The sequence below is a fragment of the Podarcis muralis genome, chromosome 8 (genome assembly GCF_964188315.1).
Source record: "Podarcis muralis chromosome 8, rPodMur119.hap1.1, whole genome shotgun sequence".
Taxonomy (NCBI): Eukaryota; Metazoa; Chordata; class Lepidosauria; order Squamata; family Lacertidae; genus Podarcis; species Podarcis muralis.
Window position 1 is genome coordinate 52,378,018 of NC_135662.1, and position 72,089 is coordinate 52,450,106.

At 40.0% G+C, this 72,089-nt stretch overlaps 2 protein-coding genes across 2 annotated transcripts in view; both read right to left on the reverse strand.

Annotated features, from left to right (window-relative positions):
- Positions 1-3,837, reverse strand: part of LOC114600777 (protein-glutamine gamma-glutamyltransferase 5-like) — a 12,917-nt gene extending 9,080 nt beyond the window's left edge. Inside the window, exons 1-3 of the mRNA XM_028737441.2 lie at positions 3,596-3,837; positions 2,410-2,528; positions 1,629-1,757 (exon numbers count right to left, since the gene is read on the reverse strand). Coding sequence (XP_028593274.2) covers positions 1,629-1,757; positions 2,410-2,528; positions 3,596-3,674 — 327 coding nt within the window. The 5' untranslated portion in view covers positions 3,675-3,837. The remainder of the gene's footprint in view (positions 1-1,628; positions 1,758-2,409; positions 2,529-3,595) is intronic.
- A 27,885-nt stretch (positions 3,838-31,722) lies between these two features.
- TMX3 (thioredoxin related transmembrane protein 3) lies at positions 31,723-56,198 on the reverse strand. Its single transcript, XM_028737442.2, has 16 exons — positions 56,056-56,198; positions 54,893-54,947; positions 51,766-51,805; positions 50,818-50,941; positions 50,416-50,461; positions 49,997-50,077; positions 48,441-48,540; positions 47,400-47,477; positions 44,991-45,057; positions 43,784-43,882; positions 42,986-43,043; positions 41,860-41,913; positions 39,768-39,824; positions 37,781-37,910; positions 37,380-37,448; positions 31,723-35,038 (listed from the first exon to the last, which is right to left on the reverse strand). The coding sequence occupies exons 1-16, from the start codon at positions 56,108-56,110 to the stop codon at positions 34,772-34,774; spliced, it is 1,380 nt and encodes a 459-aa protein (XP_028593275.1). The 5' UTR covers positions 56,111-56,198; the 3' UTR covers positions 31,723-34,771.
- Positions 56,199-72,089: the final 15,891 nt, after the last annotated feature.

Below are 72,089 nucleotides of genomic sequence, written 5' to 3' on the forward strand. Positions count from 1 at the left end.
GCACAATGATCATCCCTATCATAAAAGGCAACAGGATGTGACTAACATATACCTGAAACAATTAATCTTGACCCGGGAGAGATGCATGTAAATGCAATAGTTTAAAGCACAAATTCACCTGCTCAGTTCTTATTATACTATACAGTAGGCATACCGTTTTTCAGAGGCCATTGCTCTCTGCTTTTGGCCATGGGAAGATGGACATTTATATAAATATTTACAGAGAATCAGTCATCTACATGTTGTTTTACAAGATTAAAATAAGCAAATCCCAGTTGAAATTGTACAGGCTTTTTTTAAGGGGGCGGGGTGAGACAAAGAGAAAACAGAGTTTGGGTCACATTCAGTTGCTATATTCAGCCTGAAGTATCAGAACAAGTAATGGTGGTCCCTTTACGGTGGGCAATGGCACATGGTGCTCTGACTTACCCCCACTCCACAGTAAGTGAATTTAAGATTCACTATACATTACCCTGGTACGCAATACATCATCCGTATGCACATGATTTTTTATGTGTGTTTCTGTGAAGAAATTAAATTTGACTAAGAGTTGTTTAGACAAAACTCCAGGGAAATTAAAAATAAATAGCAATGCGTACCTCTTTTCTTTTTTAAAAAATATTGTTATTATATTCTGTTGATAGAATGCTCAGAAATATTTCCATGGGGCTACCAATGGTCCTCACCAGTCACTAATATGTCCATACATTTAGCAATACTGAAGCACTGGGTACATGAATTGCAGGCCATCTTCTTCTCTCTCTTCCCTCCCCCATCCTGAAACCTCCCTTTGTAGGGTGAGATTTTATATTATTTCATCACTTTCATCTCTTTGATTCTAATCCTACCATCCAGAATCCTGTTGTTGTTGTTTTTTAATATAAAAATATTTACAAAGTACCCACTCATATAAAATATCAATGCAGTGCATAAAGATACATACAGGTGCAAAACTAAGATACCATAAAAGCAATGCAAAACAATCATAAAAATGACTTGCCCATCTTGGGCGGCAACTAAACAACTGAATAGGCCAGGTAGCATAAAAAGAACTTTGAGAGATATAAGAAAATTGCCAGCAAGGATCCCTGTCAAATCTCTTTTGGAACAGCATTCCACAGCATGGAACCAACAACACCAAATGCCTAGTGTCTAGGAGAAGTCAGATGGGTTTCTGAAACATAGCAGAAAACTATTAGGAATAGAAATTCATCTGCTTCTTATTAAAGATGGTGGTGGTGGGTGATTTTTCATATATATCTATATATAAACATTTGTTGCAGTTCTTATTGGTGCCAGGGATTTAAGAGATATTTATCGGGGCCAGGGAGCTGTCATTTAAGAGATGTACTACTGTTCTCCAGTCATCATAACAACCATTTCCCCCACCTTAACAAAGACAGGCACAGTTACGTTTGCAAAGCTGACTATCAGTGGGCAATTTAGCAATTTACATAAGCCAAACACACATTTCCTAGGAATTTCTCTGGGGTTGTGCCTGCTGACAGATTTGTGATGAGCCAGCCTCTAGTAATGACTGGAGAGACAGAGGCAAACCAATGCCAGGGGTGGTTATAGGCAAATATATCCACAAGGAGTCAATTAAACGTCCTGTACTCAAACTTTACCATACTGTTCAACACCCTGCTGATGTACACGGGATCATTGCGACAGGAATAATCCATGCCAGGATCACGAAGGAAGTTTGTACTTGTGTCCAGAATTTTCAGACAGATATCCAGAATGCCATCTTGGAACTAAACACACAAAATATGAGCACTCATTTTGAAGCCATTTGTGACACAAATATTCAGAACAAAAATTTCCCTGTTATAGCAGAGAACAACTACTGGACTGCCAGGAATCTGTAGAACTGGAAATGTGAGGCAATAATAAATAAATAAATAAATGCAGCTGACACCAAGAAATGTAGATTAACTAAATATAAGTAGAAATAACTGCTTCTCACTTTGCTTTTGAAGTCTTTGTTGAGTTAGTGCCATTTTTGAAATGTGAACAGGATGGCTTTGCATTAGAGCTAACAACCAATAAATTCCACCCCCCCCCCAATGAAACTTCTAACTGAACTGGTTTGGCAAATAATGATTAAAATGTAAATGAATGTACATGCTGCAAAGCTTCAGTGAAGGTTATTATTTCATTTTAAGGAAATAATGAAGCAGCAATTGATTTAGGGCAGTTCAGGCAGTTCTCCCCCACAGGGTGCTGAGGCAAGGGGGGGGGGATTTTACTTTTAAATATGCAACACTGGCTACAGCCATTGGATAGAAAGCACTTTATGTACATCTCTTTTTCCATAGACAATTTGTGTCCAAGAGTATAATTAATCTAATCTAAAGACTAAGGTGAAACTCATAATACATTCAAGAGCCATAATCTTGCATTTACCTGTCCAAAATACCATGGATGAGAAGTTATGTGTTTGGGAAGCCCCTGGAATACAATCCCATGCTCATTCAGGACATACTCTTCTCTGTGAGCTTGATTGTCTAAATACACAGGGTCATCTGAGAAAACAATATAGACAAGGTCTCTGAACAAGTTCCAATATCAAGGGCAGAATTTTCAAAAAATTTACACCAGCTCTGACATAACAGATCAGGCATGAGATTTATATTTTTTCCAGTACAGGCAGTTCATGCATTCAGCTGTGATGAGATCATTTTGACGCATATGTAAATGACCCTTTATTATCATACCTTTGGGACAAGCCTCTAATATCAAGCATGCTTTAAATATGGCAAACCAATTTGGATCTACATGCTGCAAATGAATCCATCAAATAATGGATAAACAAAATGGCTGCTTTGCAGTACTGCTTTCAATAGCTACAGTTTAAGGAATGGTTTGGTAAAAATATGTCTAATACCAGGCCTGTGTTTTGTTAGCCCCAAAGTGAAAAATGAGCGAGGTCCCAGACAAAGTGGACTGGCAACTTAAGATGTTGGGATATGCAGAACTTGCAGGTCTAACGCATAGAAAAAGAGAGCAAGAAGGACATATATTTAAAGAAGAGTGGGAAATGTTTATTGAATACAGTATATGAAAGATAATTGTACACAACTGAAAACGCTGATGGCATTAAGATAAATTCAACAGTGTAATTAATGTTTGAATGGTGTAAAAATGGAAAACTGACTTGAATGGTTAGAGTAAAATATGCAGGAATGGAAGATATTTAAAATGAACCATGGAAAGAGAAGAAGGGAAGCCATTGGATATGAATAAGTTTGTAAAATGTTTATTTCGTATTGGAAAAAATAATAGCAATTAAATACAAAAAAGTCTAATACCATTTCCAGAGTTTCATTAATCGTATACTACCTTGAGTGTGCTAATACAGTATATTTGTTTCTGTGTACAAGCATGTGATGTGTTAACATCCCACGTACCCCCAAGCCTAATATCTGCTTTTATATATATGTTTCTTTACTCAACCCAAAAGTCTTTCCTCACTACTACTACTACTACTACTACTACTACTACAGAAATACACATTCTCACAAATTGTCTGTGTCTGCAGGCACTTGCTTAGCAAGACTATCCAGACAAGAAGTTTCTTATTGATTCTTACCAGAACACCAAGGGTTGAAGAGAACATAAAAGTCTCCCAGATGTTGGGTGCTTGAGTGTTCACATGACACTAGACACATATTCAGAGTGTAGCAGCCAATACAGGCACTGGCGGGAGGGAACAGACTGACATAGAGGCTTTGTTCATTATGGAGTTTGTAGCAAGCATTCCAGTGGCTTTGATTTGGAGATTGCCCTAAAGGAAAGATGCTCTTTGTTCCGAGAGATTCGCAGGGTTTCGGACCTGTTCAAGAAAGTTGTTCAAAAAGGAAGTGAACGCAAGAACTGTTTTGTTATTTACAATTGTTGGTGAAAGAATAAAGATGCAAAACGTTATATAGGATTTGTGAGATTAATATGATGCTGAACTTCAAAGAAGCATAGGAGAATGAATGAAGATAATGGCTGGCTTCCAAAGATGAGCAAAGATTCGTATCTTTAGAATTAAGGTCCTATGAAGATCAAAGAATGAACATGATACAATATGTAAGGATCTCTTTTTACTAAATTCTGAAAGTAAGTAGGGTGTGTTCTTTTCATTTTTTCTAATAACTGCATGCAATTTTATAAATATATATTTTGGGTGGTTTAGTTTGGCTTTTGTTTTTGTTTTTTGCAATTTCACCCCATACATTCAATGCAATAACAATCCTATGCCTATTTACTTGGAAGTAACCTTGTCTGAAATCACAGAAACTTACTTTGAGTAAACAAGCATAGGCTAAAGCTGCACAAGTCAACACACAGGTTGTTTTTGGCTTACTGAAATATTCAGAAAGGTTATCTATCTGTGTGAGCCATCTACTGTTGGCGAAGTGTATTAAGGGAATTCTATGAATAGTTCCATGAAAATGAATTTTTTTCATGTTCATTCAGTGTTCTCCTTTGACAGAAAAAGCTCTGCAGACCTCTATGAATACGACTCTTTGTTATAACAGCGCCAACATCAGCTAATGCAGAGAAAATAGGTATGAAGTAGCTCAAAGATCATCAATCCTGTATGATACATTTTATTTAACAAAATTCACATACCACCTGATTGTAACAAAAGCTCTAAATCAGTGGTACTTAACCATTAGGAATACAGTAAACAGAGGTTCTCCCTAAACACTAAAGCTTTTAACATAAGACCTCTAGTGACTTTATGGAGCACGTTTGTCATCATATAAAAGAATTACCTGTTGCCACCGTGAATGTGATCTTGTCCTTGTCATCATCCCATGCCCGGTTTTGGAAATGCACATAGAACCCAAACAGCTTGCCTCTTCTCACAATTAGTTTATTAGAACTAAAAAACTGTGTGTGGTGGTTGCTGCAGTTCTGAGCACAGTTTAGGTCTACATTTTTCACCTCAAGGACTGCAGGAAAACAAATAATGATGGGACCGATTAATGAATATTTAAAAATATTTAAAATCCCCCCCAACTTAGCAGCACCATGAGTCATATGGGGCTTCCAACTCTCCTCCACTGCTCCATAAATAATGTGGGGCTCTAATATTCTCTGAACACTGATTCTGAGGGTTAGAGGAACTTCAGGAAGAACAAACATATCTGTCTTCTTATGCAAGGAACTTCTGAGTCCAACCCAATAGTGTACCATAGTTTTGTTTAGCTCTGATGTGAACCTGAGAAGCACATCAGCAACAAGACAGTGGTGGTTAATTAAAATTTCTGAGTTGAATGTGATTAACATACCAGTTTTTATTAGGATGTTGTACTTAGTCTGCAGCAAATTAAAAATTGAAACCAGCCCCACCCCCCACAATAATCTTTTCAGAAAAATGTTTTTTCATGCCTTCATAACCAGGCACATGTACAGACCCTGCATAACATATGAGTATATATGAGCACCGGCTTTGTGTATCCAGGTCCAACCAAAACATTGTGCGGGGAGGAGAGGGAGGAGAGCTGCCACAAACCCAGTCACTGTGACACATTGACAAGCCACACTTTTGAAGATGTGAAGAAGGCTAAGGAAAGCAATAAATATGCACACATTTTTGTTTCTGAGTTAGTTTCATATGTCTCTTTTAATCATTTTCAAACTGCAAGGAATAGACATGTTATTATCCTTAATGAAAAAAAGTCCCTTTTTCTGATTTCCACATCCTATTGTAATCCACACAATTATTCCGGGGGGGGGGGGGTATGCTGAGCACCATAAGGTACATCTTGAATCAATTAAGCTAAAGCATATAATGGAACCCAAATGCTTCTTTGAAGGAACACAAGGTTCCATTCTATGCTTTTGCTGTGACAAACACACACACAAACAAACACACCTGTCTGTCCATCTGTCTCTTCCCCACCCCCTCTCTCTACATGTGGCTATTAGCATTTTTCAAAATTGTCATTTGAATCACCAAACAAAAAGGGAGGTGTTGACAAATGAAAGAGAATGCTCTCTTTCCTTGCACTGAAATGTTGCTCCAGAAGATTAAAATGGATTTCATTATCTTTTATATAGTTTTTCCACGAGGAATTTATTATATACGACACTTATTACCTTTTGTTTATGAATTTTTGTGGAGCTTAGTGTTAACATATTTTTAAACAAAGCGTGTTCTCCTTCATGGAGAGCACGTGTTGCGGTGGGGGCCGCCAGGACACTCCAAAGTTGGGGGCGGGCTAACTGATCGTTGGCCACTGATGCGATTGGGGCTTCCCTTGTTGTTGGGAAGAAATTAATGTTGCCATTTATTGAGTGACAGCCAGAAATGCTAAAACTCCTTGCACGAGGCTAGGACTTCCTCTTTTCGCCCGTGCAGCGGATTGCCCGTCCCTCCCTCCCTAGAATAGGGTTGTTCGCTTTGACCTTGCTATGCCTGTCATGGGGTCGTCTGCTTTGGAGCAGAGGCCTGGTAGGAATTTTGTCCATCTGGCTGATTGGCTGGGGCCATTTGGTTTTTGCCTACTGCGTAGCAAATTGTCACAACTTGTAAGGTTGCGGTTAGGCATTGGTTTATGGTTTGGTTGGTTGAGGGGCATGGATTGGCTGTGCCTGCCCCTCTAATGCTGCTGCTGCAAGGGATTCCGTTAAAGGTATTGGGGGCTAACTATTGCTTGTCCACTCTGTCAAGGGGGCTTGGGCCTTAGCAATGAGCTCCTGGTTGCATTTGGGGTGAGGGCAGGTTCCCTGCTCCGCGTAACCCCCAAGTGTAATTCCCCATTCTGACTTTCGCATTGTGCGGAATGTCAGTCTGTCCCCCATGGTGGGGGCAGATAGTCGCAACCAATGCCTAAGCAACCACTCACAAATTTGTATTTTAATAAAGTTGTGGCCAAAATTATGCCAAAAACCTTAAACAAAAATTCTGTGTGATGTGTGAGTTATTGGGGTGGACCTGGGGACCTCGACATGCAAAGTTTTGAGGCTTTGTATAATCCACCCAAGTTTAGCAACAGAAGTAATTAAACAACACTGAAGTGCACTGTCTGCTTCCTTAGAGGACTACATCATGCTTCTGATTAAGGTGCCCACAAAAGATTATGCTGCAATAAATTTATTATCTTTTAGATACCATAAGATGTCGCCTAAAGGTGCTGTCTCTGCTGCAACATACCATTAAGACTGTTCCCTCAGGAACATGCTGTTATTCATTGACTGTTAGAAGAAGGTGCATAATACTATACTGTTTTGAGAGATAAAAAGCATCACAGCTTCCCAAGGGGAGTCTTCTCCTCTAGAGTGTACAATTTAATGTCAGCATACATCATATTTTAACTATGTTTCACATCCACTCAGGGTCCTCCAGAGATTATTGGACTACAGTTCCCATCATCCCTGACTATTGGTCCTAGAACATCTGAGGGCCCTCAGGTTCCTCACCCTTGTCATGGTTTAAGCTGCTAGAACACTCCATCTAGAAGTTATGTAGCTATATCTCTGTGCCTATGTGTGTGTGTTTTCTATCGTATCTTAGAAATTCTTTGAACAAATGTATGCAATATGCTGCTCTGCTCCATGTGCATTTCAAGGGCTGTTTAAAAAAGGAAAGATGGCAGGAGACAGAGTTTTACATTTTCACACTCCTCAGGTGCAAAGCTTAACCAGCTTTGATCTTCTTCTACTAATACTGTGTAATGTCAGGTTTGCAACCCTTTGTACAGAACGATTAGTTTTCTTGTGTAACTGCTCTGCATGAGTCTGGAAATGCTCTGATGAAATCAATCGTGATGTCAATGTAAGGGACACTGCAGGTTAATCATGGATTTACATGCACAGCTTAGTATATAAAGTTCTTATTTGCCATGCACTGCAAGACATTAGAAAATTCTGATCTTAGAGCTGTGCTTCTAATAGTACTAATTCAATGTCACACTGTAGTGGTGATGTCTCTCATGCCACCTAACTTTGGCTTCCATTCACTAGAAGACAATATTTTATTTCCTTTAAAAGTATCCATACTAGATGGAATCACAGCCTATTGCCTCTGATTATACAAACATAACCAGATTTAGGGCAACACAGCTGGTTCCCCCATACTGGGTGCTATATGTTGTCTTTGTGCTCATTTTAGCACCTTGGCTTTCATCACTTTTTCTCTGCCATCTTAGATTTAATTGTTATTATGCTGTTACTGCTGCTCTGGACAGCATAACAACTCCTACCCCCCACTTCTCACAGGCTGCCTAGATCTCAGATTTCCTACAGAAACAGAATATAACAAATGAGCAAACTGACACATTAACAGGATTTTTCTTCTTGCCAGATACACAGCCTGAATTATTATTGCTATTACTATGATTATGGACCTTTTTCAATGCAGAAGTGCTAAAGCAGTTGATGGCATTGATAAAATATGCAAAGGATGAAATCTAGTGGTGCTGTTCTGCTGACGAAATGGGAAAGGGGGTGGGGTTTTTTTGTTTTGCAAGTCCCCCCCCCCAATCTTGCCAGATCTTCTCCATAAAGTTGGACTTCACTAACACTCTAGAGCAGATTTAGAGAAAAGCATGAGGGGGCTGTTGGGGCAAGGGAAAGAACCCAAAATTGCATTCCTTCCCATTCCACTGATGGATGGGAAACCACCCATTAAAAATATAATATAAAAAGCCATCAGAACAATATAAAATATTATGACTGCTAAATGTTGAGCTATACATACAGAATGGGATAAGGATGTGAATAATGGCAACCTAATTATGTAACAGAAGCAATCTGCATATTTTCTTAAACTTTCTGTATGTTCACCTGTCCATCAGACAATTCGCTGCAACAGCCAGAAACACAACCTCCGTGTTCAAAGAAGGGGAAAACAAATGCCATCATTATTTCTTTTGAGTTTCCTTAGCACATCCAGTTAACTTGAGCTAAATGGACCAATAGTCTGGTTCATGCTAGCAATTTTCATTTCCCTGTGCCTTTACTATTGACACAATAGCTGCACCAACAAATAACTCAGCAACTCAGCATCCTATTCAATTAGCGTCCAACTGCTGTTCCAGATATTAAACTTACAAACCACAATGCCATGTCAATTTTCTATTAATATTATGGCAAAAAAACATTTAAGATTGGAACATTAAAGCTCAAATGTAGTTACCTTCCATCACAAGTGGATTTTCAGTAAGTTCTGTTGTTCTGTTGAGAGACAGACAATCGTCATCAAAGTTTTTTGATGTTCTCTCAGCCAAATTCAGTTCCATCTAGTGGCATTTATACTCCTAATAAAACAACCCCAAGCCTATCATACATGCAAAGCTACAGTGGTTAGGGTGAGGTTTCACTCAAGTTCCTACTGAAGCTCATAAAATGTGCCAGAATTTTATTTTAGAATCCAAGCATTGGTAAGCCAGACTCACCACTGATGTTGAAGCAAGAGAAGAACTGTTTGCTTTCTTGCTGTGGAATTTGTAGCTGCCCAGATATTTGATTGCTTTAAAGAATATGTTTGCTGACATTTATGAGTTCAGTTATGGTATTACATAAGGTCAGTCACACCATTTAATATGTTTGCATCAAACTGTGAAAGGCTTAAGCTTCTTTTGCAATTATCTCCTTATTTTGTTACTTGGTTAGAAGTAAGAGCTTACTTGGCATAAATTCGTTTAGTTCACCAGCTGTGAATGATAAACTAAGGATAAGCTGTCATGACCACTTTAGTTCCACCATGAATAGATTTTTCTCAGCAGCCATTTCACTTGAGACATAGAAATGACTCTTGAGAAACTGTAGCCCTACCAGTCAAATGGAACACCTGATTTCAATGCCACCTTTTAGTGTCACAACCATTTTGTCATTTAATATTTTTGTGGGGAAAATACTTCCAGAATTTATTTTATTGGGAGAGGGGAGAGACACCAGATGTCTTCTTACAGATTTGGATGAACTGATACTTGGCATTCTGTACAAATTGCACATCCTTAAATTTAGAGGAACCTTCCCTTCCCTTACTTTGAGGAAAATGTACCATCTTCTATATTTTAATTCACTGGAAGTAAACCCTGTTCTCTGTGACGTTTGGTGCAAATCTGTTAAGAGGAGACATATTTTGGAGATGTGGGGTAGATTTGTTCCCATCAGAGTAAGGTTCACTTTGTCTCCAATTACTACTTGTAGACAAACTGTAAGCATGGAGAATTTTGACAACTCAACTTTGAAATTAGCTGCTCTCTGACATGTTAAGGCAGACAGTTCTTTTCTTCTTTCTAACCTAATGCTTCAGCTCTTGGATGTTATTACTTCTAAAACTGCTTTCTCCTTCAATGATTTCTTCAATATTATCACAGTTCTATCTGTTCAAAGTGAAAACATAACTATTTTTCGGGCTGCTGTATATCTTTACAGTTAAAAGGTTCTTGGCTGAAGCATAAGGATGGTTACTTGATGTTCTTGGAGCCTGAAATGTGGCACATTTCGTTTGGGAAGAGGATTCTGCTGAGAATGTGTGTAACACAGAAACAGAGGGTGAGGGGTGGAGAATGAGGAAAATTTGAATCAGGCCAGTAAGAGATTGTGTGGTCAAGGCTTTATCCACACAAAATAGGACATAAGACTGTAAACTTGTGCTAGCCTTTACTATTGTGGAGGAATCGCATAACTGAATGTTCAGTTAACAAAAGAGGTTAGTTTTCTTCCTAACAAGGCAATTATCTATGTGTAAGGAATTTCTTTTGTAGGAAGAGCATTACATCCTGCTTTCCTTGATGTTAAAGCCAAAAGACAGGTTTCTCTCACCTGTTTTCTTACAAACTACATAACAAAGTCTGCTGTGGTGTCCTACCAATATTCAGTTTTCTGGAAGCAGCAAAGGTATATTGTTGCTTTTGAAGGAATGGTGCTGAATGAAGACTAGCCATACAAAACCAGCATAAACTTTTTGTACCATCTGCTCACAAGGAAACTGCAGCTGAAATCCTATATACACTTACCCAAGAGGAAGCTGCACTGAATTCATTGGGACCTACTGTTGTGCTGTGAGCTGGTTGAAATGCTGCCTGGAGCTTTCTACTGATTTGCTATGTAGGCATGCACAATACCATAGAAGAGTTTCCGGTGCACAAAAACCCCCACCAAAAAAACCAGTTTTGGCTCTTTGAAGCCAGTGAGTATGGGCATTTCCCAGACAGGATTCTTTGATGTTAGATTTTTATGTCATAAAACAAGACAGAAGCTAGTAATATAGTTACAGGCCAAAGCTTGTCCTCTACAACTTTGTTTGACTAATACACATATTAAATGAAACAAAGAGAATGTGAGTGAAATGTATACCCTATCATAAATATCCACCCCCAAATTGCAGTAGAATGCCATCAAACTCAGGTACCTTAGCTTGCTTCCAGATGACCCATTTATTGAGCATTTATCCTAACTTGTTTGCACAAAGTTTGAGGGGGAGGTTGGATGACGTCGACTATGTATTGACCATTTTGGTTAGAGAACCACAATGCAAAATCAGATATTTAAGGAGAGCTGCATTTCAGATTGTGTATTACCTTGAGAAGTGCAAATTAGGTGAAGATGGTATACAAACCGAATTCCCCCCCCCCCCCATCCCTAAGTATGAGAACTCTCACTGTCATCATACTTCTGGTTATATAGATTGCTTGGCCCATGCTAGCCTTGATATTAAAAAAAGGTAAAGGTACCCCTGCCCGTACGGGCCAGTCTTTACAGACTCTGGGGTTGTGCGCCCATCTCACTCAAGAGGCCGGGGGCCAGCGCTGTCCGGAGACACTTCCGGGTCACGTGGCCAGCGTGACAAAGCTGCATCTGGTGAGCCAGCGCAGCACACGGAAAGCCGTTTACCTTCCCGCTGGTAAGCGGTCCCTATTTATCTACTTGCACCCGGGGGTGCTTTCGAACTGCTAGGTGGGCAGGCGCTGGGACCGAGCAGCGGGAGCGCACCCCGCCGCGGGGATTCGAACCGCCGACCTTTCGATCGGCAAGCCCTAGGCGCTGAGGCTTTTTACCCACAGCGCCACCCGCGTCCCTTAGCCTTGATATTGCTCCCATCTAAAATGTTAAGGCGAGAGTATGGTGGAGTACACTGAAGACTCTCTGAATGAACATCCAAACCCCTTCACAAGCTTCTATACAAGCACATCCAGGAAACCGGCTGAGCTATAGTACCTGCCGCATCTGACTTGCACATTTGGAAGTTTATGCAAGTGGACGTTTTGCATGAATGCTGTCATGTACGATGAGGGGGCAGAGTCTTATCAACCTTTGTGAGCAGGGTACATTCCAAACTCAGAAACCTCTGTATCGTGACTTGTGCAAGTTATTTCCTCATGCTTCATAAGTAGGTCACATTGTGTAAGCTGTTTAAATGTGCCACAAAATGTGAAAATTAGGACCAAGGACTTGCCCATAGGATAAGGGACCACAGACCTGGTCCAAAAACATATTGGCCTCAATCCAGGCATTTTGCACCAAGAACAAGGACTATACCTCCCATATACCTTCAGGAGTGGAGGTTGGCTGTAGAACAAGAAAGCAGGCTGGGAGTTTTCCATAATATTCTGTATGCAATAGACCTCTCAAAACCATTGGGTGCTAACTTAAGCAGGCTTACATGGAAGTAAATGCCATGTAAATTTACTACTAAATCTTGATAAATGTGCTTGGATGAAGATGATTACATAAAAGTGTGGTTAGACCTGCAACCTTAGATACACAATTCTTCCAGCGGTGACTTTGTTTTGGTGGGCAATCTTGTCAGATGCAATGTGCCATAAACTTTTCAGACATCAGAATCCTAATTTGCAATAATGAAATAGCCGGTCAATTGAATATAAATAACTAGCGGTCATTATTTGCCTAAATCTCATTAACGTTTAATCAAACAAAACATTTTGCTACTTAAAGAAAGCAGTCCTTGTGTCTCTTCATTAAGTAAGAGTGACTCTTTCAGAATTACAATGCTGCTAGCCTATTAGGTACAATTTATTCCTTAATAATTGCTGGTGAAAATGCTAATAATTCTAGTCACATAAGCTGCTGACAACAAAATCTGAATTTACTACATGCTATCAGCTGATCCCAAAGCCTTGCATTATGAATGGTGGAGAAAAATTATCTGTTTATTGCTTCTAAAATCATAAAATCTCTTGTGTGTCCTGCCCCTCTTTTTTTTCATTCTCAAAACTTTAGGGCAGAACTTGCTAATCTGTGTCCCTCAGATGTTGTTGGACTACAACTCCCTTCATTCATAACCGTTGGACAGGTTGTCTGGGGCTGATGGGACTTGGAGTCGAATAATATCTCAGAGGAATGTTGGAATATTTGGTGCAGATAAGAGAAAATATTTTTGCAACACATGAACTATGGAACGCAGTCCCACAACTGGCAGTGATGGTAACCAACTTGCATTGTTGTTGTTGTTGTTGTTGTTGTTTTACTATTTATACCCCACCCATCTGGATGGGTCTCCCATCTTGTGCTCCACCCTCCAGCACTGAAGCTTCCCCTCCTTCCGACTCTTGCCTCCTTGCCGGTACATCTCCCCACAAATCACTGACCCCCTCTCTCAAGTCAGACTCCATCCCCCCCTTCCTCCAGTGAACATTCATCAGTGTCCTGCCAGTCTCTGACACCAGCTCCCCACATACATCTGGTTGGCCACTGTGAGAACAGTATGCTGGACTAGATGGGACCATTGACCTGATCCATCAGGTTTGTCTTATGTTCTTAATGGAAAGCATCCCATGATTGTATTACATGTAAGAACAATAACAAAGAAAAAATATTGTTAAACTAACAAGTGTCATTCTACGTCATGCGCTACAATAGTAGCCAGGGAGATGTTCCCAGGAAAACCACAAGCAAGCCTTCTTTGTTATCTATGCTGCAGCACCCAGTTCCCAGGGGATATATAGTGGTGCAATCAGGAGCACAACAGTTCCAAATTTTGAAGGAGACTTGGATTTGATGGACCTGACCAAGTCAAACCAAAGGGAGCTAGTCCATCTCTACCGACAATGTCATCATCTGTATACACATATGGATATAGGGACTGTGTTATAATGATTGAATACTAAATTAGGAGGGGGACTTGGCAGCAGATATAAGGATATTACATGCTTAATCCAGTTTATGTCATTCCATTTTCTGCTTGGGAAAATCTAAGTGAAATCATTTCTGTCTATTTCTGGCACTGTTAGGAAAGAATACAAACATCCAATCAATTAAATGAGCGGCAATGTCGTGTGTGACTGTGTGTTTCTTCTGTTAAAGAGAAAGTCCTGGCATGTTGTAACCTGCATTATTTAATGGCATGAGATCACACAAGGATATACGAGGCCTGGGGTGTTTTTTTTTGTTTTTTTTTTTTTTTTGCCACCTTGCAATGGTTGAAACCATTACGTTATTATAGACTCAAAACAGCCAGTGAAATCTGATGTAGTAATTTTGGTAACATCAGCGTTAAATAGCTTCTAGGCTATTTATTATAATTGGACATTTCTAACTTTAAAAAAACAAGTTAAAAGAAAAGAAAAAGCAGGCTGGCAGAACATCAAAAGAAAGCAGACTTCTCCTAGCAAGAAGAACATGGAGGAGAATGAACAGAGGAAGGGCTTTAGTTCAGCAGTAGAGGGTTGCCGGTTCATTCACCAGAAACTCCAGGCAGGGATGGGAAAGAGTCATTTTCTGAGGCAGCTTCCTATGGTCCTATCACTGGTGGAGGAAGGGGAGTGTGGTGGGTGCGGCCTGCCCTGCTCTGGGTGTCATCCCCATGGGATGCTCGCTGTTTGCCCCACCCCTGTGGGGGGCTAGCCCCCTCCCCAGGTGCACAGCTAGCTTCTCCTCTGGGTCCTATGAGATTGCTCTATCATTATACCCCTGATCCATCTAGATAGGCAAAGCGGAAATTATTATTATTTGTATTTCTAAGCTATGCACATAAAAACAATCCACAGACAATGGGCAACAAAACAATCTACAACGTAAAACCAAACTGAGATATCCACACATGATGCAAAAGGATGAACGTTTAGGTGACTGGAGACAGAAGGAAAGAGTAGCTAGAAATCAGATCCTTTTAGATCAGAGTCCTGAAAGCTATTTATTTGAGGTCTTCCTTCCTTTCAGACATTATTTCAAAAATAACCCAGACTGTTTTCTGAGTGGGAAGCCAATTTAGGGGAAATTAAAAATCTTCTTGCAGTTACGTAGCATTTCTCCTGACACACCTCATGGAAGATGTTTTTGAAATTACTTAATGTAAGAATATAAACATAGTGTCTTTGAGGAAAATCTGAGGTCTTCTTCTAGATCATATTCACTGAATTGACCTGTACGCCTTTCTGTGCTAAGTCTAGCAAAGATTCATTGAATAATGCGATGCACCTCCCAATACACATCAGCCTTTGACAGAGTGCATAACGTAAACAAACATTGCACCTTCTGTATTTCATTGTTATTTTGCCCTGCTCCCATTTTTATACCCCCCACACACACACGCCAACCAAGGATTTTGCTTCTGCCTGCATTTGCTGAAACTCTAAATACTACAATACAGTGGTACCTCGGGTTAAGAACTTAATTCACTCTGGAGGTCCGTTCTTAACCTGAAACTGTTCATAACCTGAACCACTACTTTAGCTAATGGGGCCTCCTGCTGCTGCCACACTGCCGCCGCTGTGCGATTTCTGTTCTCATCCTGAAGCAAAGTTCTTAACCCAAGGTACTATTTCTGGGTTAGTGGAGTCTGTAACCTGAAGCGTCTGTAACTTGAAGCGTCTGTAACCCAAGGTACCACTGTAACTCTGTTTAAGATGCAACAAGGCACTTCATTTTTGCTACAGCAGACAGTACAGTTATAGCTATGCTGATATGACTTCATGGGCAACATGGCATTGTGATGACCATTTTGCATCATTCAAACTACCTTATTTCTTTGTCAGTGGGTCATGGGAGTTGGTCATTTTGCTGTGTGCACCAAGAATATTATCTCTCACACAATACTCAAATTCATACATTTAAAATTTGCCATGAAAAGTTACCCCATTGGCACAGCCTCATGAGGAAAATAACATATGATTGTTGGAATGCCTGCTCATGAGACACTCTCAACTTAGGCTGAGGGAGAGAAATATAATATGTATGGCTTCAGTGGGACCAAGTGTGCTTCTCTCACATGGTTGAATTACTCTGGTAACAGCCAAGATTAGCAGTAATTGATATAATTTGTTACTATGGCTTGCATATTATTCAATTAGGACATTTCTCCCCTATCAAAAAATGCACGAGTCTCATGTTTTATGGGCCAAATTATGTTTGGCTACCACTCCAAATAAAGCTGGTGAACTGTTTCCCCTAATTTTATCTTCCATTATGACACAGCATATTGAGTTTTATTTGCCTCTATAACTAATGCTCAGTAGGATGTTGGTTCATCGAATTACAAAATTCAATATTTTTCTGCACAATAGTGGGACTATATAAAAATAAATGGCATTTCAATCCAATATGTTGGAGTTTATGCTGTGTCACTGATAAGAATTAAAAGCAACAGCAAAAAGGAAGCATTAGAGATTTTGATAAGTCACCACAGTCTTTAATCTTTATAATCTCTCACTTTCAAAAAATGGCTTCATCTATCATTTTGCAGCTTATAACTAAACACATATAACTAAGAACTGAGATATCATAGGTAACAGAGTTTGCCATTTCTCTATTATGGTAAAATATAGCTCTGTTTTAATTTCCATGGGAAAGAAAACTCAAGCTGTAGTATTCATGATGACTAAAAATATAACCAAGCATAACGACGATGATTAAACCAAAACTGCAAGACAGAATTAGCTTCTTTTTCCTAGTATCATATGCCTCTCCTCCAATTGGATACATATAGATTTTGTGGCAAAACAAAAGGGGCAATTAGAAATAATCCAAAGTTTATTATTACTTTATATATCACTTTCACAGTGTGGTGTAGTGGTTAAGAGCAGTCGACTCGTAATCTGGTGAACTGGCTTTGCTTTCCCGCTCCTCCACATGCAGCTGCTGGGTGACCTTGGGCTAGTCACACTTCTCTGAAGTCTCTCAGCCCCACTCACCCCAGAGAGTGTTTGTTGTGGGGGAGGAAGGGAAAGGAGAATGTCAGCCGCTTTGAGACTCCTTAGGGTAGTGATAAAGCGGGATATCAAATCCAAACTTCTACTTCTTCTTCTTCTTCTTCTTCTTCTTCTTCTTCTTCTTCTTCTTCTTCTTCTTCTTCTTCTTCTTCTAACTATGCTTTTCCCTGTCACCTTCAAAGCAAATTTGTTAAGGAAGAAGGTCACTGTTATTCGCATTTCACAGATTGGGGAAGTGGGGAAGCAAACACTTCATGGTTAACAACATTGTTTGAAATTTCCATGTAGATATCCTTGATTACCTCTTCAGTGGCACTCTCCTGCACTGGAATCTACATGCCTAATGCACTTAACTTGTGCACACCATTGAAAAGATTATCACCATCAGAACCTGCATTAAGAGAAAGGGTTAGCATATGGTTAACCTTATCAACAGCTACACTAAACCAGCAAGGCAGTCACAATCATCACAGCAGCACTCTGAAGATTTGTCCTGGATAGTGTTTTGGTGTGTGTGACTGCCAATATTGCTTTTCTACTTGTCAATTTTCTGATGGTTGTTGATCAAGTGGAAAGTTTTGCAGAAGATGTCTCTGGTCACAGCATCATGGAGGCCCTTGAGCACGTGAGACCAATTCTGTTTATCCTTACCTTGGCTTTTAGTTTCAGGTAAAACATTTTCCCCAAGGAAGTGTATGGAAAGCTCTGTCTCAAACATGGAGTACCTGTCTCCACAACTACTGTGATTGAACTGGGTCAGCTGACATGATTATTACTCAGTCTACATGGGTGTAGCAAGGATTTTTGTTAGGGGACAGGACTTGGTTGGGGGTGCAGAACCGACACGATTGGTCAATTAGTTAAGTATTTCTTTTGTTTTGTTGATCTGAGGGGGGCCGATGCCCCCTGACACACACACACCCAGCTACATCCATGTTAGTCCATCCTTGCTCTTTTGATGAAAACCAAATAACTATGCTTAATGTTCTAAGACTTTGATAAAGCAACACAGTCTGCAGTCCATAATGAAAAGCCTATAACAGTCTTTGAATCTACCAAGAGATGTTCCTGCTAAAGGTTGTGCGTAGCTGCCATTTTTACACTACCTAATTAAAAAGGAAGCAAAATCTGAAGAACAGGAAAGAGCAATCACAGCAGCCAAATCCACATTCACAAACAACGGAATGGAACTTTTGGAGAAATGTTAGAAAATGACAGTGATACTGAGAGTTTTAGAGGAGCACCGTAATATACATGAATTGCAATGTTTATGTGCTTCAGTCAGAGTGTTTTTGCTACCAGAAAAGGAGCAAGGAATGTATTATTAAGCTGGAGAAAGGCACTCAAAGCACCATCAGCCACTGCTTCTAACAGGGCAAGAGTTGTGCACAAATACTTCACACACACCCCATTCTCCATTTTCTCAATATTAGCAGTGATAGTAACACAGCTTCTTTCTGTTGTATCTAAATGTTGCATTTTGTTTTTTATTGTTGCTGCAAGTGACAGTAGTATCTCCTTCTCTCTCCTACATAACATTCTGCACAATCACCTATGAAAAACACCCCACCCAGAAATTCCAGAAAAAACATTTCCTTGGAAATTTCAAATCTGCTTTACAATAAGTCAGGGATGGGTGATCAATCAGGCTCAGAGGGAGAAATTCCTACATGTTTGACAGCCTAGAAGGCCCCACACAAGTTTATGGCTAGAGATGACCATTGCCTACATTTCAGGTAGAGAACTATGGTAAAATGGTTTCACACAATGTGGCAAGACAATAGAATGATAATATGCCAAGTAACTATATGCCCACCATGGGAATCTTTCCCTTGGTAGAGGTCATTGTAATTGTCCTTTTTTTCTGCTCATTTATAAAATCTCCCAGGCCCCTTGAGTCATATTATTCCTGGCAATGGACATTATATTGATAACCATACAACCAACCAGCCAAGGCTATTCAACAATTTTCTCATCCTGCCTTGCCCAGTTCTAACCCCACCATCCTATTACAAAACAGTTTCCACACTTTGATCTCAGAATCCATTCACTTAACTACAAAGCTTGCTGAATCTTGAGCAAAAAGTTTGCCCCATACACAACCCTGTCTAACATGTCAAATTTAGATCTTGAGTGGTAAATTGATCTAAATGAAGCAAAATTGCTTTCACATAAACACAGACACCCCTTATACCTGGTTCTTTTCTCCTAGGAAGTGGTGCCTTGGAGTAAACGATGTCATTTTCCTACTTACTATTTTGGGATCTGTGGTCCTCTAGGATTGTTCTCTTTTGCCAGCTCAGCTGGCCTCCCACCAGTGCAGAGCTTCCCCTTCCACCTGCCTTTAGTTCCCAGGATTTTTTGGAGGGAGCCATGACTCTTCAAAGTGGCACAATAGCACTTTAAATGCATAGTGCAGATGGTGAAGTGCTATTCATATGTTATAAAATGCAGACAGAATCAGAAGGGGAAGTATTTTTAGATTCTTAGGATCTTTCCCATTCTTGAGCCATTACAGAGAACGTATCTTTTAGCTTTATTTACTTTTGACTTTATCACCCTAAATACTTTTATTGAAGTTGCAACAGATTGTTTTGATTATTACCACCTTCACAAAAGGCCTTTTTATTCTGTTTTGTATACCCACTTGAAGAAAGATCCAAACTGTCCAAGTACTTCCTATAGAAACATGAGCTTTGAAATGAGAACAAAAGTAACTTTCTTTGGTTTTATTAAAACACACACACACCAAATAAGGAAGTTATTTGGTACCTTAAAGACTTGTGACACAAATTTAAGGCATGAGCCACTCTCTTCAAATGTTCAAAATAAACAGAAATTGCAGTAGAAACACGTGCACAGTTCCATTTGGGGTAAAATACATTGTGAAAGCAAACTGATCATACATGATAAGAAAATCCAATTATTTATGGTAGGTCAACACATGCAGCAAAATGAGATAGGAATAAGAGGTAGAATGATGCAATTGTAGAATGGACTGTACTACTTCATAGTACAGGTGGGGCATGTGGCTTTGGAATGTGTGTCCACATAATAAAACGCCTCATAAAAATAAAACTGGCACATGTAACAGGAAGGCTTTTATCACCACATTTTGCTTCCAGTGCTGGAGGTCTATTTGCAGAGATTTTTCAACTATTAGTCATTTAATAAAAATGCAGCTTGGAGTGGTATCATCCATGCTGCTACATCAGCCGTCTTTTCAGCCCAATCATCCCATTCTGTAGAAAATGAACACTAGGGACTGAGCAAATCCACTAATGTAAATCTGTCCATGCACATATCACTCTAGCAGGCGAGACCTCAATCTCCTTACACCAGATGTAAGGTATCAGTCTCCCCATTGGGTCTGCCTTTTGAAACATATTTTACTTAAGTATGGTGACCTAGGGAGCAGATGTAAAATGCCCTGCAAGTTTCATAATACTACTACTGCTAATAATAATAATTTATTATTTATACCCCACCCATCTGGCTGGGTTTCCCCAGCCACTCTGGGCAGCTCCCAACCAAATGTTAAAAACACAATACAGTCATACCTCAGGTTGAATGTGCTTCAGGTCGAGCGCTTTCAGGTTGTGCTCAGCAGCAACCCGGAAGTAACGGAGCGCATTACTTCCGGGTTTCACCGCTCGCACATGCGCAGACGCTCAAAATGACATGCATGCGTGGAAGCTGCAAAACATGACCCGTGCACATGCAGACGCACCATCGCGTCTTACGTTCTATTCAGGATGTGAACGGGTCTCCGGAATGGATCCCATTCGCATCCTGAGGTACCACTGTACAGCATTAAACATTAAAAACTTCTCTAAACAGGGCTGTCTTCAGATGTCTTTTGAAAGTAAGATAGTTGCTTATTGTCGTGACATCTGTTGGGAGGGCATTCCACAGGGTAGGCGCCACTACCAAGAAGGCCCTCTGCCTGGTTCCCTGTAACCTCACTTCTCGCAGTGAGGGAACTGCTAGAAGGCGCTCAGCGCTGGACCTTAGTGTCTGGGCTGAATGATGGGGATGGAGATGCTCGTTCAGGTATACAAGTAATACTACACACGTTACCACCGGTAATACTACACACATCCTTTCACTAGCAGATATTTTTCAAATACTCAGTTTGGTATTACAAGCAGTAACATGAATGTATATGAAAGTAAGCAAATAAGCATATAAAAGCATCATCTGGGAGTTTGCAAATAAGTAGTTTTGTCGTAACTGATGTGAAAAAAAATCAGGTATCCTTTCCACCTCCAGTTGCTATTTCATCTTGAGCATATTTGGGAGTCTCCACACTTTTATAAGCTTGTTTACAAAGGCTAGGATTCTTCTGATTGCTGTAACTGGCAGATATTTCACTGCACTGTAATTTTCCTGCTCATTATGCCTTGCATAACTTTTGCATGGCATTTTATTGGAAGGTGTAGTTTCAGGTTTTGCTAGAGTTCCACCTCTTTCCAAAGTATTTAGCCGAAACCGATTTGCATGGCTTCAGTTAGGGAAACAGAAGTTATGTTGTTGTTGTTTAGTCGTTTAGTCATGTCCGACTCTTCGTGACCCCATGGAACAGAGCACGGCAGGCACTCCTGTCTTCCACCGCATCCCGCAGTTTGGTCAGGCTCATGTTTGTAGCTTCGAGAACACTGTCCAACCATCTTGTCCTCTGTCGTCTCCTTTTCCTTGTGCCCGCCATCTTTCCTAACATCAGGGTCTTTTCCAGGGAGTCTTCTCTTCTCATGAGGTGACCAAAGTATTGGAGCCTCAGCTTCACAATCTGTCCTTCCAGTGAGCACTCAGGGCTGATTTCCTTAAGAATGGATACATTTGATCTTCTTGCAGTCCATGGGACTCTCAAGAGTCTCCTCCAGCACCATAATTCAAAAGCATCAATTCTTCGGCGATCAGCCTTCTTGATGGTCCAGCTCTCACTTCCATGCATCACTACTGGGAAAACCATAGCTTTAACTATACGGACCTTTGTTGGCAAGGTGATGTTTCTGCTTTTTAAGATGCTGTCTAGGTTTGCCATCGCCTTTCTCCCAAGGAGCAGGCGTCTTTTAATTTCGTGACTGCTGTCACCATCTGCAGTGATCATGGAGCCCAAGAAAGTAAAATCTCTCACTGCCTCCATTTCTTCCCCTTCTATTTGCCAGGAGGTAATGGGACCAGGGGCCATGATCTTCATTTTTTTGATGTTGAGCTTCAGACCATATTTTGCGCTCTCCTCTTTCACCCTCATTAAAAGGTTCTTTAATTCCTCCTCACTTTCTGCCATCAAGGTTGTGTCATCTGCATATCTGAGGTTGTTGATATTTCTTCCGGCGATCTTAATTCCGGCTTGGGATTCATCCAGCCCAGCCTTTCGCATGATGAATTCTGCATATAAGTTAAATAAGCAGGGGGACAATATACAGCCTTGTCGTACTCCTTTCTCAATTTTGAACCAATCAGTTGTTCCATATCCAGTTCTAACTGTAGCTTCTTGTCCCACATAGAGATTTCTCAGGAGACAGATGAGGTGATCAGGCACTCCCATTTCTTTAAGAACTTGCCATAGTTTGCTGTGGTCGACACAGTCAAAGGCTTTTGCATAGTCAATGAAGCAGAAGTAGATGTCTTTCTGGAACTCTCTAGCTTTCTCCATAATCCAGCGCATGTTTGCAATTTGGTCTCTGGTTCCTCTGCCTCTTCGAAATCCAGTTTGCACTTCTGGGAGTTCTCAGTCCACATACTGCTTGAGCCTTCCTTGTAGAATTTTAAGCATAACCTTGCTAGCGTGTGAAATGAGTGCAATTGTGCGGTAGTTGGAGCATTCTTTGGCACTGCCCTTCTTTGGGACTGGGATGTAGACTGATCTTCTCCAATCTTCTGGCCACTGCTGAGTTTTCCAAACTTGCTGGCATATTGAGTGTAGCACCTTGACAGCATCATCATTTAAAATTTTAAATAGTTCAGCTGGAATGTCAAACAGAAGTTATAGGGTTTTACAACTATTTATGTATGCATGAATAAATCTTCTTCATTGGATTCACAGATCCAGTGCACATGAAATGAGTCTCTTCTTGCACCTGTGCCACTAGAGCATACAAAGGCAGAGAGACATTATTATTTTTAGCACATTTTCAAATTTCTCAGGGCTTATACACAGGTGACATCTCACCTGTTGAGTATTGAGCATGTGGTTGACTACTGAATTGCAAGTTGCAGTTCAAATAATTTACCAGGGCATTTTCGTCACACTATGGGAAAATCTGCAGTTATCCAGGTGAACATTTGCAGATGGCAGGCAAAAATCTGGCCCATCATCAACAATCTCCCCTTGCAATACAAAGCCATGTGGGAATGTTGTGTATGTTCTAGGTCTAGGCCAAACTCTCATTTCATTCCACATGATGGTGAGGACCAACGTACCTTCAGCTCTGGGTCAGGCAGTTGGAGGTTCCTGAACAGATAAATTAATGTAGTTTTCCCTATGAAGTTAGTACATTTGAAAAACCACTACACTATAGCTTTACTCAAAATAGAGCTGTAATCACCTCCCTCTAATGAGGGTTTTGCAGGCTGCTGATTTTGCAGGAACATCAAAGTCTGGGATATACAAAACAATGATGAACAAGATAATGCCTTTGATTGCTTAAAGAATGACTTTCCTTGCTGGTGAGCAACCACCATTGCCCATCTCAAAACATGTAGGACAAGACGCATGGAGATGGTTGAATTACCGTATTTTTTGCTCTATAAGACTCCCTTTTTCCCTCCTAAAAAGTAAGGGAAAATGTGTGTGGGTCTTATGGAGTGAATGCAGGCTGCAAAGCTATTCCAGAAGCCAGAACAGCAAGAGGGATTGCTGCTTTCACTGCACAGCGATCCCTCTTGCTGTTCTGGCTTCTGAGATTCAGAATATTTTTTTTCTTGTTTTCCTCCTCCAAAAACTAGGTGCGTCTTGTGGTCTGGTGCATCTTATAGAGCGAAAAATACGGTAGCTTTCTTTAAGCCCTAATGCCCTTTTGGCAAAGAGGATGCTGTATAGTGGATTCTATTTAAAAGATTTCCCATCTTCTCTTGAATAACGTGCTTTGCATTGTTGCTAGCATGTTGACCACACTATTCAGTTTCTGGTCCATGACAAGGCCTTGCTGCCAGCATAAACTAATAAGATATGGCACTGCATGACTTTGGATATGAGTGCCAAATTAGCCACAATGGTTTATTATAGAGCTAAGTTTTAAAGATTAACCACTTTGCCTCTTTTGAAAAAGCTCCAACCTGCTTTTAATGTATATACTAAGCAGGGTTGATTGGAGTTACCCAACTAACAGCTGTTGTTGCAGTTTTTGGATACTGAAACTCTGCAGTGATTACCCAAAGGAACTCTTTAATATATGAGGCATTGAAATTAATATCCCTAAATGCCAGTGTTTAGTAATGTGAATATTATCGATACTCTGCAGTGTAGATGTTGCGCCAGCACAGGCTTTCTGATTAAAATAACTGATATTTTAATACGTCATGGCATTTCAAATATACACGGCTATACAATAAAGTTCAAAGTTGCTGATGAATAGTTGGCCCTAACCTAAGACCAGTGCAACTATGGCATTCAGTACAGAAAACACATTTTACTTACTTTGACACCTAAAATGGATGTTAATTTTCACCTATACCCCCTTCAGCATGTGGTGTCTTTCAGGCATCATTAAGTTGACCCTCAACAAAAAATTGTGAACTCTTTCGCATTTAATTTCTTGAAATTGTGCTCAAAATCAGGTAAAACTGTCAGTGTTTAAAAATACAAATATTGTGAAAGCCTTGTAGTAAAATATCTACTTAGAACATGGGTGTGAGAAAATTTCATCTCAGTTTGCATCTAAAGGCAAACCTACCTAATTCATACTTTATGAAACAATGGAGGAACCAAACAGCCATCTTTTGAAATCCGCTGTTCTCCAGATTTTGCAATGCAGTTCTACAGCCAAGATTTGTGCACAGAAATGCATAAACAGGGGTTTAAGTGTCTGTATATATGTATATATTTATGAATGTATATATAAATTATGAAAATGTATATATTGATGAAAACAACATACAAAACTGCATTGTTTTACAGTAAATTACATTGCAAAAATGAGCGTATTAAGAGAAATTTGCACTAAAATAAGGACAAATTTTCATAAGATCTTTAAAAAAGTGAAAGAAATTAACAGACTCAACCATCCCTTAGAAACAGAAACCACAGAATTCAATAGGACCTACTCCCAGTAAGTATCTTTAGGATGGGAGTCCCTGTTTTAAATTCAGCACATCCTGTGGGGTCAAACAAAGTTTAGCTTGCTTCTGAAACCCTGCTTTTAACACCTTGAGTATAGTTGCAGCTTTCAACCAGTACAAATAGACCCCATCAACTCACACACTTATTCTCCTATGTAGCCATAAGACTTCCATCCAAATCTCTTCAATTTAATAATAATTCCTTAGGACACTATGATTACATAGGACAGTACAGTCACGAACAAGCTGCCCTACAGAAGAAAAGTTTGAGAAGTCCCTTTCTCTTCCCAATTTTTCAGGAAAATAAATTACCTGTTTGATCCATTTATAGAAATGTAAAGATGCAATGTTTTTGCGATTAATATTAATAGCGTTTCAGTTCCATGCATTCATGAATAGATGACAATTCTAAGAGAGCAATAGTTAGCAATGCATTTTAATGACCTAGCTAATGTTTTATTCATATATTACAGACACAGAATTGCCCTTTCTTGACAAACAAAAAACCATTGGATACATTTTTAGCCCTTGTGCCTAATCAAGCTCCTCAATCATAGCATCAGTTGTATGTTTATTATATTCTCATTAAAACTCTCTCGCACACAAACCTTAGCATCGACAGTGACCTTGATGAAGAGCAGGTGTAAAATTAGAACTGTAGATCATAATTTAAGACTGCAAAACTTGAGGACAGTTCTAAACTCCATCGGCAAAGCACCAACAACTTTTAGAGGTCATATACAGAGATCTGCACATTATAATGAGGAGCTGGGAAAGAAAGTCCCCTTTATGATGCTTTCAGTGTGGAAAACACTCTGCTCTGGACTCACCCAGGAGGCTGTTGTGTGGCCAGGGAGAAAGAAATACAATACAATCTTATCATTATTATTATTTCTTATTAGCATCATAATCTAGATTCTTACTTGCCCTTCACCATCAGGGCCAGGGCTGATGGTATCAGTGCAAAACTACGATATTAAAATCAGTTAAAACAATTTGCTGCCATGGTAAGCACTGATGGCACCAGCTTCATAAAGGGGCATGTCCTAATCTACCTCTAATCACTGGCTGGCTTTGGGGTGGAACAGGGAGGGGTGTCCCTTGGGATTTGGGGGCTGCATACTTCTGAAAGTTAGAGACAGGGGCAGACTTCGGGGCATCTTTTGTATAAGGCCAAAATTTGGTGCCCCCAAATGGATCTTCTCAATTGTGGATCTTCTCAATTTTGCAGCCCCTCGGCTCACCACCTTGTGCGGGGGAGCCACCTGTGCTGCCCCAAATCCAGCACTAAATGACAACAGGATAAAGGTGAAGGTAACAATGGGGCACTTACATGCCTGTGGGTGAGAAGGAATGGGCAAGACACATACCAATTAACCTTCCAATCCATGGCTTGGAACCAGGGTGGGGTTACGCTCGAGGGAGACTGGGGTTCTATTCTTCAAGGTCTGACCCAAATAGGATGTCTGCACAGATTATCAAACTTGTCTGCTGCAGTCTTTTGAATTATGTTTATTTAATTAAGCTGCAGCTCTTAAACCCAAATCTTCATCTTCTTTGTTGTGCAGGAAGAGACATTTGTGAAGCTGATATGCACGTTTGGCCCCTATACCCTTAATCTAATACATCGTGCCAGGAGATGGGGCAACCAATTTGCCCTCCCTCTTATTCCTCTTTTGTTGGTCAGGTTTGAAGTGGCTCCACAACATTCAATGGTGCTGCTTGTAGCTGTTCCTGTATTAGAAATTTGGCTGGCAGAAAATAGGCTACTCCAATAAATCGCCAGTATTCGTGTTCTGTTCTGTCTTCTCTTGCTGAGTGCCTGGACTTGTCCTGGTCTGCCCTGAGCAAAAGGGCTCCATCACCAGTCTCCACTTGGATCGGCAGTCCTACAGCCACACGTCAGTGCCAACACCAGTAACGTCACCCCTACCAACAAGTTTGCATTTATGTGTCATGACTGCTCCTTCTTTTCCATCTGCCAACTGGACCACTTGCCAAACTGTCTGTTTGGCAGATGTTCCATGTACTTGGACCAAGTGGATTGGATCTTTCCACATGTTCCCATGACATTTCACACTATTCAGTTGAGTGAAAAGTTCGCCGACGCCACACACAGCCAGTTTCCAGAGTGATCCAAGTGGCAACAGGAGCAACACATCACATGCCTTTTAGTAGGTAATGAAAGCATTGGCTGAGGAGCAAAGAATTTTGCCAAGGGAAGGAAAATAGACCTCGTTGCCTTAAATACTTGTCCTTCATTCACAAAATGATTTTAAGCAGTATTTCCTTTTCTTTGCTATTACAAGTGGAATAAACGCTGTTATTTCCAGATCTTGTTAATAATTAATGGAGTCGTTAGGGGCATTAAAAAAAAAACAACCCTCTGCCAGTGAATACATGGGAGAGGAGAGAAATATATATGCCCCATGTTCTAATTAACAATCTTATAATTATTCATCGAACAATTGCATGCATGTATGATCAACAGTAGTGGCAAAATGATAAGTTGGTGTGTGCAGTACTTTAATCACAGAAATTAACATTTGGCTAGAGGGAAAGTAGTAATTTGCTTGAATATGTTTATCACTGAAGGTCAAGACAAAATTATTCAGTTGTTGCTTATCTGCCTTCATGTGCACTGAATGGAGGTGTTAATGAATTCTTTGTTAGCTGAAGCACAAATTCCTAAAGCCAAATCTCTAGTTTCTCTGTAAATGCAGGCTTTTTACATGTAGGAAACTGAACATTGACAACCCCCAAGCTAACGCACACACTAAGGATCAAAAGAAAACTCTTACATGGGTAGCATACATATATTGAGAAGCTTCATCTGATAAGCTGAAACAACCTTGAATAATTCCATTTCCTTTACAGCCATTCAGACTAAATAAAGATCCTTGGGCCAAATGGTAAATCTCGCATACTAAACAGCCTGACATTTCTTAAAGAAACAGCATTTCCGTCAAATAAATCCTTGTAATAGCAGATGGGCTGTTGGCAGGATGATGTGTTTGCTTGTTTTAAAAAAGAAAAAAATATACATATTCTAAACCATCTCTGCATATTACTTGTACCTTGAACTTGACCTAATACTAGGAAATCAAAATTTTTCTCTGCAGTTTGTAATTTCCAACAGAAACATGAAACAAAATGCTAGCCTGACTGGACACGAAATAAATTATTAATTCTCATGCAGTGACTAATATAAAACATAAACAAAATTCCTTGCAGGGAACCTGGGTGACTTTCCTCAGGCACCAAGCTTGGGGTGGTCTGGGGTCCATTTGCTTATTGCGTACTGTCTACGCAACTACTCCACCAAACAGTACCAACTACACAACTATGTAACTTTTAGAAGACATCTGAAGGCAGCCCTGTATCGGGAAGTTTTTAATGTTTGGTGTTTTAATATGGGCAGGTATAAATATAATCATCATCATCATCATACGATAAGATACGATACTCTTTATTGTCATTGTCCCATACAGAACGAAATTTGGAGACTTACCAACACTGACCTGCAGTACTGCATTCCTTCAACAGTATATTTATTTTATTGGTTAGAGCTTTATCCTCTTGGCATTGGGGGTGCCAGCTCTAGCCATTTCACGCTTATCCCAATAATGAGGGATAAGGGGGGGGGGGGATCTTTCCTTTTCCTTATTATACAGTAGTAAGTCTCAATGGTTTTCCCGGTGTGAATAGCAGGCACTGCCTGTTTACCCCTCAAGCTATCTATTTGCATCTACTTTCTTTGCTGCAGTTGATATATTGATCATGACATTTATATTCCCACTTTCCTCCAAGGTCCTCAAGGTGGGGTGCATGGTTCTCCTTTTCCACATTTCATCCTTACATCCACCATGTGAGGCATTTCTAGGCTGAAGGATAGTGATTGGCCCAAGGTTGCCCAGTGAGTTTTGTGGCTGCCACAAATATTCTGCCAGTCTCTTCTGCTTGGCCTTTAGACAGTACACCTCTACTATGAAGTTACACAAGAGGCAATGTTTGAGCAGCTAAAAAGGTAAAGGTACCCCTGCCCATACAGGCCAGTCTTGACAGACTCTAGGGTTGTGCGCCCATCTCACTCTATAGGCCGGGGGCCAGCGCTGTCCGCAGACACTTCCGGGTCACGTGGCCAGCGTGACAAGCTGCATCTGGAGAGCCAGCGCAGCACACGGAACACAGTTTACCTTCCCGCTAGTAAGCGGTCCCTATTTATCTACTTGCACCCGGGGGTGCTTTTGAACTGCTAGGTTGGCAGGCGCTGGGACCGAGCGACAGGAGCGCACCCTGCCGCGGTTATTCGAACCGCCGACCTTTCGATCGGCAAGTCCTAGGCGCTGAGGCTTTAACCCACAGGGCCACCCGCGTCCCCATTTGAGCAGCTACTACAGCATTAATACAAATTTCCAGAGATAATTGAGGAGTATTAGCCTTTGACAGGCTGCTAGTTCTGCACAAGAAGTAAAAGGTACAGAGTTATATTAACCCCAGTATTCCTTTTAATCAAAAGAACAGAACCTCTCCCAGTTGCAAATGTTTTTAAACAGAGAAGTCGCCGACTCAAAATAACTGTACCAGTAGAAAACGTCTTCTGAAAAGTGGTCATTAAAGACCATATTTGCAACCATGTAGCAAAATAAAAATCAGTCCTACTGGGTAAATGTGTGCAAGGAAATATTCTCAGTACTCCATCAGCTAAGGATTGATAGTTCTTGCCTAAAAACAGAGTCACACACCCATTTCTTGTTCTTGCGAGATCTGGTATATTGGCCAAAAATGGTCTTTCCTCATGGAATAGAAGCACAAAAGCCTTTCATCCTGTGCAGTTCAGAGATCAACAAAGCAGAGAAACCGTGGAATAGTAGGTGGGCCAAAGGAGAATCTATGCTTTCCCAAGCCCCATGAGCAGTAAAATTTGGATCAAATTGATTATATTCTTCCCAGCACTTGAGAATCCCTATCATAAAGAGGTAAGTCAGACCACAGGGATATAGCCTGCTTCCTTGTTTACAAGAATAGAGGTCTCAGATAAACAACCAAATGTCTTCTACTTAAATGCACCCGCATATCAGAACATCTGACAAGTGTTGTGCCAATAAGTTTGCTTTTTCCAGCTGCGGATGACAGATGATTATGACCTATTGAAAGGGAGTGTTGTGCTTCTGCTTTGTACATCAGAGGTAACAAATACAAAACACCCTTCTGTTTAGTAGCACTGACAGCATCCCTCTTGATGATCCTTTACAAAACGTGCACTACTGTAAGGAAAAAACATTTGCCCGCAACATAGCAGATTTATAAGGCATTTCATTATTGTATATTGCCTTCTTCCCTGGTTATGTTTTTTAAGAAACTATGGAAAACACAGTTCATGATTGAATATTATATCATTGTGTATACAGGGCACATTAAACTCACACAAGGTGAGTATTTTTCAAGGCAATTCTTTCGTGCTGTAAGCCTGACTGATGCCAACACGTTCCTCTGAAGACATGCCAATTGTGTGTTTATGGCCCGCCTAGGGATGAGAAAACATGAAAATTTCAGCTTTTCCATTTCTTTATCATTCTGATCTTAAATTCAGTTTTTCATTTCCACATGAGTTCCTGATCATTATTATTTTAAAAACCCTCATGAAAACCTTGGTGCAATTTTTTGTATGCAATTTTGCCCAACAGATACATTTTTTTCAAAGCAAATTTATGTACCATTTCTACCAATATATGCATTAAAAGGACACCTTATGCTAGTACGTTGGGGGCACTTTCCCCTCCAATTTTACATATACACCAATGTGGTTTGAGCTAGTCGCAACTGACCAGAAAAGAGATCTTGGGAGTCATGGTGGATGGCTCGATGAACACCTTGAGCGACTGAGCAACAACCATGAAAAAGGAGAATTCCTTACTAGGGGTTATTAGATCTAAAATTAAATTCCCAGTATTATAGTACCTTTACACAAACATATGGTATTGCTATATTTGGAATACAGTGGTATCTCGGGTTACATACACTTCAGGTTACAGACTCCGCTAACCCAGAGATAGTACCTTGGGTTAAGAACTTTGCTTCAGGATGAGAACAGAAATCGTGCTCTGGCAGCGCGGCAGCAGCAGGAGGCCCCATTAGCTAAAGTGGTGCTTCAGGTTAAGAACAGTTTCAGGTTAAGAACGGACCTCTGGAACGAATTAAGTACTTAATCCGAGGTACCACTGTACTGTGTGCATTTCTGGTTTCTGCCTCTCGAAAAGGGCATTGAAGAAGTGTAAAACGATTAAGGGGCTGAAGAAACTCCCCTATGAAGACAATATATATTTGGGGCTCTTTTATTTAGGAAAAATTCAAGTAAGGGGAAGGAAACACAGTACAAAGTTGTATAAAAGTATGCCATAGTGTGGAGAAAGGGGATAGAGAGGTTGCCACATATACTAGAACCTGGGTCATCCTATAATGCTAAATCCCGTACACACACATACAAAATTCTTCACATGGCTAAAATATGAAATTCATTATCACAATATGGTTCCCAGCTTAGAGGGCTTTTAAAGAGCATTAGACAAATTCATGGAAGATATGGCTAATACAATGGCTACCAGTCATGATGGCTAATTACCTTTAACAATAGCAGTTGCAGCTGGGGAACAACAGTGGGAGAAGGCTGCGGTCAATGTCATCTCATGGGTTTCAAAAGTCATGTGGGAAAAAGAATGCTGGTCTGATCCCAGTTTCTTATATATCTCCTCTATTATATACTATTATATATGTCAAACCATGTGCAAATAGAGCACCAAGGAGTGAAAAGCAGTACTTTTAAATGTTTTATTATTGTAAAAAAAACAAAAACCCACACATTTACAGCTGATAAATTCAACAAGGTAAAATAAAATTGGAGCGCTTCCATTCAAGTTAAAATCGACACCTGACTGTGTGGAGCTCTTTACATGATCAAAAAATAAATAAATAATAGTCATTTTGTTTTATACCACAAGTTATTCATTCCCAACATAAAAGGGGGAATGCTCAGTTAAATCTACTTTAACTGCAATGTTATGAAGCTGAAATGAAATGGCAGTACACTTGAGTTCAGTAAACGCCAGGGAGTTTGACATTCCATATGCTGGATGGCAAACATATACCTATTTTAACTGCCACTGTCCAAACCACTCTAAATCTGCTTAACATCCTATAAATTGGTATAAATGCTAGGATTTTGTTGTTGTTGAAAGCATGCTCTCAAGATTCAGCACTGGAAAAACTACTATATAGCATGTAGCTGTTATTTGTATCTAAAAGAAAGCTATAAGAACACAAAATTAATAAGTCGTGTGAAATAGTAGATGAATTCAGATTTCTTGTGCTGACATTCACTACTTCTGTAAACAACATATAACACCAACAAAATAGAAATGCTATCCTGGTACAGTCTAAAAACTCTTCTGTCCATCCTAAAAATCCAGCTCATTTTATGCTTTTGACGCTTAAAGCATAGGGGAGTTTTGCAGCATTGGACAAAACCTCAAATATGTGAAAAACCAACTGCGCATGACATGACAGGAGTTGAACCTTGCCTCAAACAAAATACCATTTATAACTTCTATCAGTGTTCAGAACCAACACAACCTGGTTTAAATTTAAACAAAAGCCAGAACAAAGTTTCTTTATAAAGCCAAACTGTCACAGCTAGAATATTTCTGGTAAGTATAATTTACATCTCAGCAATTTATTCTTTAGGCAAAGAACAACTGTCAGTGAAAGTGCTAAACACTTTTCCATTTCTCATCTCTTCCTATTTTGAAAAGCAACATTCATTTTTATCAAGGAGAACCCTACTTTTAAAACCCATGCATTTTCAAAACAACTGTGTTATTATCAGCTTAATTTCCTTCTAAACAACAAAACTATGTAAATCGAATTAGTTTGCTTAGAATGTTTTAGAAAGTTGATTAGCTTTAAAGTACTACAGGGTTTCCCTATCTTCAGGAGGACAAAAAATTCTACCTTCTAGTCTTAATTCCTTTAAAACTTTTTTTATCCAAGCTTAAAATTTCTTTTTTGAGAATGTACATATGTAGCCATACGTGTTATACCAAACTGCTTTACCAAGACTCACAAGCTGGGAAGCTTTTATTTTTCAGTTTTCCAACTGGATGTGACATAGCCGTAGTTCTGAAAATGAGCAGCATAGGTTTGGTTGCTATGGTAATCACCATGGTATCAATACTCCAAACACCATCTTATAGCTTATCCCTTGAGATCTTAACTCTGGAGAGAGCTTAGTTGCTTTCAATGTCAAGGGACAGTATTAGAGATGACTTATGTGATTTAACAGTTAATGAAAATGTATTGCACCGACAAATACCCCCCTTTTCTAGAAGTGTTAACAGTCCTAAAGATAATTAAATTGCTCTGTCCAATCAACATGTAGTTGAGATGTCAAATGCAGGTATTACTGATAACAAGCCAATAAAATATTTGTCTATGTGTTTTTCACTTGCAGAAGTCACAGTTGTTGCAAGATTTAACCCACCTTTAAAAATATTTTGGCATATTGAAGAAACACTTGTCATTAATCATGCAGCAGACACACAGAAAAAAATATTCCACTAATTTCATCATGAGCAAATGAAACCTTCAGTTTTGTCAAGATTAGGGGAAATCTCATCTAAAAGCAAGGTTTTTTTCCTTTTAAGTTAAATACAGAAGTGATTTTTTAATAATGAACCATATTGGACCAAAATAACGCAACAGCAAATGGACCCAGTAAGCAAATACTACTTTGAAGATTATTAAAATTGCATAAAAAACAACTAAAGAGAGACCGCAATACCTGTGGTTTAGCACTGCCATGAGACTTCTGTAACAGATTATCTAAAATTTACATCTTTTTATAAAAAAAAACGAAATAAAATGAAGTATGTATTGATTTTCAAAGCAATACTAACTATTTTTAAAAGCATTTATGTAATGTCCCAAAAGTATGTTTCCCCATTTACAGATTTCACTCTAGGCTGAGAACATTCCTGCAGTCCTTTCTTAAATGTTTTATTTACTTTGGCCACATAGTTAAAATAATTTTTAACCAGTTCTCAGTAGCTAGAAAAGAAAGAAGAAAACTTCAGTGTGCATTACTGTAAAATAGCTCATATATACATCCCTTAATTTGATTTCTTTTCAGCAGGATAAAGATAGTAAAGGACTCTGAAACCCAGACTTCCACTCATTCTTCTTCACGGCCAAGCAATTGGAACACATGCATGTAAAACAAAAAGTTCATCATCTCTGAAGGTCACAGGTAAATAGATGAATTCAATAAATAAGTCTATATTTTGAAATTCTACATTTTTTTTTAATTAAGCAATTTAGTCTTTTTTCTTTTCAAATATAGTTTTCTGTTCTTCCTCGCCACCTGGAAATTCTAGACGGTTCTCACTGTTTTCTTCCTCTTGTTCTTCCTCAGTGCCTTCATCAGTCAGTTCCCGCCCTGTACTTTCCTTCTTAGATGCATCCACTTCATCTAATCTTCCATCAGAGTCAGCCATACAAATTCCGTAACACATGATGCTGATGACACCCAGTGGTAGACCAAAGAGAAAGCAGCCCAGAAGGGGGGAACTCTTGAAAACAGACTGTTGAGAAATGGTTAGCTGTTAGTGACAATTTGACAACATCTGACAAATATATCAATGCATAAGCTTTCACGGAATACGGTCCATCAGATATATGGAGTGTTTTCCTGAGCTGCAGGAAACCACATGGTTTTGGGGAAGGGGGTTTGTAAAGAGTCAGAGGGAAATAAAATGCAGGAAAACACAGTGGGAATTACGTACTTAGCAGTTCCTGGAAACATCAGGCAAGTGGAGATCGCTCACCTAAAGACTTTATTTTAAAGGGAGTTTATGAACCGATGAAGTTGGCGGTTGTGAAAATCTCGAAGGTCGGCATTCAGTATATCAAGTGGATAAGAAGCAGCAAATGTTACTAAAGCTACAGTGCTAAAACACTTACCTGGGGCTAAGTCCCATTGAACTCAATGGGACTTAAGCTTTTGCACAGACATGGATAGGAGCGTGCATTTAGTAGGACTTGTCTTTCATTTAAAAGCTTCTGATATTTACAGTGTGTTAAGCTGATGTACTCTCCCCGCAAACATCTTTGATTCATCAAGTTAAGACCAAATTAACTCCATTATAATTAAAAAATTGTCCAGTAGCACCTTAGAGACCAACTAAGATTGTTCTGGGTATAAGCTTTCGTGTGTATGCACACTTCGTCAGACCAACACAGCTACCTACCTGAAGCCATTATAATTGTTATTCTATTTTAGGGCAATTCCACAAACTAAGTTTTGTGTACATCTATGCAGTCTTTGCCCCCAAAACAGATTTTATGTCTTTATGGAAAAATGTGCACAGACCTATATGTAACTTATTGTTCTTGTGTTGGCTGTTTGTGTTTCTGGCAGGCCAACAACGATATTCAGGTTTCCAGATGTGCTGTGAGTACAGAGAGGAGGTAGCTGAACCAGTTGACAAGTGAGTTTTAATGGTTCTTGAAGCATCTGCTAAAGATCTGAACAAATGCTGCTTCTTTTAGCATGGATTACATGGATTACCAGTAGTACATATTGTATATCTCTACAAGTTGGATCCTCCTAACCGAGGGTCCATGTTGCGCGCAGCCCCGGGACTCCCTGCAACCGGCATGGAGGCAGGGCTTTGCCCCGCTCCAGCCAGTGGTGCCACGATCCTGCCACTGGCTTTTAGCCAATCAGCGTGGTGGCCTGATTGGGAGTAGAGTATTTAAACAGAAGCACGTTGTGGGGACCTCCTCTTGCTTTGCGCTGCCGAACACTCACCACCCCTTGTTAGGTCGGGGTCAGACCTTGCTTTGGACTCCTGTTTTGGAACAGGGGCCGGGTATGAATTTTTTCCAATGTGGCAGATTGGCAGCGGTTGCTGTGTTTTTGCCTACCTCTTAGAATCGTCACAACTTTGTAAGGTTTGGTGGTTAGGCATTGGTTTAGGGGAATGTGGGGAGGGGAGGTGTGGCCATCACCTGCCCCTCCATTTGATAGGGTATTCTGTTAAAGGAATCCAGGGGCTTGGATCTCAGCCGAAGCCTGGGGAGGAGCTAGGGCCATGCCAGGACCCCCGGGAACCCCAAAGGTGAGCACCAGTCAATAGCCATTGTTGGAGCTCCCTCTGCTGGTAGTTTACGCTTTGCAGGCTACCTGCTGGGTGGCAGGAGCCAGTTCTAGTCATTAGATACCAATGCCTAAGCCAATACCAGTCACACTTGTGTACTCAATAAAGTTGTAGCCTAAATTTGCCCATTAACCTTTAAACTAAATTCTGTCTCCTTTGTGTCTTTATTTCCATGGGGGTGCGTTTCGGGGCTTGACACGCAACGCCTGCAGCTGCTGGGAATAGCTATCACTGTCTTGGAAACTCATGGCAGCAGTCAACACAAGGATTATTGCTTGACTCCATGGAGAGCACTTTAAAGAGGGAAGCTGATATTCAAAGGGTTTCTGTGATCCATCTCTCCGTCTAAGCTAGGGTTGGCGTATTCAAAAAGTGAAAATCCGGACAGAAAAGTTATTGAGCTTTTTTTCAGGCAAAGTTCATGAGCTTTTTAAAGTTTTGCCAGAAATCTAAAAATAAATGTTTTAAAAGGGAAGTTTTTGAGCTATTTTTAAGGGAAATTGCCAAAAGCAACACTGCTGATATGGGTTGCCAAATGTCTGGATTCCTGATGCCAAGATGTGTGTTTCAAAAGGCAGATATATTGTAACAAACTTCTTTAAAATACAGAACCCAGCACCCAAAATCATGTGATCAAATTAGATATTGATGTTAGGATGGGTAACCTGAGGACCTTAATATGCGGATGTTTGGCAGGTACTGTCCCTATTTTATATCTGATATACGTTTAGACATTATCTAACAGAGATGGGACATTACTTACTCCTACAGTAGACTTGGCATCATAAATTATTCTCTTGATCCGTTGAAGAATTCCATCTCCACCGTGTGCCTAAAATTTCAAAGGTAAAAACAGGCATTAGCACTAGTCAATTATATTTCAGCTTGCATCCACCTTTCTTCACCATGAAGTCTGATATATAATGTTTTTCCATTGAAGGGGAAAATTATTTTCTTGTGACATTCTTGGGGTCCCTTGCAAGGACCTGTCCCCAGGCTGCCTCTAATGTTAGTTCTTTCCAGCGACTCTTGTTTTCAAGGAACATTGGTACTGCACATTCAAATCAGAAAACAGAAATGAAGTAAGATCGCCAACAAACAGTTAGGTCTTTGAGCAGTTCAAGAATTGGTTAAAGAGATTTTGAATAAAAGAGAAAGGCTTACTTCTGCAGTGCCTTCCAGGATCTCATTAATGAACTGAACCATATCTTCAGTACTCTCAATAGGTTTATGAGGTAGGAAATACTGTTGATTGGATGTGTTCAATACAACTATAGTGGGGATTTTCAGATCACTGAAACAGTAAAATCAAACAAGTCAGGAACTAAAAAAAGAAAAAAGCTATCAGTTATCAGCATTCAGTTTATTAATAGAGCACCTAAGAACTATAAAAGCTTCTTGGCAACTTGACTTTGCAACTATCCTATCTATAGTATCTGAACAAGTGATTCAACTCATTTCTTACAGGAAGACCAAATGAGGTGGTGGTAGTGGAGTATTTGCCACATTCCTAGGACACTGAAAAATCATACAAGGTTCAGCTTTAACCATCTTGTTTCTGACAATGGTTTCATAGTCCACTTTCCCAATGCTTAACAATGAGGGGGAACAGAAGATACAAAAAGTGAATCTGGGCAAGACTACACTAAAGGTAAAGGTACCCCTGACCGTTAGGTCCAGTCGCGGACGACTCTGGGGTTGCAGCGCTCATCTTACTCTATAGGCCGAGGGAACTGGCGTTTGTCCACAGACAGCTTCCGGGTCATATGGCCAGCATGACTAAGCAGCTTCTGGCAAACCAGAGCAGCACACGGAAACGCCGTTTACCTTCTCACCGGAACGGTACCTATTTATCTACTTGCACTTTGATGTGCTTTCAAAGACTATACTAGTAGCCAGCAAGTCATGGTATCTAGAGCAGAATGAAGGCAACCTTGATAGACAGAAATCTGATTCCCCGAGACTGCCACTGTAGCTAGCTACTAATTTCTACAACATGCCCAAAAGTACCATTTGCTGTAGTCTCCAGCAGCATGTCTTTTGCCAACTATATCTACAGGCTACATTTGGAATAATATTGTAATTTGTCAAGTGGACCAAGCCAAGGAGAGCTAAGCATGGTTTCTCATTATCTACAGCAGGCATATCCAACTCCCAAGAGACTGCGATCTACTCCCACTATAAAAAAACTGGCAGTGATCTACCCATTGGATTGACCAAAGTTGCTGAACTTTCGACCGGTTGGACATGCCTGATCTGCAGGAATGGCCTCATTTCTACTGGGAAACAAAGGTATCAGATGTAAGCTTCCAAGCCTTAAGCTTTGGTGTAATTTGAGCCTCTATTCAGGAACAATAAGGGTTATTTCTCTGCTGAAACAATGGAACACAACCCAGAGCTGCCCTTCTGAATCCTCTCAAAGAGATTTGAGAACTTTATACGCCTCTTCTAGGCTACAAAAAGCTCAGCAACAATAGCTGAAATTCAAAATCCATCAAGCATGTAAAACAAAGTCGTACGTTCCTAATATGTTTTTCTCCTTAATGGCGTGTAATCATTTCACAGCATATATAAGCCTCAATCAGTGTGTGTGTGTGTGTGTGTGTGTGTGTGTGTGTGTATTTCATGTTCAGCTCTCATTTATGTGCCTTCTCTCTCTCCATTTACTATCCAATCCTGCCATCTAGTGGAAAAAGTTATATACAAAATTTAAATATCTAGGTTTTATATATAATGAAAGTGTTCTCTTTAAAACTAAAATGGTTTTATTGCATATTGAAGGGCCATATCCAAGTGCTATTTATTTTAAACACAAATGCAAACACACACAAAACAGTACAAATCATAAAATTAGGACAAGTGTGTAACTTTGGCACAGACAATTTATATGATAAATTTCCAGGGTTCACAGTGATTCCATGGAGGGAACATGCTGAATCCATTCTTGTGAAGGCAATCACTGGGCAGAGTAGCTCATCCTACACTGTGCAAAACCAATGCATATACTGATCAACTTTCACACCAAGTTTATATGCTCTCTTTCTATAGATATTTGTAACCTGCTTACAGCAAACACAAGAACAGAGTTTCAAAATATAAACCTTACTACACAAATGATATTAATAGCATGAAATCTCAAAAACATACTTACTCCATTAGTAAACTATTCATGTATTCATTACCATCCATATGGCCAAACTGGAAGCTCCTGTGAAGAGTCAAAATACAAATTGTTAATTAAACCTAACTTTAAAAAAATGACAGCAAGTTGTATCCATCTATATTTGGAGAACTTGGAGGCAAACTTGGAGGTTCCTCATTTGGAGGCAGCGGTTTGAATCGAAACTGCTTCTGCCAAACAGATTTGCTGCAATTGCTGATCAGCAGTTACAGCAAGCTCCTTTGACTGCCTGCTCCCAGAGCCAATCAGCTGACCGGCAGTGAAAGTGTGTCTTCAAAGGAAGTTATTGTTACCACACTGATCATTTTGTTATTAGGGTGGTCTCACCAACCCATGGGGAGTGGGGGAATTAGGGATCCTGATTTAAGGAGTGTGTGACTTTGTGAAAAGATAGCATGAAACCCACAACAAAAAGATCTTTTGTATAATCACTCCTAACATGCTTATTCCTTTTCAGAGTTCTAGCGATACTCTCCTCTTAATATTGATCATGGCAATGAATCACATTTTACACTTTTCTGCACTTTTATTTCCACTATATTTTCTTGGCTAAGTGGAAAATGTGGACAATAAACAGACAGTTCTAAAGCAGTATCCAATCCATTCATTTTAGTTACAAACCACCCTTCAGTACAACTCTTCCAAAGCAGTGTACAAGAGGTCAGGTGATCTACTTCCATGAATTATCCACTGCTAGAATCTTGTGTATGGTAGTTACTTCAAATTATAAAAAATGGACTAATTTCAGCAACTGTATTTGTGAAGACTTGCTAACACAGGGTCATATCCAGTGCTGCAGCTCTGCTCACAAAACACACTTTCTTCATCCTCTCCTATGTGTGCAGATTTTGTGGATACACAGGGGGAAGAGATGAAATGGAAGTCTCAATGTGCAAGCAGAACTCTGCTAACAGAGCATTGGATGCAACCCACAGCTAGGCAAAAGCAATAGACTGTGTGCATATTTTGTTTAAACGGTTGGATCTTATGTCCTTGTGAGAGTTATTGAATCCTAAGAAACTGGACAGGCCAAATAATACTACTAGTAGTGGCCAGGAATGTGAGGGGGCACTCCAGTGCTTACCAGCACAACCCCTTGCCCCTCCCCACAACAAGAACAAAATTAAAAATTAGGAACCGAATATGGAATACACAAAAATAGACTAATTCTGCACATTTCCTTTTTCTTGGTAAAGAATTTAACTGTCCCAATAGAAAATGTAAATGTTGAATGCACTGTCTTAAGATAAAAAGAAGGTGAGAGTTGTTTAGATTGCTTCTGCATTCCCCTAAACCACTCTCACGCTTCATCATTTGCGCACAAGTAATTTACAACCTCCAGAAGAGCTGCCCTTAGTTGAACAAAACCCATGGGTAGCAACATTGTTGTACAGCTTTGCTATCTCCTGTACCTTGGTCCCTTTGGACCAGAAAACTATTCTCAGAAAAGTAGTGCCAGGATAAACATCTAGCTACAGCCATTTAGGATCTGGCTGTCTGTTCATATATCTGAAAGCTTAAAAAAGGCCAAAGTATCTTGCTCTGCATGAGCTAATATTTGTATTTTCAAGTGGCTAATAATTGCAGCTTAAATTGATGTCAATATGGTAAACCGATCTGCACACATATTAGAGATCTAATAAAACAAAAGAGCTTTTCCATCTCAGTATTACTTATTTCTCATTACAGTTATTTGTGAATGTATACTTTTTCAATGAAGAACCTAGTTTCTATTCTATCTTGACATCAGAAGGTGCTCCGCCAGACAGCAAATGTGTGACATACATGTGTTAGGGTATTTTAAAAGTCTTTTTTAAAAGAAAATGCAGCACACACACTTTTTCAAAATGTATGCTTAAAGCTTAGTAACTAAAGCTTAGTTTCTTCTACTTTTCTCCTAAATGTGGACAATTTGTGTATATAGTCTTAAGATTACCTAGCTATTATGAATGGATTTCTTGTTAACTGTCACACTCAAAACTACTAGAATTTGCAGTACTTATTCAACCCACTTAACACACGATTAGGAACAATTAACAAGTGATTAAATATATGCATGTACCTATGAAAGTGGTCTCTATAATTTTTTGCAACATCCTGCATAATAGACTTCAACCTGTAAAAAGAAACATTTCACAGTATTTCCACAAATATAAACAGAATCTGTTCAGCAATGGTATTGTACAGCATTGCTGTACATTCAGCAGTGAAACACAATGAGCCATGGAGATAAGAAGGGAGTACCTAAGCATAAAACCTGTTTATGAAGGCCAAGGGACGGTTTGGCCATTACATCTAGACTGCTCCATGGCTCCTGACTTGCAAGAAATCCAGATTCTACTCAGTTTTGTGCCACTACATACTATATGAGTACAGTTATACCTTGGTTGTTGAATGCCTTGGTACTCATCCGTTTTGGCTTCCAAACGCCACAAACCTGGAAGTATTCCGGTTTGCGAACGTTCTTTGGAAGCCGAACATCCGACGCAGCTTCCGCAGCTCCCGATTGAGTGCAAGAAGCTCCTGCAGCCAATCGGAAGCCATGCCTTGGTTTTCAAACATTTTTGGAAGTTGAATGGAGTTCCGGAACGGATTCCGCTTGACAACCAAGGTATGACTGTATTTGTCTGTGCCCTTCAATACAGAAGCTTCATATGTATGACATACAGCTCAATCTTATCTGATTAAAAGGGTAATAAAAAGGGCAGCTGAATGAATGGACAACAATAGCAAGTGAAATGATGTCAGCTAGAGACTGAAGCGACAATGGATGGAGCAGTGGAGATGCATCTTGGACATAGCTTGTAATGGGATAGGAAACCAGGTTTTTTAAAAAAATGAGAATGTATTAAATTAATTTGGTTTAATTTGTAATAATTTGGAAAATCAATTAAAAAATTGGCAAAAGAAAAGAAAAGGGAAACCTGATCCCATGAATGGTGACTTCACCGGGACTTAATTCCTAGTAACTGTAGATAGGACCATACCCTTTTCCCTTTATTAATAATATCTGAATAAACCTATGGCTTGTTTTTGATGTGCAGCTTCCTTTTATATTAGTTTTTAAACAACGTAGTCCAACAACAGACAAGTTAGGGATTGGAGCAGGGTTCATGCAGTATGATGTTCAAGAGGTGTCATTTTCTAAATGGTTTGTTATGTTTTATCACGTATACACACCAACATACCTAATATGTTCTACAGAAGTGTTTTTATCATCAATAATTGCAATAGCCACAAGTTTTCCTAAAAAGCAAAAGACATAGAACTAAATTTAGGATATGTCTACAGAAAGATGCTTCTTATTTAAGTAACCTCCCATCCCCAAAGAAAACAGAACAGCTATTTTGTAACCATATATATATATATATATAAGCATTGCCATATGCTCCAGAAATGGGAAATGCTACTGAAAATAAAGCACTACTCATCCCCAACCACAAAGCACTTTCTCAAATGGAAAGGTCTTATAGATACACAAGCTACAACATACCTTGATGGAAGGCATGGAGCAGAATAGAGTAAGCTGGAAAGTCCATCACTACTATTAAACTTTCTTCTGAAGTTATTCTGTGTGTGTCCTACACAATGCCTATCACCTATAATAATTCATTGTTCAAGTAGGTTACTGTTACAGGAGAACTGTCCCATTTCAAAATATGTGGGGGATTACAAGACTGAAATTTGCTGCCCACAAAAAGATATCATGTCTGGGAGAGGTGTTCTAGCCTAGATTTAGCTTTCAATGGGAAGGGAGTTTTGAAGAGTGCTGATTACTAGCATTAGAAGTGGTGTGAATGTTTGGCATCATTCAAGCAGGATCTGAAGAAGGGACATGAATCCGTGGAAAATCCATAATCCATAAAATCCTTTGATGTTTCCCAGGCATAGTACAACATAAAGCAGCTTTTTAAAATTGCAGCTGACTTTACATACAAAAGTGTTAAGGTAGCATACAATTAAGTTCTGAAGGAAGGTCATCTTACCTGTGTCTCCAAGTTCATACAGAGTAAATCCATCAACATTAAGATACCCCTGAAATCTCTCCTTGCTTATCCAGGATGACAAATCACCATCTTCATATTCTTTAAAAAGAAAAAAAAACAGTGAAAGAAAAAATAAAATGCTCATGCCTTCTTCTAACACTATCATATATACCAGGCATGTCCAATGCCCAAGAGACTGATCTACTCCCAGTATAAAAAATCTGGCAGTGATCTACCCATTGTCATTGGAGGGAGGAGGAGCTGGGGGGGGTGGATTGCCCAGAGTTGTTGAGCTTCTTTTAGGAGGGAAGTGCCCAGAGTTGTTGAGCTTTCCGGGAGGAGGATTGCACAGATTGCGATCTACTGGTTGGACATACTAAGAGCATATTGTTTCTCCAAGTGTCAGTCTACTGTTTGGATTCAAAATTGCTCAGAGTGGAACTCAAAAATGGATTATTCTGTAGACGAAAGGCAATTTTAGCCAACTGTCCCACTCAATGGCAGCCCCCCTTATAATCTGCTGCAGAGGATTAAGGTACTCTTCAGGGCAGGTGGTGCAGCTAAGTGACAACTACCCAAATAGCCTTCTCCCTCTTCTGTCACTGTGAGTTTCAGTAAGCAGAGATGCAGCCTCTACTGGATCTGACTCATTTCCATAAACGGAAGGAGCCCTTCCATTCATGGAAGAGTAGGTCTGAATCCAAACCCACATGTAACCAAAGTGGCAACATCCAGGAAGAAGAAAGAAGTGTCAGCAGACTTTGGGGAACTTCAAATTTTGTAGAACTACCAGACCAACAACAACTTCAGGTAAAAATATTAATGGGAAGGAACCCCAGAACTGCTATAGAATCCCAAGTCAACTGGAAAAGAAAACCTGGGGAGGGAATTAAAATATACACCAGGCCTAACAAAGCACCGTGTGCACAACTGAAACTTACAGAGTGCCTGTTTATAATTAATAAATACGAGGAACAACCTACTTTGAAGCACATGACACAGATGCAAGTCACAGTTTGAGCCAGCATGGCACTGCTTTTACATCTCTAAATTATCAAAGACTGTGCACAATCAACACACATTTTGATATTTTTGAGACGTATGTAACAGCATCTAGACTGAGACGTATTAGGGCTAGAATCCTTAAAATGCAGGGGGAGGAATCCAATACATGTTACTGACATATTACTCTTGATCTATAACTTACCATCATACACAAAATAAGTTCCATCTTTGAAAACTATAACAGCTGGCATCTCAGGGAGTGTCACATACTGAAAGATAAAAAAGATAAAGCAAACACTTTAATGGCACAAAGAAACTTTCAGGTTACATTTATATTTCCCAATTTTTTATTGATTCTACTTTTCAGTTATAGACCATGAAGTGGCTTATAAATATTCATAAAACACAAAGTCACTGAATAAAAACAGTGTGAAGGTGTAAAAAAAATAAAAACACCATGGCGTCTCCCGCCTAGAGATGCCTATATCACCACCCTCTTTAATGTCTCTCTTTCAACAGGTGAAGATTTTAATTTTAAATTAGCATTGGCTTGTCAGGCTGACGTCACATCAAAATATATTACGATGACCTGTAAGTTAAAAAGTTACATCTGTTGGTTTCTTTGACTGGTTTATGGGTTCTATTTGCTTTCTCAGTCTGTTATTTGGGCTCATTATATTTTTCATTTGTATTGCTGTTAGCTGCCTTGGGTGCTATATGCAGAAAGGCAGGATATAAATTGTAAGTCATACATAAAATTAAGAGTAAGCATCACAACCTAATACACTGACCATGCACCTCTGATGCAGATATTCTTCCCAATCTCTTTCCCCAGTTGGAGGACATAAAAGGTAGGCAACATTTTTGAAGGAGAAAACTGGCAATACCAAAAAATAAACTGTGTGCAGAAATGTTCTATTAAGAAAGGAGGTTGGATATGAGGAAATTTTATTTTTGTACAGTGGTACCTCTGGTTACGTACTTAATTCATTCCGGAGGTCTGTTCTTAACCTGAAACTGTTCTTAACCTGAAGCACTACTTTAGCTAATTATCTCTAGATAATTTAAAATTCTATTGTCTCTATTTTTTGCAGTTTCAAACCCTGAGGATAGTAAAAAAATTACACAAAGTGGGACAAACTGCAAGCCAGCAGAGACAATAGATGATGCCTTGTGTACATGAAAATAGCCTCATTTTTGTGCACCAAGCCCTAAAGGTATACTAGTGACTCTCTCTCTCTCACACACACATGAAATAATGCAGCTATGCTGCCAAAGAATAAAAATGCAAGGAATTGTCTTTTGAACTTTACCTTGAACCTTACCACCACCACTGTGGTCATCTTCATGAGAGGATCTAACTCTTATAATACATCTGCCACCCAAAACAATGACAACACAATGGGGAAAATCACATTTTAAAAAATCTTTATATAGTATTAAAATGGGCTGGTAAAGTATTTACATTTCCTCCCCAAATATAACTAGTATAGGGCGCATCTTTTAAACTTCTTTTTGCATGAGAATGCAAACTAGGATCAGAGAGATCTAACTATCTTAAGTGCACTACAGCATAGATTTGTGAATGAGCAACACTAACTGTAAAGGAACATTGGGTCTCTCTCTCTCTCTCTCTCTATATATATATATACATATACACACAGAGAGAGAGAATGATGCAAAATATTATTGAGAAGACTTAGGACCAGTTTCCACTAACCAGGTGTGCTAGCGAAAGTCACTGCAAAGGCTTTCACTAGAGCAGTTTTTCCCAACCTTGGGCCTCCAGCTGTTTTTGGACTACAACTCCCATCATCCCTAGGTAGCAAGACCAGTGGTCAGGGATGATGGGAATTGTAGTTCAAAAACAGATGGAGGCCCAAGGTTGGGAAACACTGCACTAGAGCAATGACGCTCTCGCCCCTACACCCCTGAACCCACAAATCCACTTGGGTGTGTCAGGAGAACCCACAGAACAGCATGCAGGAGGAGAAGGGAGACTGTTCTGTCTGGCAAGGCATGATGTTAAATTCCAGCCTTACCATTGCAATCTCCAATAATTTAAGTAAACATTACTATCCTATCCTCTACAAATCACTTTCATCACCCATGGTCTCCCATTAAGTGATTGAAGCTGTTCTCTTTCCCTTGTCAAGTAGCAACAAGAACATGTCAGAATTATACTCCCAACAGCTCCATGTCTACCTTGCACACAAAGAAAAATCAGAACCGGAATCAGCCCCATCCCCCTTTTCAAAGACCTCAAGGAAAGACAGACCTAAACAGAACATGTGCAACTAAACTGTGTGCCCAATAAGAGTCTCTTCTTAATTTTAGATGGTGCTGATTCCACAGCCAATGGAGCTGAAATTTAACAGTGCCTTGCCTTACCAGCTGTGGCTACTTCACAAAGCCGTAACTGGACATGTTGCATTGTCACACCTAAATGGCTCATTTCCGATTGCGGAGAAAGACTTCAGATGACAATTCTTACTTGCATTCATGTAAAGCACACCAAAACAAAACAAAACATGAAAACACCCCACCACCTCAAACATTTTTAACAGTAATCTAACAGTGTTTATTTACATACATTCTTGAATAAATTTACCTCAGGTAGTATCTCTTCTGAGGCAGAAAAAAAGTAGGTATAAACAATTAGTTCGGAAGCAACTTCTATGTATTTTTCCTGTGGAAATACAAATAGACATTTTAAAACAGTTTCTCAATCTTCATAACAAACATAGCAAAACAAAAATACAATGTTTCACTGCTAAATGTTGGTTCCTCGTTCACCAAAGCAGGGGCAAGGAAGCTTTTTGGGTTGAGAGCTGCATGCTGGTGTTGGGGCCTGAAGTCATAAAGGAACAGCCTTTTCTCTCTCTCATCCATCCTTCCTTCCCAGGAGGCTGCCGGAGAAGGGACAGATCACTCTTAGCATATGGCTACTGATCACTTGCAGAGGAAATTTTTTAATTTCTCATCTCTCCATTTATTCTAGCTTCCTCTTCCTTTCCCTTCATGTTTCTCTTCCTCTCTGCTCCCCACAGCCCCCACAAAACTAATCTGAAAGCAACATCAAGACCTTAGGCTTCAAGTTCCTGACCCTAGCCTTAAGTACTTGTGACTGTGTCTCAACATAGTCATGCTATGTCAATGTGTCTGTCTACTGCCAGCTGATCCTCATGATGTCAGGCAACAGCACTAGCACTCTTATTCGTCCATTCCCTCCCACACCATTCCTCCAATTTGCAGGGTAGATTCAAAAACAGCTGGAGGCACAAGGTTGGGAAACACTGGATTATGGTATGAAATCCCAGAGGCACAATCCACAAGCCCATTTTTGTACTTCCAGGAGATTAACAACTCAGTTTCTAGGAATCTTCTTCTTCAAGGGAATAACACTGATTTCTCTCATCATAGCATCATTAAATCCAACTCTACAATTCTATGAATCTAAATATATCTACCTCACTGCACTGAATATATTTATTTATTTATGGTCCCAAAGCTGCAACTTTAAGTACCCTTGCAGAGTTGGTAAAATTACTTAGGGTTGAGATGCCAGCTACCAGAACCATCTTAGAAGCATGCATTAAAACGTAATACTCTTTTGGAATCAGCAAACAAAAATTTAAATGAAGTTTCAAACCTTCAATGGAGATTCTCCACCAATGTAAAGAAAAAATACACGATGCCTCTTTTGCACATGTTCAAACATCTGCTGGCTAGGGAGGGGTCGAATAATAGGCCTGAAGAATAAAATAAAGAAAACAGATAAATGGGAGCAAGAAAAGCAGCTTCCAATTGCTGTCCCTGAGTACTGTAGTGATAATTTTAAACACCTTTAAATCTAAGAACAATGAGAACTCAATACAGGAGTGCTGAATCACAACAGTTTGTCTTCTCTTGTAAATATTTCAACACTTACACATATTTCTATATGCGGACATTGGGGTGGGGGGTAGGAAATCAACTGCAATGTGCTAACCTCATGTACTGGCATTATCCACCAAAAACCTTTATTTTCATTTTTTAAAAGGATGCACTTTCAAGTATCAGATGACAGCACTAAGAAATTATCTAAGTGTTTAGAATCTGAGGAGAACACATGAAAATCATTAGTGAACTTTTGCCTTGACCAAGCCAAATAAAGATGCATTTAAAAAAAAAAAATGAGGGAAGGGAAATCCTGCTAGCATTTCTTTTCATCTAGCATCTAATAATTATTAGAAAATGTTACATCATCCTATCCTAGCTTTCCAGTTCAGCAACTGTGTTCTATAGTTGCATCATTACTGGAGTCAATATAGAAACATTTTAAAGACTTAATTAAGAACTGTAGTGGTAATTTCATCATGTTGTTAGATGTATTTTCTCCCAGTGTTTCCTACTATGATAGCTATGTTTTTCAAGATGTTGTAAGACTTCTAGGAATTGAACACAGGCATTTGTTAAAGAAATAGCTGCTAAAGTCTAAATAGTTCCATGCAGACATCACAATAAGGTGAAATAAGGTGGCTAAATTTTATCTTAACATCTCGTGACAACTATAGGTTACTAAAGACTAAGGCACAGAAGAGATGTCTGGAAAAAGTGCTGTTATTAACTGACAGTTAATCAACAACTGTAGCTTAATTTTTCTATCTCCCAAATTTTCTGGAACAACAACAAAGATCTCCACCCTCCTTGTGAAAGAATAATAAGGAACTGACCTTGGAATGACAAGCACATATATTAATAACTTATTAAACAAGCGGCTTTGGGTGACAAATCTTTTCATGTAATCATACTGCCTGTCAAGACCAGGATAGTCATGGGCTGAGCTATGTGAACAGTTTGTAAGACTGAAATCTAAAGGCTTTGTAAAGAAAACTAAAGGACGGTTTACAGAGGCATGGGGGTGGTGGAATATGATACCTGCAACAGATTCAAGGGCTCATGTAGGCATGCTAGATTAAACACTTTACTTGGATGGATTTTAAAAGTCAAGATGTCACTTCATAGAATCACTCTTTCTATATACATATATTTATGTATTATGAAACAGAATTATGAGCTACCTCAGAATACTGTAATCAATTGTCAGTTATGACATTAAGCCACTTTGCTTGTATAGTGTACCATGGGCTAAGTCGCCCACATTCTACTGTTGCCACATACTCTCCACTCCACATGCCATACAAAACTGAAGCTATAAATACTCACCCTGCTACTCTGTTTGCAAACTCAACAATATCATCTTTGGTCCTGGGTCCTCTATAGTTGTATGCCAAATCACCCTTTAACCTACGTAAAATAATAGTCAACATCTTGGATGAATATTTCAAGTGCTGCAATACTTTTAGCACATACAGTTAACTGGAAAAAGTTCAATCCAGGGCTCACATTTTATGAACACACAGTAGCAACGTATTTCAATAGCCTTACTGCAGTGGGAGGGCCAGCTAAGTAGCAATGATGTTCCTCACAACATCAGTTAGCTTTTAGGTGAATCAGGAGTGGGGAACAAAGAAGAAACTTAAATAATGGTCCAATACATCAGAATGGAACACTTTGCACAAAAGACACTAATGATACTACAAAGCACTAAAGTTTTAATATACAAGATACAAAATTCTACTTACAATTTAATTGTTGGATAGCCTCGAACTCCAAATTCAGAGGCAATGCCTACAAACAAACAGTAGTATAACCAAGCATTTAAAAGGGCATTTTTAATTAATACAATTACAATATTCCAAAACGTATTACTGGCATTTCTTGTAGTGGCAAACGAACAGCAGCAGACATTTTTATAACATACAAACTGTTGCATATATAATCCTATTTCTGTAGGAACAGGCTGTCAGATGATGTGCATCCTTCCATGAAAGAATAGAGGTCAAGAGGCCATGCCAATTTCCCCACTGAGCTTTGTACCAACACTGAATTTGCTTATCTGTGTTTGGTTAACTTACTGGCTTTCACGTTTCTTTCAAAGAGTAAAAATTGTAACACAGATCAGAAGACCTTACTAGAGCACTTACTAGAATAAGAAGTTGCATCCATCTTCCCAACTTTGACTGGTGAACCAGTGCTTCCCATCTCTTTACCAACTTCATTCCACACCGGTTCCAACTTCTTGCAATGGCCACACCATGGTGCATAAAACTGAGAACACGCCAAAAACAACAACAACAAAAAACACATAGCCAGTGAAGTCTTTGGAGAAACTATTAAACACGTACTTGTATATGAAAACACCCATGGGGACAGATGGAAACTACAACATTTCTCAAATGTGCACAAAATTTGTCTATTTAGCAGTACATTTTGAGTTTGCTCATCATTATACTTCTACAACAAAATGAATTCTTCCAGTACCTGCTTGGATAATAGAATATCAATTCAGTTACAGGGCATTTATTCTGAAAATTAAAAACTAAACAAAAATTATACTAATTAAAAAAATAAAAGTGAACAAAAATTTCATGTATCTAGGTCTTTAAAATGCTGCATATTAACAGTGCTGTCCAGGTAATACTTTAATGTGCAGTAGTGTAGCATATTGTTCACTACTATTTTTTATATATGACACACACACACAAAGCAAAATTGCATGCGATCAACTTGAAACAAAGCAATTTTTGGATTATCATACCATTACAAAGAGTTTATCTGCCCATCAACATAATTAACATTTGCACTCCAGATTTTTCAACAATGGAATCTTTTTTATTAGGGCCACACAGCAACGAGTACCTACATTAAACCCTCATGTATTATGAGAATCCACTGCTGATAAGTATAATTCATTGTATTGTATTGTATTGTATTGTATTGTATTGTATTGTATTTATAACTTGTTTTTTTCTTCCGTAGAGATTAAGATAAGCATGAATGTAGAAGCTTTTTTCAAACAAACATATATTTTGTTTTTGAATAGTTTTGTGGTGCGGGGTTTGTTTGTTTTGCTTTTTTGCTGTTATACTCACATCTACAAGCCAAATGTCATCTTTACGGTTCTCTTTAAACCTAGGAAATAAGCGTAACTGATTAAATATGCTTGACAAGTATTATACATTTTATTAAAATAATACAAAAGCAAGAGAAGAGCTTGTTTTTACTACCGAAGACTCCTTTATACCTTGCTGTTAACGGCATATACAGTGGTAAAGGTACCCCTGCCCGTACGGGCCAGTCGTGACCGACTCTGGGGTTGCGCGCCCATCTCGCTTAAGAGGCCGGGGGCCAGCGCTGTCCGGAGACACTTCCGGGTCACGTGGCCAGCGTGACGAAGCTGGCGAGCCTAAATCAGTGCAGCACACGGAAACGCCGTTTACCTTCCCGCTATAAAGCGGTACCTATTTATCTACTTGCACTTAAGAGTGCTTTCGAACTGCTAGGTGGGCAGGCGCTGGGACCGAACGACAGGAGCTCACCCCGCCGCGGGGATTCGAGCCGCCGACCATACGATCGGCAAGTCCTAGGTGCTGAGGTTTTACCCACAGCGCCACCCGCGTCCCAATATACAGTGGTACCTCTGATTAAGTACTTAATTCGTTTCGGAGGTCTGTTCTTAACCTGAAACTGTTCTTAACCTGAAGCACCACTTTAGCTAATGGGGCCTCCTGCTGCTGCCGCGCCGCCGGAGCACGATTTCTGTTCTCATCCTGAAGCAAAGTTCTTAACCTGAAGCACTATTTCTGGGTTAGCGGAGTCTGTAATCTGAAGCATCTGTAACCTGAAGCGTATGTAACCCAAGGTACCACTGTAAATAATTCCCATCCTTCATGATGATAACCATTATCCTGTGGACTAGCAATACATCACAAATATTGAAGACCACACTAAAAATGTTTTTACCTATGCACTTAAGCAATACAAGAAAATATGCTTATTATTAGTAGTAATAGTAGCAACCACCACCAAAATTAATAGGTCTTAAATAATTTGTAAGAGGCTTAAAAAGTTTAAATGGGTTAACATGTTCCAGGCATATGATACTTCTGAGCATGCGATTAAGGTCAACTAATTATTTGCCAACACAAATTACAGATTAGTTATCTGATATCTATAAAGGTAAACAACCGATACATCACTATTTTGTTGGCATAGTCTATATATACAGTTCACAACATTTACTTTGTCTATTGTGTTACTTTACAGTCCATTTCTTACATTTCTAAAGTGTTTTAATATGTAAAAGTGCAGCATGCAATCTGCAAGATATTTGCAATATAAATCAAGCTTAAAATTACAACTGTAAGAACAAGTCAAATGTATTTCAGTTGGGTCTTCATTACTGTAAGAGCAAACAAATACAATGTGATGCAGAAGCAAAAAAAAAGTGAACCCTGTTCTAGGCTGCATCAATAGAAGTATGGTGTCGAGATCAAGGGAAGTAATAGTACCACTCTATTCTGCCTTAGTCAGACGACACTTTGAATACTGTGTCCAATTCTGGGCACCACAATTTAAGAAGGATGTTGACAAGCTGGAACATGTGCAGAGGAGGGCAACTAAGCTGATCAAGGTCTGGAAGGTAAGCTTTATGAGTGCTTGAAGGAGCTGGGTATGTTTAGCCTGGAAAAGAGGAGACTGAGAGCAGATATGATAGCCATCATCAAATATATGAAGGGATGTCACATGGAGAAGGGACCTGCTCTGGAGAGAAGAACCAATGGTTTCAAGTTGCAAGAAAGGAGATTCTGACTAACTATTTAGAAAAACATTCTGACAGTAAGAGCTGTTCAGAAGTGGAACAGACTCCCACGAGAGGTGGTGGACTCTTCTTCCTTGGAGGTTTTTAAACAGAGGTTGGATGGCAATCTGTATGGATGCTTTAGCTGAGATTCCTGCATTGCGGGGGTTGGACTAGATGATCCTTGGGGTCCCTTTCAACTCTAAGTTTCTATGATTCTGTATTTAAATTACAGACAAACTAGGCAAGATAAGGGCACTAGTATCCTGTGTGCCCACGCCCACACTCACCCCCTTGTAAAAGCAGTTGCAAGCAACAAATACTATAACATGCAGTATTTGTCGTACATGCGGTCAGCAGTTGGGGTGGCAATTTTTAAAGGGAAAATGAAAAGCTATAAATCCCATTCCCCTGCTTCACAGCCCTGATCTGAAATGCTTATGTGTTTTGGGGGGTGGGGGTGGTGGCTATTGGTTTGTGTTTGTTTTTGTTTGATTATGTATTTGGTGTTCTCATTTTTTATTTTTATGTTGTGAACTGCCCTGTGATCTTCAGCTGTAGGACAGTTAAATAAATAAATAAATAAATAAATAGTAACAATAATAATAATAATAATAATAATAGAGGGAGCATGGCTATTTAGGTGCCTGTAACTCAAAACCAGACAGAGAAACAGTTTTGATGAAGCCAGTATCTGAGCCCAGACTGTTCTGCAAGCCTGAAAGTTGGGTCAGCAGCTTAACTAAGTGTCTAAGAGATGAGATATTTCTGATGAGCTTTATTGGCACCAAGCAGCTGGTGGAGGTAAGTTGCTGAAAGGGCAATACCAATCCAATTTGAAATTCACATTGTGTGCACTTTTCTGACAGTTTGTTGCTGTGTCATTGGAGATTGCAACATGCTTCACAGTTGCTAGCAAAGTGATTTTTTTTTAATAGTGGATGTAGGGCTAACCCACTCTAGAGGCAAAGCGAGGAAACAGCATTGGGTGGCAGGATCCACAAGGGCAGTCAGGTGCCAGGAAGCATTGCTTGCATCTGATTTGTGTTTAGTTTTCTCCTCTTAAATGTCAGCAATGTGGATAAAAAATTATGTATGGAATCCCACACTAAACAAGTGACTTTCTGCTTGCACAAAGGGACTTTGCCTCCCTGCTCCTCTCTGTAGCCCACCCCCACTACAACCCCATTTCTTTTTGAATTCATTATAGGTTCTTATTTTTCTTTTGTGTTTCCTACCACAGAGAAGGTCCACGTGTGAATGACAAGGTGATTGACTTTTATGCATTTGGACTCTGCAACATACTCATGTGTCAGAAGAGCATGCTGCATGAAGTGACCTGCCAATGAATACCAGAAAAACATCTACATGTGATATGTCTAAAGCCATCATCTACAATAAAAACACTGCATACTTACGAGTCATCTAAGTCTTCCACGAAAGATGCATCAACTACCAAAATAAATGCAGCAACTACCAAAAAGAGAAAGTATATCTTGGTCTCACATATGCATACTAATGTCTGTTCATATCTTATCTAGCCCACCTCCACAACACCCCTACAATTAGCTTCCACCTAAGTCTCACTTCTCTCCAGTTCTAATGGACCCCAAACCATGTTCCACCTGTTTTAATGTTTCAGGATATTTGATGATCACTTGGCCATTGTCCTCTCTCCCTGGGAAGCTCTACCTGCTCGCTCACTGTCTCCTTGAGAAGCCAAGAGGAAAAGGCACAAATAGGATGCATATATAGGCAAGAACAACTCTGCTTGCTTGTTCACCCCCCCCTCCTTCTCTCCGAGTGGCACAGTACTGCTAACTCTTCCCCCTCTTGCACATCCTCCCCTTCCTCTTTACAGTGAAGAAATAAAGCCAGAGTCCTCAACGCTACGTCCCATCCCCCCCTGGCCAAGAAACAAAAGACAGCAAGCAAGAGGAGGCCTTGCTGGATCAGCTGTTGCCATTCCCAGCCCACCTGCTCTTTATGAGCAGGCCTGCTGGCTCCATCCTCCTTGCCATCCCACCCAGAGAGAGGAAGATTTAAAAAAAAAAAAAAAACAGGTGGGCAGGGGCACAGCTGCCTCTTGACCTCACCTACTGTACTTCCCACAAAAACCGAGATGGGGAAGAAGCTGGAGAGAGTGGCAGCTGCCCATTGTCACACACACCCCCGCCACTTGATTCTATGGCCAAGCAGGCAGCAGGTGCCATGTGCCGCCTGCCCCTCTGTGGGTCCCAATGGGTGGGGCGTCGTTTCCTCAGACTCCTCCCTTGGCCAAGAAGAGGCCCAGACCTTTGCCAAAAGTGCAGCAGGTGGCCACCACGGGGTCCCCCAAAACGCGCCCCGCCCCCGACACTTGCGCCTCTGAACAGCCTCTCCTTCCCCTTCACGCAGCAGCAGCAGCCCACCCTCGCAGCCATTTCCCTTCCCAGGCAGGCAGGGGAAGCCTCGGCCCTTAAGCAACCCCTTGCCCCCCCTTCCATTCATCCCCACCCGCCCCCTTGCCGCCCCCAGAGCAGCTTCCGACCCTCTTCCGCTCCCGCCATATACTTCCCACTCCCTCCTCCGTGGCGACTACCTGCCGCCCACAGGAGTGGGCTCCTCCGCCGCTCTCTTCTCCTCCCTTCTGCCATACTGACAGGAGCTGGTGGACCCAAGCGAAGCGGCGGCCGGAAGGGGAAGCGGAGCCACAACCCCGCCGCCCGGCCCCACGGAGCATGCGCCCGGCGGCTCCGGCTCCAGCGGTTGCCTCCGCTGTTTGGAAGCGGGAGGGGCGGTTGCTAAGCGACGCTCCTCCATCTCCGGCTTCGGGGCTTCTGGTTGCCGGCAAGGCCTCGGCGCGCCTGAGAGGAGGAGGAGGAGGAGGAGGAGGAGGAGGAGGAGGAGGGAGGCGAGGGAGACCCCCGTGGCGGGGGGAGCCACTCGGTCCGGGGCAGGTTCTGGGCCATGCGGGCTGAGGAAAGAAACGTCGCCGAGGTTGTGACGAAGAGGACAAAATAGGAGAACCTCCCAACTCCCACCCCCCATTTTATCCGGAACACCCGGCCACGTCCCCTCATCGAAACATTACAAAAGCCTAATCCGTTCGAAAAACTTTAAGCGCCTTGGGGCGGTGAAAGTGTTTCTATTTGGTTTGTAGCGGACGGTGCTGTTTGCTTCTTTATTCGTTATGTTAGAAGGACATCTTGTGGCGCTGGCAGATGGTGCCCATTCGGGTTTTTGGCCGCTTGTGATTTCTCCTCGAGCGCGAACATTTGGGCCAGGCTCGGTTTTAACGTGGCTCGCATACTTCTAACATACTGCCCATTCCCCATGGCTTCCATCATCAATTTAATGTACACGCACGTGCATGAGATCTGAAAGTTAGCACAGCAATTCCAGTCCAGTGGAATCAGTCCATTGCAATTCCACCACTTACAGCTTACAGTTGTAGAGCATTGATTGTTGTACTGCTAGGAGTTATTTAGCTGGGTGGTGGGATGGCCCAAAGCAAGGATTCAGATAAGGAAAGTAATATTTGGGCAGACCCATAAGTTAGGCGGTGATCTTTTAGGTACCCAGTCTCAAGTCACTTATGCCTTGATGGATAAGTTCCAGAACTTTGAATCATGTCCTGAAACAGACAGGCATCCAGCACAGCTCCACAAAAATATGTGCCCTATAGCCAGGCCAGTAGTACCTTAGTCAAAGGCAGCTCCACCTACAACCCATTACAGAACTCTTGAATATGAAGAACAATGAGCCAAGTTTTCTCTGTTCAAGATGGGTCATGGTAGCTTATGCAGCGCTTAAACTCAATTGATCTATCTTGCTTTCGACTCTGAAGTCTAGGTCCCACATTGCAGGTTAGATTTAGAAGTGAATGCTGGATTTGGAAAGAAAACATAATCTGTTCTAATGTCCAAATGACATGCATTAAGTATATCTACAAATAGACTTCCTAATACTTTCATTTCAAATGCAAAACTTTTGATGAACCTCCAACAGGGATGCCCTCACTAATTTATGTAGATTCATAGACCTAGTGCAAGAATGTTCCAAAGGCTCTTAAGCTGGTATTGTTAAACCTGCAGAACAAACTTTGCTCCTTAGCCATATTGCTGCCAAGATGCCACCTTGAGAAAGTAATGGATGTGCTTGAAGTAAAATAAATTGAATCAAGAAAGACCAATTGAATTCAAGGTAGAGAGGATTGAAGGGAAGTTTTCATATGATTTATAGCTCACTTCTGAGAAGAAGAAGTAAGTCATGATTTAATGATGTCTCTTACTATCTGGGAAGAAATCCTGCTTATTTGAACAATGTTTTAATGGATATTGTGTAGCATGTCCTGGCATTTGTATTGCATTGCACATTGTAATGCATTTGATCTGAGAAGTTTTCTGTCTGGTCTAGTGAAAGTTAGTTAACTTGCTTGGGGCCTTAACGGACAGCTGTGTGCAGAAGGATTGGTGTTAGAATTCTCAGTATGCAGAAGGGAGATAGAAGCAGGAGTGGCCCAAGACATTTTGGCACCTGAGGCAACGATAAAGTGGCATTCCCCCTCCCCATCAGGGAAGAAGGAAAGAGTGAAGATCTATATCAGGAACAAGGAATCTGCAGCAGCCCCTGTGGATTCTGTTACCTGAGGCAGTTGCCTCATAGGTAGCCCAGCCCTGGATAGAAGATATGCATATTTTGATTGGTGGATGCAGGTTGAGAATTTTCAGTTGGACAGTGTGATTGGCTGAGTGTGGACTAGATAGGCCAGAAGCATATATATGGCTGGCCACTGGTCAGCAGTTGGAGTTGTGGGTACTCATGGAGTCAGCCAGAAGAAAGTGGGAGAGCAGTGGAGAGGCAATGGTATAGTGTCTAGAGTGCCTTGTCAGTATCCCATCTGGGATCGTTGTTTTCTGTTGCTAGCTTGCCAGGATATTGAATGTGACTAAGCACACAATGAATATTCATTGCCAAGTGAGAGCCTGATTTGGGCCTCTTTGTTGCAGCAGCCTAGAGTCAGTGCAATGAAAAAGTAACATTCCTCTGCCCCAACCAACAGGACCTGGCAAGGCTTCAGATGCAGCAATGGCTATGTTGCTCAGATCAGTCACTGGGGAGGGTTAGGATTGCTCTTCCCATCTTACACCCTCTCTTAAATATGTTTATATGAAGATTAATTTAGAAATAAGTTCAGTAAAGCCATTTTTAAAAAATTGTGTTTAGGATTGCTGTGTTAAGAGATCATACAACCAATGGTATTTTATTGTTAAATGGAAAGACTATTACTGTTGGTTTTTTTCAACTGTGCCACATTTTGCATGCAGTTAAATCATTTTACTTGGAGAGAAAGTAAGCTATGGGATGTGTTCGAGGATGCATTAAAGTGATTTATGTAGTGCTAGCAACTGAAGCACTTTAGCTGAGTGGGTTTGCTAATGTCTGAAGTTCTGTTTTAAAGAATAGTTACTAGTGCACCGTGCCATTATGCTGAATCTTCAAAGTGTTATGTGCTACTGTATAAGCTTTGTTTTGCTTGATTTTAAAGGCAGCTTCAGAAGTTCAGAATGTACATTAATTCTTTATGTTGCCATTTTCACCAGTGTTCTGGTTGAAAGATTGCCAGTCATTTGGCCCCTAAAACCACATCAAACTCATTGTGATGCTTTCTGAGATATTTTTAAATATTTTTAATCCACATTGGTACAGTAATGGCATACAATAATTGCATTAATAGAAATGATTGTTTACATAGCTCTATAGTTCTGTAATTTATATAGATGCCAGTACTACTGAGATTCAGTTTGATATGGCATGAACAAGCTTCAAGGTCATTTATATGTGTAGATTTCTATGATTTATCTGGATTTTTAAGTGTGAAATTGCACACAACAGAAAACCTCCCAGGCTTCAATAATTATTTTTTTAAGAAACAATTTTTTTCTTAAGAGAAAAATGTAAATCCAAGGAAAAGATAAAATGTTTTATTGACTTTTTGAAACAATGCCCGTATGAATATGCTTTTGCGACTAAGAACAGTTTAGTCATCTACTTCCATGGATAAAGAACTAGGAATTAGTGATGAAACACTTCAGGATTACATGGACAAATAGGTATTTACTGCAGAGTAACAGAACAAATAAATAACTAAGGAGTGAAGCAACAGCAACCACAGAATACTATAAAGCTAAAACTGGTGGTCTGTGTTGCATTTTTTAAAAAGCAAACATTTAAAAGTGCAGAAACTTCTGCACAGTAACAATGTGGTTAGTTAGTTTTCTGTACTTATCGAACTGCACTTTGTATTGCAAATTACTGAAGTGTTTTCACATTGGATACTTGTATAAGACTGTAATGGATAGACCAGGGATAGAAAGCTTGTAGCCCTTGGCCTAATTTCATAAGGCTATCAGACTACATAACAAGGGGAAAGGGAATGTCAAAGAGAAGAGAAAATAAGAGAAATGTAGAAAGGTCACTACCCAATGCCCCGAGCAAATGTGACTCTCAACAGGGAATAAAAAGACCTCTTCCATAGACACCCTGGAATAGACACCGATTGTGATCCTAACATACTTGTTGATTAAAAAAATGTCCGAAGCAGTTATTATTTTCACTCATAAAATAAAACAAAAGGGTCACAACTGCATAGAACTTTGTAAACATGGATGCAGAGTTGAGACTTTATGAGAAATCTGGCAGAACATTTATTCTACAGTCCAGAAAACTACTTTTGTGCCAAATCTGCTGAAGAAAGATTTGTGATATTCTCTGTGAATGCTCAGGGAGTCACTTTGAAACTAAAATGAAACTTACCGGTATGTTTAAACCTTCCAGTATCCAACTGAGTTTACCAAACTCAGTGTCCTCTCGTCTGACATTTAATCTATAAAACACAAAGTTTTGCTGGCTTGTGAATGAGACTGACAATGTCTTGAGATTTTAAAATAAAACATGTTTAGTACAGTCATCTTGAAATTGTCCAAGCTGGCTACAGATATATCAGCACCCTGCTGTTAGCAGAAAAGGGGGTATCAAGAGATATTAACCATGTGGAAAGACTGAAGAAAACCAACTGGAGAAACCCTTTACCATCTGTGCTCCTTTTCTTTCATTTTTGTGGGGAAAATACTTTATATTCTTAGTGCAATAAAAATGGACACATAAAATGAATTCTATCCATTCAATCTCCCAGAATTCTATTTAAAGTTGATCCCTTTGATCAAAATGTGATATATGTATTTTTTTAGAAGAGAGATGCCTCTAGTAAAACAAAGGTAGACATAGCCAAAGTACCCCTCTTGTACTTTCTGTTCCATGCAAAGGCATATGCCACTGAATTTGCTTTGTTATAGCCATCCAAACTTCAAAGATATTTTAAAATTGATGGTGGTCATATAGGTCACTGAAAAGCAGTACTTGGAACACCTACATAGCTAGCTTGCAAACATTTGAAAAGTTTTAATGTTGTGGTCTGCCCTACACATGCCCATCGTGCAAAGCATTAATTTCTTGGAATGGTGTGTCCAGCTGCATTAGATTTGTGTGGTGTGTTACTGTTCTTCGGCATGGTAACTGAAATAGCCTGTGGTGTGGTTAATTATGGGGGAGGGGAGCTTACCTGTTTGGTTTTCAGTCCACTCCTAGGCTGGATCTGCTCTCCAGATGACACAGGAGACTCAGGTACATTTACAAAAGAGTCCATTATTACTACCAAACCCGAGAAGGTTCTAAGGAGCCTCACAGCACCCTGCCTCAGCTTTGATCTATTGAGCTCTGATCCTGACTTTGGGCTTCTCATGTCTGTGTGGTTGGCCACTGTGAGATGACTATGTTATGTTAATTTTCTGTTAAAACTTCACTCGTCCTTGGGTTTACCCCCCAGAACAGAGTTAGAGAGTGCGGAGGAGGAGATACAGGAAAGTGGACTTTATTCCATTCTCACATCAACTTAGTTGAATCATGTCCAGTAGGTGGTACGCATGGGATCACTCATGAAAGGAACAAATAATTGCATTTAAAAGTTATGTTGGGGGTGTGATTTAAATTATGTTTCCGATTATTTATGAAATTTGCCTCAAAATGAACAATCCATAGAAACTTTGAGGAAGATATACATTAGAAAGTTTATTTGGAAGTGCAATTCATTACATCAAGTGAGTTTTCTTTCTATTATATTCCTGACCCTCTGAAGCAAATTGAACTCTATGGGAGTTTTTGTGGTGGCGTCAGTGGGTTTTGGAGGAGTAAGTCAAATGCTGAAATTGTACCATGATTGAGATTAGCCTATAGAATAAGTTGATACCAAATATGTTTCTTAACTGCTATATACAATAGTTTTACCTCAAACATTAATCTAATTTTTCTTTGGAAAGCAAAATAGCATCTGTAACCACTAAAGTATGTTTGTCCATTCTTCATAAAGTTGGCAAAAAATGTTGCACTTAACATTTTGGAATGATAAATCTCGGCATATGTGCTATCCCATTAGTTTATTATTTTCATTTGAGTGCTTGGCCTGTAGCCAGAAGATAAGATAGTTGCCAGAATGCATATATCACACCACTTAAATGCAGCAAACTTAACCATTTCCTGATCTAATGAACAGTGCATTTCTTAATTTTTTTATTGATTTCTGCATAATTATAATAGTGTGTTGCAATATCTAATTCCTTTTTCAGTGATGCATGGCTAAGGCTTCAAACATAAACATTCACTTTTCATTTTAAACCTAACTTGTTGCATTTACTAACATTTTAATTTTGTTTATTATGTTTTCTATTTTTAACATTTGAATAGCAATGAAGATCACATGCATTCCATTAGTCTATGAAGCCTTAACAAAGACAAAACAATTTATTATACATACCCAACAGGTCAAATGTCTTGTTTTGGAGCAGATGGTGGAGCGTGTTTCTAATATGAGAGTTTCTCCAAAAGATTACATCATCCCACCCAGCATATTTTCCTTAAAATGTGCATTGTGAGGCTTTCTCCAAGATTCATGAATATTACTTTAATTATAGTATCACACTGCAGGTGTTGTTGTTTTTTTTTTGGGGGGGGGGTTGATCCTACTTTTAGGATCTTAATCACTGCAGTCTAATGAGTTGATTCCTAGGCTACTTTAATAAGTGATGCTAATAAATGATTTAAATTACAGTACTTAACGTGGTATCGGTACATAGAAACAGGAAATGAAAAGGATGGGTTGAAATTTGTTACACCAACATGGAAATGTTTAAGACAGTGTGTACAAATAACTGATGTCATATTGGCCATGGGCTGTAATGTATAAAACAATGAAAATACACATGTACTGCATTTTTTAAAACTACAGTGCAGAAATAGAAACATAAAACAGCTGCAAGAAAGTAACTATCATCACACTTTCAGTCTACTGTCAATTGTATGAGCATCCAATTTTCTTTGGCAGCTTTTGACTGAAGATAATACAAATTTGACCTCTGACAGGATGTACATGGGATGCTGCAGACATGTCTCACATATGTTTAATCTCTTCACAACCTATACAGCTGTTGTGCCATATTGCTTTAGCTTTTAAGACCCTATATTGCTGCAATAAACACTTTGCTCTCTGAGAAATTATATCATTTTTGGAGGCAGAGTGTTGAAAAAGAATTGTCAATATTTTCCCTACGGTACTTTGCAAGATAACTTATTGTCTCCATGTATTTTCTTCAGTGAAATCCTCATCTTTGAACACTTGTGGCACATGGTTTTCTTTCTTTCTTTTTTCTTTATGAACCGCAGTCCTGAGAGATACTAGTTGCTCTATTCTGACAGTTGCTTTGAAGTTGGAATCTTGTGAGCTATGGAAGCAATTGCACATTCTCTTTGTTTAAGGAAAACAGTGAGAGTACTACTTAAGAGTCCAGTTTCAGTTCCTCAGCCTGACGGTCAGCAAGAAGTCTGCATATGCCTTCCATGGCTGCATGTGCCTCCCATCTGAATGGGTTTTCAAGAAAGCTGCTAGGCTCTCTGCCAACTTTCCACATTACTAAGCACATTATTACTCATTTCTTTGGCACTTGTAATGTACAGCCTTTCTCACATTGATCATAAAAACAAATAGGTTGACAAGGAAACCAAGGCTCAGATATGGTGATCAGTCTGAGGCCACTTCCTGTGTCATTACACAGGAAGATTAATTGGAGGACTTCCGGAGGCGGCGCGAAACCGTGATGGCGGACCTCTTCGAGCTCTGAAGAGGGGCACCGCAGAAAAGGGTTGTTTCGCTACGGCGCAGCGGCAACCCATCAAGATAAACCACGGACAGAGTGAGTTCGTGGCCGTGGGACTCGGCGGGCACCTGGAGCGACCCCAAATTCGCAGAAGGGACCCCGTAAGGGGCTCCGGAGTGAAGGAGGGGGAGCGGTGCTGTGAGTTCATCGCTCTTTCTGCGGAGGCGAAGCCGCGCGGCTGTCACGGATGAGCGCTGACCTTTCTTCCAAAAATACCAGCCTGAAACTGCAAACCCGTGAGTAAGGATTTAAGATTTGTTGAAATAATTTGAAGAAATTCGGCTGAAACCGGGAGACGAGAAAGAGGAAGTCCGTCTTCCGGCACTGCTTTCAAGATCAAAGCAGACTGTTCAAAGAGCGGAAAGCGCTGCGAACAGGGAAGCCTTAAGGCTTTAAACTTTCCAAACCCAGTTGAAAGCTGGGAGGCCTTGGGGGAAACAGAGGGTGTTCAGGATGCACATATGTACTAGAGGGGAAACTAGTGGTGTTTTTGCCTGTTTTGTACCCACTTTTAGAATTGAAGATTTTGTTTGCTATTGTGGTTTGTTTTAATGTTGTTGTAAGTTTGTGGCGGGTCAGTCTGAATGCTGTCCTGATTCCCTTCCAGTTCTTGGGGTCCTAGTAAGGGTTAAAATCTGATAAAATTCTATTGCTGAACCAGGCAATCTTAAGACAATGACTTTAGCTGGCCACTTAGGCACAATGCTTGTTGATGTTGTTGTTCAGTCATTGAGTCGTGTCCGACTCTTCGTGACCCCATGGAACAGAGCATGCCAGGCACTCCTGTCTTCCACTGCCTCCCGCAGTTTGGTCAAACTCATGTTAGTAGCTTCGAGAACACTGTCCAACCATCTCATCCTCTGTTGTCCCCTTCTCCTTGTGCCCTCAATCTTTCCCAACCTCAGGGTCTTTTCCAGGGAGTCTTCTCAGTGTGGTGTAGTGGTTAAGAGTGGTAGTCTCATAATCTGGGGAACCGGGTTCGCGTCGCCGCTCCTTCACATGCAGCTGCTGGGTGACCTTGGGCCAGTCACACTTCTTTGAAGTCTCTCAGCCCCACTCACCTCACAGAGTGTTTGTTGTGGGGGAGGAAGGGAAAGGAGAATGTTAGCCACTTTGAGACTCCTGAAGGGGAGTGAAAGGCGGGATATCAAATCCAAACTCCTCCTCTTCTTCTTCTTCTTCTTCTTCTTCTTCTTCTTCTTCTCTTCTCATGAGGTGGCCAAAGTATTGGAGCCTCAGCTTCAGGATCTGTCCTTCCAGTGAGAACTCAGGGTTGATTTCCTTCAGAATGGATAGGTTTGATCTTTTTGCAGTCCATGGGACTCTCAAGAGTCTCCTCCAGCACAATGCTTAGCATAACCAAAGAAGTTGCTCGGTGCCACGTGGGTAGGCCTTTCCCCTTTCCACCTGGCTGGCAGATAGAAGAACAATAGGAGAGTAGTTGTGTGACAGCTGAGCTAAAAGCAGGCTGCAAGCCATGCTGGTTGGGGCACCCCTGTTGGATGAGCAGGGTATAAGTAAAATATCATCATCCTCATTGTTATGCTTGATCGGGTCTGGATCCAAGGCTGTGACTATGGGAGAAGCAAGACCTTTTGGATAATTAATGCTGCAGGGAAACAGCCCCCCCCCCCCATATTATGTTCGGGTTGTATATATGTGTAAATAAACAATATATCATAAAGACGCAGCAGTCTCTTCTATTCACACTGAACATTCCTTGGAAAAGGAAAAATGATCCTATTATTTATTTATTTATTGTTTTAGCTAAAATATTTAAATTTCAGTTCAGTAAAGGAGTGCCACGTTCAACTTTACTCTAAGACAGTGGTGGAAATTAGCTACCAATAACAAAATAGCAAAATAGTCTTTCCAGCTGTAGTCTGTATTTTCTTTCAGTTTTATCATGCAGATAAACTATAATGCCTCCTAAGGACCTATAATTTACTAGGGAACGTGATCAAGTGTTCATGTAAAGGGATTTGGATTTAGTGATCTTCATAGTTCATAAGGAGAATAAATTCCAAGTTTTAATTCCTTCTAGACTAGTTCTTCCCTCTAGGATTAATATGGACATTGCCTGAAGTCAAAGGTTAGCAATGTGGTCTTCCTGTATTTGTTCTGAGGATTGACTGTTTGTGCAAAGCTCCTTTCTGTATAGTTTGAGTTTGGCTTAATCCCAGTTCAATGTGGCAGTTTTGCTAGGGGTGTTGTGGAGGTGGGCTAGGATGGCAGTTTTGCTATCTCAATTTTAAATTCAGTATTAACTTAATTACATCTCATTTCCTGATTCCAGGGATCAGGAATGATAATTTAGCACCCTGCTGATACAGTGGTGCCTCTCAAGACGAAATTAATTCGTTCCGCAAGTTTTGTCGTCTTGTGATTCTTTTCGACTTGCGAAGCACGGTGTCGGGAAAGTTTTGGAAAAGCTTCAAAAATAACCAAAGTCTTTATAAACCTCAAAAAAGGCTACCACACCGCGTTCTATGAGTTGCTCCTCGAAGTCAAGTCGCAGCTGTATTAACGGTGTTAAGAAAAAGGAAACAAACTTGCAAGACGTTTCCGTCTTGCGAAGCAAGCCCATAGGGAAAATCGTCTTGCGAAGCAGCTCAAAAAACAAAAAACCCTTTCGTCTAGCGAGTTTTTTGTCTTGCGAGGCATTCGTCTTGCGAGGTACCACTGTATTTTACTCTTTGTGTCCTGGGTTGTATAATCCCCATGGGCAGGGCTTTTCTTCAGCCAGAACCCGCCGGAACTCAGTTCCGGCACCTCTCAGGTAGGTGCCATTGCTCTTCTAAGAAAATAAGGGAGGTGTTCCTGGTGAGTTCCAGCAGCTCTTTTTCCAGAAAAATAGCACGGAGGATATGAATGACGACTTCCCTCTCTCAAATTCGCTCTCATCTGTTTTTGCTTCTAATTAGTCTGTCTGTCACCAGCTGATGGTCCTTCACTCTGCATTGACTTCAGCTTCTAAGTCACACATTTTATGCTCTGCACATCTACCTCCCATTTGAATGTGTAGAGTCACTGGGAACTTCCCAGTATCCAGATATTCAGGCAAGCAGCCACATTTACTCTGTTGCAGTAAAAATGAAAGCTACAAGAGTCTGGTAGCGCCTTACGTTTCAGGAGAAGCTTTCATAGGGGAACAGATAAAATCAACAGGTAGCGAAAGAGTTGACATCTTTTCCATATGAAAAGCACGACAAGTTAAATACACTCAGGTTCAATAAACAACATTTCAGAAAAAAAAGAAAAGCAATGAGACCCCTTTCAGGAGAGTAGCAATTATACATCTATGAGTATGTATCTATTTACGTGCACATTTACTAAAAAAAACACCACAACTAAGGCAAAAAACTGTTCATAGCACAAATCTATGTGAGGGCTTGAATGGGTAGACTGATGGAAATCTGCTTGAAAACCCATTTTAATTGAATTTCTTTGATATCCCTAGTAGCAGCAAAGATAAAAAGACAATGCATGTGCAAATTTAATGCAAATCTGTCCCCTCTTTGATGAGTGGGTCAGAGGCCCATTCCACATACAGTGTACTGGGCCCAGAGAACCCTGGTGACACTTCTGTCTCAGACCACCACTCAGCATCCTGGTTTCTCTGAACTAATCACAATTCAAATAAGCCACAGTATTCCAAATATATGTAAGTGGAAATTGTGGTTTATTCGAAACCGAACAGGGATTATTTCAGTGTGTATGAAGGAATAGGAGGGAGAGTGCACAAGCCCAAAGCTATAGACTCCCACTTTAAACATCTGTGCTGGTGGGCCCTAGGCTATAGTTTGATTGTGGACATATAGATTCTTATTTCTTCCTTTAGATTAAATATTTCCAGTTTCAAACTTTGTCAGTGTGGGAGGATACCATATGATTGTAATTACTGAAATATGACCAAATAAGCCACTATGACGCAAAATTAGAAGCTACATTAATCTTTTGAGCCAAATAGTTTCCCATAAATTTTATGTTGTAAAGGGATTAGTACTCAAAGCAAAATGATTTGCAAGACTGCCCTTTGAAAAGGTTCAGTTTTGTAGTTATTCTCTCCACCATGAATGAAACGAAAACATAAAAGCAATACTTAGATTCAGTCATCCAGAAATGAGTATTATGTCTGAGTTGCTGTTGGAATGAAAACGGAAAACCCTTTGGGAACTTATTGTCTGTAGGGGAAGGTTTTTGGTGAGGGGGATCTCAATTGTTAAAATACATGGGCCACAATTGACTGAAAATTAAGTGAATTTAAGTCCTATTGCTTTCAGTGGCGAATGATGCCTAACTCTCTCCTACTGGGATGAATGTGCTTTGATTTGTTATTTTTCTGTGGGCTTAAAAATTGACCTTTGACACATTTTCATGGAAGGCCTAGAGCAGGGGTCATCAAATTTTTTGAGTCAGTGAGCGCATTTTGAATTATCAGAAAATGTTGTGGGTGCCTGTCACAAAATGGCTAAAAAAGCAGAAAAAAAGATAGGACTACAAAATCATGTGGTTGTGTGCCCCACTATCAGCCACCTGATCATAGTGGGAAAGGCAGCTACTGCCTTGGGTCACAAAATCCCGAATGACTAGAAGATGGGGCAGCAGTTGCTGCCAGATGAGCTGTCAGAGACGGAGGGCATGGAGGATGCCCTTAGTGGGGAGCAGCCCAAGGGTGTTGACAGAGGCAATAGGGGAGAGCATCAAAGAAGGCTGGGCAGCTGGCAAAGGAGAAGGCCAGAGGGTGACCTCTTTCTCATCACCACAAATATTGTTCTACCTTTGCCATTGGGTACAAACCCATGCCCCCCAGGAAAGCCTGCTCCTCCAAGGAAATTAGTCTTGCAGGGAAGTTCTTGTGAGTGAGCAAGATGCATCTCATCTTTATAGGCTGGCGGGAGGGGCATGCCTGTTTGTCAACACATCTTTGCAGCTCTTGTCCAGTCTTGGACACCTGATGCTGTTCTTGGTCTGTCTAGCCATGCCTTTGGCATTCTGCACCTGAAGCCTGACCTGAACTATTGCTAGCCTAGAATAAAGATTTCTTCCTGCTCACATGCAAGAGTTTCAGTTGTGGAGTTCAGGGCAGAAACCAAGAGACCACATCAGCTACTACCACATTTTCTTACAGAGATAAGTGTTTTTCTTATGTTCAGAATGGATAAAAGGATTGGTGTCCAATCCCAGCACGCAATGAAATGTGGGCTTCTTTAAGAGTATGTGTTTAGTGTAGGAAGGTTGAGTCATTATACAATGACATTATGTACCAAAATCATGTTATTGACACATTTATCAATGAGACATGTACAAAAAAAAATAATTAATGAGAAATGGCAACATATTTGCATCTATTTTAGAAATGCTGACTTCTGCTGTTCTAAGTGACTTTTGACCTAGGTTAATACTCCAAGGAAAATTAAATACTTTTTCCTTGTCTTCTGTAAGTTTTGGATTAATCATCTTTTCCCTTTGTATCTGCCTAGAGCTGGATTTTACTGTTAAGGGACTCAGAGTTTTGCTTTTCTCCTTCCTGTTAATGCTCCCACTGCTAATATGAACTGCCCTGTAAAATTCTGCCTGGCATATAGCCAGAGATGAAATGTACCAGAACAGAAGGAAATCCACCCTGACTTCAGTAAGGAGATGAGCAGCACAACTGATGCTGTAGAAATAGCCATCCATCAAACCATGTAGTTTGAGCTATCAACATTATATTCTAATCAGCCAGTTGATGAGTGATTCCTTCTAAAGTAAAGATTTCCCAGTTGTCTTCTCTGGCAAATGCGTCTTTATGGAATTTAGAATAAAGCTTTTCAATTCCATGAGATTTTACAGGAAATGTTAAATAAAGAGTCTAAGTGCACATTTCCTTGTTGTCTGAAGTGTTTGTGTTTGTTGTAAAAATCTCAGTCATGGAAAACTTGTTTTGCGTATTGTACAGGTCTTGGCACACAAGTCTTGCATGTTGTTTGATCAAATATTTATTTCTCTCTGGATGGTTTTCATAATTTTATGGTACTTTCCTATGTGAGCCAAAATGTATACGCCTTGAACGTGTCCTCTGTGTCTCAAGACAGATCTAAGGTCTGTGCTTTTCAAAACTGTTGAAAAGTCCAGAGTTCATGGTGAAATAGAATGTTCTTTAAAACAAAGTGATTTTCTTAAGTTCACACAGCTTCAGGGAGGAGCAAAGTACAAAACAGCAAAGTAAAAACCATTCTCTTTATGTTAGATGATTTAAGGAGCACATGCAGAGTTTTTGGAGAGGGAGAGCAAGTTAGAAGATATATGAGAGTAATGATCTGTTGCAAGAATTTGTTTGAGAATGTAATCCTGTTTAATTTTACATTTGCTTTCATGTTTCTCAATTACTTCCTTGTACATCTAGCCCAAGAATTACATTTCCAATAAACAAAGGGCCAGACCTAATAGACAAGAGAATCCACTAATGGAAGCATTTGGGACCAGTGACAGGCTTGCCTAACTGGGGTTTGATGTACAGAGGAGACTTTGTGTGAGCCATCAGCTCTGCACAATGCCTATAAACAACTCAAAAGAAATGCCTACTCTGGTTATGAAAATAATACTGGTCAGAGAATAGCTCCCTTGTGGGGGGTGCCAGTTCCCCTAAATTAATTGAGTTAAAGGCTCATCTAACCTATTTTTCAAATCTCCCAGGAACAGATGCTGTACATCAACCCAGGCACCTTGTTCTAGTACTCCAATTTTATGCTGTGTTTTGCAAAATTACACAAGCTCAGTAATGGGGGAAATCAGTATAATATTTTACAATGTGCATAAAATCACAGGCTCAGTATTTCTTTTAAAAATTATGCTGCTTTTAAAAGTGAAAATCTTCTCAAGACAATTAACAACATATACATAAACAATTAACTAAAACAACAGCATTACAACATTTCCAGATCAACATTAAAATGTCAATAATAGTTACAACCTTAACTTTAAAACCAGCATCAACTGAAAGCAGATTAGACTACCCAAATCATTAAGGGTTCCTCCGGATCACCTATTTATTGAGCGTTCATATTGATTGGCTTGCACAAAGCTTGCAAAGAGGTTAGACTATGTCCAGTTGAGCATTTATCCTGATTGGCTTGTGGAGTGTTTGCATATCCTCCTGTTAATCATTCATTGATCCCACACTTTTCAGTGCATTTTCCCATCACTTTCCAACTGTATTCTTTTTGCACTAGGGTGACGAAACACTTTAATCCACTTTAATGGTTCAAACCTAAGGAGCAGTTTAGGATGCAGCTGAACTCAGCTCAGACAGGCTCAGTCAGAAATAAGTCCTAAACTTCAGCCCAGGATCACTCCCTCAATGTTAAGATCTTTTAAAAACTATTACGGCATAATCTGTGATGATAGATTGGGCAAAAGATGTTGGACACAATATAATGTTTGAAGATTGGGAAAGGTTGTAGAGAAAAGGGGTCAAGTTCACTGCATGTACGCTGTTAAGGGAAAATGTCATGAAAATGATGTACCTAACCCTTGTAAAACTAGCAAAAATCTATCATAAGAGTGACAATTTATGTTGGAAATGTAAAGAAAAAGAAGGAACCTTTTATCATATGTGGTGGACCTGTCCCAAGGTGAAAGACTTCTGGGAAAAGATATATAATGAATTGGAAAAAAATGTTGAAATATACATTTATTAAGAAACCAGAGGCCTTTCTTCTTGGAATAATAGGTTTGGAATTGCCCAAGAAAGATGTTAGATTGTTTTTGTATGCCACAACTGCAGCTAGAATTTTGCTGGCCAAAAATTGGAAATCACAAGATGTACCAACAGTGGAGGAATGGCAGATGAAGATGATGGATTTTTCAGAGCTAGCCGACCTGACCAGAAGAGTCTGTGACCAGAAGAAGGAGGAGTATCAAGAGGAATGGAAAAAATTTAAAGATTATTTAGTTAAATATGTTAAGATAATTTAAATAGAATTACTTACGAATATAAGATAGGCCTGCGATTTAAACATGTGATTTTGTAGAGTATTATGTTTAAAGTTAAAATGAAAAGAAAGAAAGATGTTAATTGACTAAGTAAATTTTGTGTGAAAATAGTTTTGGAAAACTGCTACAATTATTGAGATGGAAACTCAGCCAGGGGGATTTGAGGAAGTCACCTAACAATGTTAACAAAAGTGGAATAATTATAGTTAAGATAAATGTTTGTTTGTTTGTTTTTGATGTTTTTGTTTTATTTGTTTGCTATAAATTTGGAAAACCAATAAAAAAAATTTGGAAAAAATTAAAAATAAAAACTATTACGACATAAGCAGAGATCCAGTACCTGCCTTACACTTGTAGATATGCAGTGAGGTTGTGGAATAGTTTAACAGTG

Bases quoted from the DNA above. Each gene is read 5' to 3' on its own strand.
- TMX3 (XM_028737442.2), bottom strand. From the start codon at position 56,110: ATGGCAGAAGGGAGGAGAAGAGAGCGGCGGAGGAGCCCACTCCTGTGG. The intron at 43,044-43,783 runs GTAAGATGACCT...TTTGCTTTTTAG, and splicing joins GTATGAACTTGGAGACACAG to GAAAACTTGTGGCTATTGCA. The intron at 37,449-37,780 runs GTAAGCCTTTCT...TTGAAATTTTAG, and splicing joins TCCTGGAAGGCACTGCAGAA to GCACACGGTGGAGATGGAAT.